General features: G+C 38.8%; 1 protein-coding gene across 4 annotated transcripts; it reads left to right on the top strand.

The window, feature by feature from the left end:
* Positions 1–1,276: 1,276 nt before the first annotated feature.
* TMEM38B (transmembrane protein 38B) lies at positions 1,277–44,331 on the top strand. Of its 4 annotated transcripts, XM_081152539.1 has the most exons (8): positions 1,283–1,357; positions 9,908–10,055; positions 16,955–17,111; positions 20,888–20,925; positions 26,423–26,575; positions 27,380–27,467; positions 31,710–31,827; positions 42,433–44,331. In XM_081152539.1, the coding sequence occupies exons 3-8, from the start codon at positions 17,005–17,007 to the stop codon at positions 42,646–42,648; spliced, it is 720 nt and encodes a 239-aa protein (XP_081008665.1). In that variant the 5' UTR covers positions 1,283–1,357; positions 9,908–10,055; positions 16,955–17,004; the 3' UTR covers positions 42,649–44,331. The 4 variants fall into 4 exon arrangements, with proteins under 4 accessions (XP_081008663.1, XP_081008665.1, XP_081008664.1 ...); XM_081152536.1 differs by lacking the exon at positions 9,908–10,055 and having other exon boundaries at positions 1,296–1,482; XM_081152537.1 differs by lacking the exons at positions 9,908–10,055; positions 20,888–20,925 and having other exon boundaries at positions 1,277–1,482; positions 26,391–26,575.
* Positions 44,332–61,082: the final 16,751 nt, after the last annotated feature.

Genomic DNA, 61,082 nt, shown 5'->3' with positions numbered 1-61,082 from the left:
GGATTATTATTTGATTTAAGGGTACCTGTTACTCTTGAGCATAGATGGATTAAAACTGATACCAGACACAAGGGAGTCCAAGACTGCCTGTCACTACTTGAGACAAATTAAGCAGAGACAGGGTTGAATCACATATGAGTGTTTATTCCAATAATGCTGGCAGTATGGGGAGAGCAGTGGGTCACCCTGGAAACTCTGCTCTGACCCCTCTCAGTTGGCTGATTTATATACCAGTGAGGGAGAAGATAGCTACATGCTCCTGCAAGCTACACTATAACAAGGAAAGGGGACGGAGGGGTCTGCAGTCCGGCCTTCAGGAGCTCAAAGTCCGGTAACAAGGTGATGAAGCTTCTATGTTACAAACGCTGTTCCTGGGACTGGAAGAACGGTCAGCGTCCCTGAGGTAAACTCCCGGAGGGGTCAGGGTCCGGGCACAGCAACCAGATCAAAGCGTGTCCTGTCCTTGGTCTGTTCTCAACATGTATTTCTTCTCTGAGTGATGGACCATTGAGGCACCTTATCTTTCTGCAGCCTGTTTTCATCCTCTGGTTTCCCAGGTTCTGTAAGAAATCTTCTTGTCTATAGTTAGAAAGGTGAATAATTATCCAACAACTGCGGCTCTATTCTTATCATGTGCCTTCCCCACTATCAGTTTCCTGAGGGCGGGACATTAGTTGCATTCTTTTTCATATCTCCAGTAAGTCACGGTGTGATGTGAACACTGTAGTTGGTGGAGAAATAGAGGCGAATGACATCGATTTACAGAAAGAAATCCGACTCCGAGGGTCTCCCCTTTAGACTGCACGTGCTTGTCCCAAATCATAGAACTATGTATGAAAATGGGCGAATATAATGTATGCAGATGAAATCTTTAAAAAAGCTGACTTAAAAAAATTTCTTGAGGATGCCACAAAGCTTTTGTTTATGAGGGTCACAGGTATCGATATTTAACATATTAGAAATTACAACAGAAAGATATAAAATAGTTCTTAATTCATTTAAAAAAATAATAAATGCACTCAGTGTTAACACTATCGATGCGATTTCATTTATTACTTACGTCTTACTCATCCGCCGGCTCTCCCCGGCCGGCACAGCTTGCAGCACCCAGGCGCTGGAGGGGCCCTTATTTGGACAAGCTCAGGCCCCGCAGAAACGGCGGGAACCCCGTCGCCCCGCCCACCCGCCGACGGGGGCGCGCCTGTGACTCGGGAGACGCGCGGCCCCGCCCCTCCGCGCGCGGGTGCCAGGGCGCACGCGCGGGGCTCCTCGGGGCCGCGCCGAAGAACGTGCCCGCGGCCGCCCCTCCCCCAGCCCTCCCCGCGCGAGCTGGGAGCCCGTCGCCCCGGCTGCCGCGGTAGGTCGTCGTCATGGCCTCTCCGTGGGATGAGCTGACCCTTTCCTTTTCTCGCATGTCTATGTTCCCCTTTTTTGACATCGCCCACTACCTGGTATCCTTGATGGCGCTGAAGCGTCAGCCTGGTGAGTGCGGGGCGCCGCGGACCGGCCCCCTCAGGTGAGGAGGGCCTGAGCCGGGTGAGCGGCCGAGCGGCCTCTGTGGTGGAGAGTCCTCTAGTTAAGCCGGAGGGGCGCCAAGGGCCGGCCGCACCCACCTCTCCAGTACAGAAGGGGAAACTGAGGCCGGGAAGGGAGGCGGCACCGGGCCTCGGCAAGGCTGGAGCGACCCGGGGTCCGCGACGCCGGGGGCTGGCCCTACCACCCTGGAGGGACTCCCGGGACCGGTGACCCGGAGGCGCCGCCGCTCGCAGAGCCCGGTGCAGCCAAGTGCCCGCCCCGGATTTGCGCGGTCACCTGGTGGTGCCACCGCTTCTTTGGAAAGTATGTGAAAGTCACCTGGGAACTCAGCTCCGAGGGACAGCGGGCCTGACTTAGTCTCTTGGAGTAAGGAGTAGTTGCGGACCGCTCTGCAGTTAGGAAAGTTGTATGGACACCTAAACCAAAAGCCGCAGGGAGGCACACCGCTCAGGCGCGCCTCGCTTGATTGCGCTTCGCTCTTCTGGGCGTCACAGAGGGGGCGGTGGTTGTTTTGTATTTTTGGGGGGGCTTTTTTTTTCTTTTTAATTGAAGGCCAAACATTCCCCCACCCCCCCACCCCCAGCAAAAGGATTACGGCTCGCTTTATTGCTTTATTTGCTTTAATGCCACCGGTGGTGGTACGGAACCCAGGGCTTGGGGTGTGAGGATGATGCTGTACCTCTTATGGACTGTTGGTTTTTAAAATCCTTGTACCTCAGAAATGTTTCTCGTTTACTTTGAAGTTTGTAGCCCAGTCTAAATCATTGTTTGGTAGGAAGTTTTTGCCCTGGATAAGGGGAATGTTATTGTGTTAAATAAGGACAGAGAATCCGCATAAGATATTGATTGCTTCCTTGATTTGAAAAGGAATGCATTTTCTTACACTGTATTCAGTAGTTGGTATTTTCTTGTGTAGGCTAAATCAGAGGTTCTCAAAGTGTGGTCCAGGAACCCCTGGAGATCCTGACACTTGCAGGTCAAAATTATTGTCGTAGTAATATGCAGATGTTATTTGTCGTTTCACACTCATTTTCTCACAGATGTACAGTGGAGTTTTCCAAAGGCTATACATGTAACAGATTGAATGCAGAAGCAGATATGAAAGTCCAGTTTTCTAGTTGAAGCCAGACCTTAAAGAGATTGCTAAAATATGAAAGTGTGGCTTTTCTCTCTAAACGGCTTTTGCTTTGGAAAATAGCTATTTTTCATGAAGAATACATAATTTATGTTAACATTTAGTGCACTTATTATTTTTAAAGTGAATACATAAAGAACTATTTAATTTTCTAATATTCTAAATGTTGATACATAAAACCCACATAAGCAAAACATCTTTGAGGTCTTCAAGAATTTTTTTTCCTTTCAAGGGTAAAAATTTTATTTTTGAGGAACTTCATGCTGCACATTTTCAAAGGGAGTCATATAGGAAAGCAAAAATGTTATCCTCCCCTCATCCTAGAAATAAATAAGAAGGGCATAACATTTCTTTTTAAATCACGACACTTGGAAGTTTAGCACCACCCAAAATGAACAGAAATGGGGGAATAAAAGTATTTACTATGTATTTCAGATTTCTTTGGTTGGAGGTCTCCCTATGTGGTATTACTATTTCTTCTTTCAATTCATATTACCAAAACAGTAAAAACCAGGAAAAAAAAAAAATAAACCTTGTGGTTGCTGAAACTGGGGATGTTGCTCTGGTGTCTTCTGTGCAGGCATTCTCGAAAAAATTGCTGGAAACATTGGCTGACATTCTCCTTTTGTGTTTGTTTTGTAAACAATAATTATAAACATTTCAATGTTCACATCTCGGTTCTTAGCCTTCCACTTTATTGCTTAGGTATTTCTTTGGTGTTGGTAAGGTCATGGTCTGCTTTTTGTTTTATTGTTTGAATAGTCATTAATTCTTTAGGTCACTTGCTGATTGTGAAGGTGCCTTGGGAGCCTGGTGTTACTCAGCATTGCTCTACTTGGTGGCTGGAGCAGGGTTCTCAGATGGCACTTAACCTGCCTTGGTCTCTTTGCCATCTTGTGAAGGAGTGTTAGGAGGACCGGGGCAACTCTGATAGTTGTACAGGTGTCAGTATCTGCAGTGAGCTGATGGCTGCTTTGGACCATTGGCTGCTCTTTATCTCCAGCCTTTCCCACAGCTGGGGCAGGTTGTGGATGAGGAGGTCCCCTATGGTTCCTTGGACGGTAAGTTGGATTTCAGTGAACTGGTTCCTGAAGTTGGCTCCCTCGGGGACTCCCATCCTTCATCTCTCCAATCTCACCTGCCTGCATTCTGTTAGGATGGGGAAAGACCACCGCAGGTACTGAGATCAATGCTGGGGCCAGGGCAGCTGACTCTGGGCCCCAGAGAACTGCCCATCAGTGGCAGGGGCTTCAAATCCTTCATTGCTGTCACAAGAATATTTTTTAAGTCAGACTTTTTAAATGTTTAATTTACATATATTATATTCAGCCTCTTAAATGTAAAGTTCTACATTTTTGGACGAACATATACAGTCATGTAACCAACACCACAAACAGTTTGATCACCCATCCCAGATTCCCTCCTGCCCCTTTGTAGTCAGCCCTCCCCCAGCCCCAGGCAACCATTCATCTGCTCACTAATTTTTATGGGTGCAGAGGAGTCCTGAAACCAGAAAAAAATTGAGACCCATGTAACTAATTGAATGCTATTACATAATTGCACATGGTGTGAAAAATATTTCACACAAGAGTATGCTATACCTATTTAAGCTTTTTACCAGGAGTGTGCTAGACTGCCTTACACAATGTTGGCTTTTATTAGTCTTAAATACTTTGCCATTCTAATGATCAGAAAACATCGTTTTTATTTGCATCTGTCATGGTTAATAATGAGTTTGTGCTAGGTTTATTGGTGATTTGTATTTATACTTCTGTAAATCTGTTGAGTTGATCATATTGTTTTTCTTATCTAAAAAGTATTGTAATACACACATTTAAAAAAATAACTCATCCTTACATTCTTGGGATAAACTTTACTTGTCTGATGTATTATTTTAATTTTTTGGGGATTTTGATTTGCCAATACTTTATATAAATTTTTAGTTAAAATTGGCAACTTTTCCCTATCTCCTGTGACTGATTCTCTAGAACTGAGACCTATAGTACAATAAAACCACAATTCATTTATGTATTGCTTACCAGGGTTCTTCTTATCTTTATCTTCTCAGGAATGTTACTCCTTGAGACTCTGACTTTTGGAATGTACTTTACCACTGCTAGTACCTCACTCCCCACTTTCCTACCATTTACATTTTGTGATTTGTAGTCTTTGCCTATATCTTAAAAAATGTCAGTGGAGGCAACAGGGTAAAGGGGGATTAACTATTTCTATCTGTAGTGTAGATGAGGATAGCATCCCTTTTTTATTTGGTTTGGGTTGTAGGCCTTCACATCCAAGGAAAGATAGTGGTTTTCCCCCTTTTCTTTCTCTATGTGACTTGTGCTTCTTAGGCAAAGTTGTCAAGGTACTTAATATATTTGGTGGTTTTGTTTTTTTATTTCTTAGTTTACCTCCATTTATCTCATAATTAACTTTGGTTCCTCCTAAACCCTGGTATATGATTGTGGTTTTCAGTTTTGGCTAGTAGTATAGGTTTTTGTTTTGTTTTGTTTATATTTTCCTGGGTATTTTATTAGGAAGTTAGAAAACACTGCTTTGGGAGCTATTAAAAACCATTTTAACAGAAAGTTTATATCATCAATTTTAATCTCCCATCTTACATTTTCATGTCTGTTCTGTTTTCTTATTTAAACCTTCATTAAAATAAATAAAAATGTGTTAATTAAATAACACATTTCTTCAATCCAACATTCATATATCCAATTGCTGTTTTCTGTAAGATTTCCCAAAAATTTAATCTACAATTATTTCTACTTGATTTTTACATGCAAAGTCTATATTTTAATTCTCCCGCCACTATTTTGCTAACTTCTCTCAAATCATATTTGGTTCATTTAAGCAAATATTTGTTGAAACTTGTACAAATTAGATGTTGAGGATACCAAGATGAAAAATACTATTATGGCCTTAAAGAAACTGTTGTCTTTTTTTTTTTTTAAATAGTGTCACATATGGTTGTACTTTTGTTCCTACACAATAATAATCACTCATTTCAGATACATGGAAGACATTTCACTATATTAATTCTAATCCTCACATATCCCTTTAAGGTAGGTATAGATGAGGTATAGTCTTAGGGGAATAAAATAACCTTCCTTAAGGCACATGGTTTAGTAAATTATGGAGCTAGTTCTTGGGTTAACTTCAAAGTTTTCAACTATTCTGTGCTCTCTTTGCAGGTTCATTTAATGTTCTCGGTTTCTCAATATTTAACAATTTCTCAGTATATTTTATTGTTCATATTTTTGCTCCTCTCCTCTCCCCTCCCCACCTCTGCCCTCCCCTCCCCTCCCCTCCTCCCTCCTCCCTCCTCCCTTTTCTTCTACTTTTTAAAGAAGACCCTTTAACATTTCATGTAATACTGGTTTGGTGGTGGTGAGCTCCTTTAGCTTTTACTTGTCTGGGAAGCTCTGTATGTGTCCTTTGATTCTAAATGATAGCTTTGCTGGGTAGAATAGTCTTGGTTGTAGGTCCTTGCTTTTCATCACTTTGACTGTTTCTTGCCAATCCCTTCTGGCCTGCAAAGTTTCTGTTGAGAAATTATCAACAGTCTTATGGGAGCCCCCTTGTAGGTACTAACAGCTTTTCTTTTGCATTTTTTAAAATTCTCTCTTTGTATTTAACCTTTTGCATTTTAATTATGATGTGTCTTGGTGTGGGCCTCTTTGGGTTAATCTTGTATGGGACTTTGCACTTCCTGGTTTCATATGTCTGTTTCCTTCATCAAGTTAGGGAAATTTTCTTTCATTATTTTTTCAAATAAGTTTTTAATTTCTTGCTTTCTTCTTCTCCCTCTGGCTCACCATGATATGAGTGTTGGTATGCTTGAAGTTGTCCCAGAGGCTCCTTATAGTATCTTCATGTTTCTGGATTCTTTTTTGTTTTTGCTGTTCTGATTGGGTGTTTTTTGCTTCCTTATATTCCAAATTGCTGATTTGATTCTCAGCTTCATCTATTCTACTGTTTATTCCCTGTAAATGATTCTTCATTTTAGTTAGTGTATTCTTCATTTCTGACTGGTTCCTTTTATGGCTTCCATGCCCTTTTTTACACTGTTGAAGTTCTTCCTAAGTTCAGCTATTCTTCCCCTAAGTTCATTGAGCATCCTTATAACCAGTGCTTTGAACTCTGCATCCACTAGATTGCTTGTCTCTATTTTTTTCGTTTCAGTTTTTTTTCCCCCCGCCTGAAGTTTTGTTCTGTTCTTTCATTTGGGACATGTTTATTTATCTCCTCATTTTGACTGTCTATCTGTGTTTGTTTCTATGTACCAAGTAGAGTGGTATGTCTTTGGGGCTTAGTAGAGTGGCCTAATATAGTTGGTGTCCTGTAGGGTTCAGTGGGACAGCCTCCCCAATCACCTGAGGTGGGCACTTGATGTGTGCCCCCTGTGTGGGCTGTGTATACCCTTCTCTTGTAGTTGAGCCTTGATTGCTGTTGACTCGTCAATGGGAGGGATTTACCCCTAGGTTGATACGCTGCAAGGCAAGGACTGACTTTGACCACTATCGAGGATCAGCTGTGCCAGGGCCCACCCCACAGAGTAGATCTTACTTCAGCGCTGCTCTGGTGCCTAAGTCCACGCCTTGAGTGTGTTGCTTGTGGAGGTGGTTGGGTAGTGCTTTGACGAGAAGCTGTCCACTGGGTATGCTGGCTCTGGGCCTCCCAGGAGGTGCAGGTCAAGGTCATCCACTGCCTGTGTTCTGCCTGGGGCCACCTGGCATGAGCTACAAAGTGATCGGCAGATGGTTGCTATTTGTGCTGGGCGTGGAGGTGCCCAGGCGAGGCCAAGCTGTGAACCAAGGTCAGCTATCCCTAATGCGGGACCTGGGGCTACTTAGCGGGACATACAGGGCATGCCAAGGCCAGATGTTGCTTGTTTGAGAGATTTTAGGAAAGTCTGAAGCATGAGCCAAGACATGTCATTTGTATGGAAAAGGCATTGAAAACAGCTTGGATAGGCCCACAGGTTGGATGGGGAGGGGTCTCGGAATCACCAGGGCAGGGTGAACAATGTTAGCCAGGTTAATGGAGACTAATGTATGGCTCCCACCTGCCAGCTCTGTGGGGGAAGGGCTCATAAAAGGAACAATGGCCTCTGCCAGCACTTCTGTCTGGGAGAAAGCTGCCCCTCCAGCTCTCCCCTGAGGGCTGGGACCCCGCACTCCTCAGGGGACTTCTGCAGCCAAGATATCCCTCCCAATTTTTATCTGCCACAAGTGGTATGGGACCAGACTGTTTCTGTCTCTGACCCTCTTACCAGTCTCGATGTGGCTTCTTCTTTATATCCTTAGTTGTAGGGCATCTGTTCTAGATTTCAGGTGATTCTGATTGATTGTTGATCTGTAGTTTAGTTGTATTTTTGATTTAATTGTGGGAGGATGTGAGTACTGTGTTTACCTACGCTGCCATCTTGACCGAAAGCCTCTCATAATGAAAATATTTTTATGTTAAAGTTCATAGGTGGTGACATATACATACTTTAAACATCTTATGCTTTAAATTAGATTCCTGTCTCATGGTAACAAATTCTGCTGAGTGCTTTGGGGAAAACAATTCTATTGATAGCATGTTACAAACATCTTAATACCAGATAGGACAGAGAATTTTCTCTTTTATTTTTAACTTTTAAAAAAATTTTTTATCTTCACTTGAGATATATTTTTATTGATTTTTGAGAGAGAGAGAGAGAGAGACATCAATGTGAGAGAGAAACATCTATCAGTTGCCTCCGGTAAGTGCCCCAACTGGGAATCAAACCCATAACCTAGGTATGTGCCCTGACCGGAAATTGAACCTATAACCTTTTGGTATACAGTACGATGCTCCAACCAACTTATACAGTCAGCCAGGGTGAGAATTTTCTCTTTTAAGTGTTAGTATGTTAAAAATAAAATAATGTATCCTAATTAACATGCTTGTTCCTTAGATAAGGAATACATATTTGTTTTAAAAATGAGAAGAAATAAAAAAATCACATAAATCATTTTTTTCTACCAAATATTTATAGTATGCTCTAAAGATATGCAGGTTTCTGTATAACTTTCTATATTTTCATATTTTAACTTCATATTAAACTAATTCTGATACTACTATGATGTATATATAGACACACACAAAGGAACATAGCACCTGAAGAACTTTGTCGTAAGATTTTCTTATACTGTAAAGTGTGTTACCATAGTGTGTGTACTGAAAAGAGTGTTACAGAAAGGCTAGCTTGAGTTAGAGAAATTTTTCTGGGTGACATAATTTTGAAATTAGGACTGATGTGAGGGAGACCCTCCCTTCTCTGTTCTTTTCTTTTTTTCTTAATAAAATCTTAGTTTCAATGATTTAAGACTGTTGGTGTTATGAGTACTACTTCAGTGCCATGATGTGCCTTTCTCATCTCAGCCTTGTAGTAAAAACTCAAAAGAATTATAGCTTGGGCTCAGAGAACTGAGTCAGAAGCAGACCAAGGGTTGCATTTTGCTTACCTCTTTTTTCCTACTGTCAGTGATCAATCCATTCAGCAGATAAGTCAACAGGGGTGTCTGCCATGTACTAGGTAGTAAATATGTTTTTATGTATATTCTCTCATCTTAAATCCTTATAGATTATGCATTATTCCCATTTTATGAAAGTTGAAATTTAAGCCAAGAGAGGTTAGAGGTCTTATAAAAAGGTGTCACAAAACTGGTATGCAGTCATAGCAGCCTTTCTCAATTGTGATAGCATTAATGGAAATTAATTGTAATATGATATAGATGTATATATATGTGCATACATAAAAAAGATGTGGGAAAGCAAACAATTAAGTTGTTGAGTTCACTACAAAGAGTAAGTGCTGGAACCAGGATTTATACCTGGGGCAGTTAAGCTCTAGAGTCCATCCTCTTAAGTACTCTATATTGCCTTTCAGCATAACAATTGTTCAGTATAGCAGATGGTGCCCATTGACCAGAAGAAAATATAATACTCATTTATTTTGCTGACTGACCAATGTTGTAATCAGTCATCACTGTATGGGGTAATACTGAACAGTGCCTATACACATATTTTGATAGATAACATGTATGTATTAGAGATACAAGTGGTATTGGCTCTAAAGACAGCATGACCATGTATCATCAAAATAACTCTTGAAAATTCTTAGGTTTAGGGGAAATTGCTGCACTGGAGATTGACAATCCTGTCTTTTAGTAAGTTTCTCATAACTAATTTTTCTTCCAGATTGGAACAGGTCACCATTTCTTGAGTTGTCACCGGATGGGTATCATTAAACCTTGGCATCAGTTCTCTTGACAGAATGTGTACACCACAGAAAATTCACATCTGCCAACTCATGTTCATTCCTGGGCACATTTTGCTGTGTAGAATGGTGGGTTGCACTATTTAAATATTTATATCTCTTTTTTTTCTCCTGAGCACATACAGATGAATTCCCATGTTAATAGAAGTATGATGATGTTAGTCTACTGAACTCACACATACATTTTCATAGTTTTGTTGTTTGTTTTTGCATAAATGGGCCTCCCTTAAGAGGTAACAGCAGTTAACTGTCTGGTTGTGTATTATTGCTGACCAAATTTTTTGTATTACCTGCACGTGTATGTAACTTTCGAAATATTTGGGCCCAGCCGGGCGTGGCTCAGGTTGAGCATCCACCTAGGATCCAGGAGATTGGGGTTCGATTCCCGGTCAGGGCACATGCCCGGGTTGCGGGCTAAGCAGCCAATCAGTGACTCTCTCATCATTGATGTTTCTATCTCTCTCTCTCCCCCTCTTTTCCTCTCTCTGAAATCAATAAAGATATGTTTAAAAAAAACCAAACAGACATATTTGGTTTTCCCCGTTAATGATTTCTTCCTGTAGATATTTTTTATATATTTGGGGTTTTCATTTTGTCATGTCAGTGCATGTAAAGCTGCTACATTCTTTTGAAGAGATGCATTGTATTACTCAGATTGGATATGACATAATTTGTTAAATTTTGTTTAAATATACAATTAATAAGTGAACATTTTATTTTACTTTATTTATTCATTTATATTTAATCCTCACCCAAGGATATTTTCTCCATTGCTTTTCAGAGAAAGTGGAAGGGGGATGAGGTGTGTGTGGGAGGGGGGGAGAGAGAGAGAAAGAGAAAAAGAAGGAAAGAAAGAAAGAAGGAAAGAAAGAAAGATGTGAGACAGAAACATCGATTGGTTGCTTCCTGCATGTGCGCCTACCAGGGCTGGGGATTGAGCCTGCAACTGAGATATGTGCCCTTGGCTGGAATCGAACCCATCGAACCCATGACCCTTCAGTCTGAGGGCTGACACTAACCACTAAGCCAAATCAGCTAGGACATGAACATTTTATTTTAAAGAATCCAGATACAATTAAATAATTTAATTAAGTAAATTTAAAGCCTCTTTTGTCGTCTTCCCTAATCCCAGGCTTTTCTCAAGAGATAATAAGAGTTAACATTTGTTGTATTGCACACCTGTTCTGGGCATTCCATGTATCTGTTGTGCCTAGAGAAATGTGTAGTGTTTGCATTTTTGCCCATAAATGATCCATGCTGTGATATTGTTGTTCAACATGACTGTATTTGGTTATTTGAATATAATCAACAGCATGTCTTGGGGATCTTTCCATGTTTCTAATGATCTACCACACTCTTGAATTGCTCCTGTATAAATATTCTATAGTAGAAGTGATCATGGTTTATTTAACTGTTTCTCTGATGATGGTCATTAGATTTAAAAAAAAATTTTTCATAGAGTTATAAGCAACACTACTTTAATATTCTTGCATGAAACTCCTAGGACACTTGAGTCAGTTTTAAATTTAAATTTTTAATCATAAATGGGATTGTTTTCTAAGTTTCCCTTTCTGATAGTTCATTATTAGTGTATAAAAATGAAACTGATTTCTGAACATTCATTTTGTATTCTGCTGCTTTACTTAATTCATTGATCAGTTCTAGTAGTTTTTTGGTGGAATGTTTAGGGTTCTCTATATACAGTATCATGTTGGCAGCATCGAAACATACTGTCATTGCTGGCTTTTTTGAGGCAATGGCCTTGGGACATGGGCATACAACAAGAAACATCCTGTCATTTTCAGTGTCTGTAGCCAAGTAAGGCTTTTTTAGAATGTGACTGCCTGGTTACCAGTGTTCCAAGTTCTATTGAGCTGTATAGTCAGGAAGTAAAGTCACTGCTCTTTTCTGAGGAGACACTTGGGGTAGGGGACCCAAGCAATTCTAGGGAGGCTGAACCAGTCACAGGGTACACTGTGAACATGCTCTATCCAGATGAAGTTCTCAGTTGCAACAACAGGACTCACTTGAACTTGTGTGAGCAGAAGGGACCTTAAGCTAGGGGGCCTCACAGAAGGTCAGAACATTAGGTTCGAGGCTTGGTATAGGCCACAGCACCCAAACCAACCCTCAGGGCCTGAGGCTACTAGGTGAGGCCATGGTCAACCCAGAAAAGGGATCCACTCCAAGCGGAGAACATAGGTCCTCAAGTTCGGGACTCACCAGGCTCTCCCTGGAGGAAGAGAGAAGCCCCTAAAAGTAGGGAGAGCAAAAGGGGGAGAGGAGGACATTTTTGTGGATGTCAGTCTTCTAACCACTTTTAAGGTAAGCCACACACTTGGAGAAAGTGTTTTCAAAACACATATCCAATAAAGAACTGGTATCCAAATACATATATATATCCCTTAATTCTCAACAATAAAACAAACAACCCAATTAAAAGATGGGCATAAGCTCTGGATAGACACCTCACCACAGAACATACATAGATGGCAGGGGATCCAAGATGACCTGGAATAGGTGGAAGTGACACCTCCTCCCAGGACCAAACTGGAATTAAAATTAAATTATAGAACAATCAACCTGAATAACCAACTAAAGACTAGCTGAACAGAAGGCTTATAACAGGATTACAGATGAAGCCACATCCAAACTGGTAGGCAGGACAGAGATGTGAAAAGGCCTGGCCCCACGTCCATGTGTGTCAGTAGAGAATCTACAGGGATATCTCAGCTGCAAAGGTCCCCACCAAGGAATGTGGGGTCTCAACCCCATGCTGGCCTCCCCACCCAGGAGCACCAGATCTGAGAAGAGACTATGTAACATCTGGCTGTGAAAATCAGTGGAGCTTCTGTCTGCCAGGGAGAGATGGAGGTCTGGTAGAAAGCCAGGAGCCCTCTTAAAGGGCTAGCGCACAAAATCTTGTTTGTGGGCACACATCTCAGGTTCTGGCAGAGAGATGGAGGCTCAGAGCAGACTGGATTCATACAGGGAGAGGCTTGGAGGGACAGCTGCCAAGGTCCCTGTGCTGAGTCCATCTCCCATACCACCCACAAATGCCATCTTTCCTGGGTCAAGCACTCCCCTCCATATGGCATTAGCCTGGGGAAATTCACTAGCTCCACCCTTCCAAATCCCTGTGGCCTCGCCCTACCAAGCTCATGCCGTGTGGAGGAATTAGCTTGCTGTGGTCAGCCTAGGCCCATGGTCTCAACTTTCTTGGAAGGTTCTCAAGGAGGTCCTGGCAGACCTGAGGTGGCAGAGACGTATAGGGAGAGACTGAGTTTTGTGGCTCAGAGGTGAGGGCCATTTTTCCTTCACATGCCCAACTGCCACCATTGTTTTTGTGCAGAGCTGTCTTTCCACATGGCCAAATCTTAATCTGTTTTAACCTGATGAACTCTGTTGGCCTCACCCTGATTACTCCTTGAGTTCCTGCTTCACCGCAAAGGTTTGCAGGCCTCGGGCACATGTGACTGCCCTTGGTGTACTCTTAGACTTTTGCTGAGTGCCCTCAGGTTCAGCACTTGCGCCGAGTTTCAGTTTGATCACTCCTGGTGAATACCACTTGCCCCTACCTTGTGAATGAGAACCTACTCAAGCAACTTGCATGCCACTAGAGGCTCTTTCAGTGACTGAGCCTAATGGGCAGAAAGCAGAGGCAGATCTCAGGGTGACTTAAGCTTTATGCTGACCTGCTTCTGGGCTTGGTACTGGTGGAAGCTGGCCTTGGCACACAGCCTAGCCCCTCCCATGTGCACCAGGCTTAGCAGACAGAGCCACAAACTAGATCTCTTTTTAGCTCCAAACAGGTAGTCCAGGGCCAGTCATAGGCAGCATCTGACTGACCTGTGTCAGAATCCCTCCCAAGGGGCTCCAGAACCAGCACCTGGTGGCAGGCTTCAGACTACATCAGAGCACAACCTAATTAGCTCTATAAGCGGCACTCTCAAAGGGACACCTTGGCACCACCAGAACCTGCTGGGGTGAATTCCTCTTTGTAAGGTCAGCTCCTGCACAGCAGCTTACACACTGTTGTTAGGGTTGATTCTTAGAGTCTGCCAGCCTGAGGGTCAGTCCCACCCATGGATGGGCCAACAGCAATCAAGACTCAACTACAATATGAGGGCTCACATAACCCCCACAAGGAACAAAGAGAAGATCTTAAAAGCAGCAAGAGAAAGATAGTTACCTACAAGGAAGCTCCCATAGGACTGTGAGCTGATTCCTCAACAGAAGCATTTCAGGCCAGAAAATATTGGCACAAAAATTTAAAGTGATGAAAAGCAAGGCCAAACTACCAAGACTACCCAGCAAGGATATCATTTGAAATGGAAGGAGAACTAAAGAGCTTCCCAGACAAGAAAAAGCTAAAGGAGTTCATCACCACCAAACTAGTATTACAAGAAATGTTTAAGGGACTTCTTAAGAAGAAGAAAGAAAAAGAAAAAAGGAACACAATTATAAAGGATAAAGTGGCAATAACTATGTACCTATCAGTAATCACTTTAAATGAAAATGAATTAAATGCTTCAATCAAAAGACATCAAGTGACTGAATGTATAAAAAAAAGACCCATATATACCCTGTCTACAAGAGACCCACTTCAGAACGAAATACAGAGGCTGAAAGGGACTCGAAAAAGGAATTTCTTGGAAATGGAAACAAAAAAGCTGGAGTAGCAATACTTATATAAGACAAAATAGAACTTAAAACAAAAGCTGTTATAAAAGACAAAGAAGGACATTACATAATGGCAAAGAAATCAATCCAACGAGAGGATATAACCTATGTAAATATTTATGCATTCAACATAGGAACCCCTAAATATATAAAGCAAAACTTGATGGAGATAAAGGGATAGATCAACAATAATACATCAAGAGTAGGGGAATTTAACACCTCACTGACATCAATGGGTAGATCTTTGAGACAGAAAATGAACAAGGAAACATTGACCTTAAACAACAAACACACTAGACCAGGTGGTTTTAATTGATATTTTCAGAGCATTTCACCCCAAAGCAGCAGAATATACATTATATTCAAGCACATGGAACATCTTCCAGGATAGACCACATGTTAGTACACAAAACAAGTCTTAATAAATCAGGAGTATTGAAATCATATCAAGTATCTTCTCTTACCTTGACAATAGTATGAAACTAGAAATAAATTACAAGAAAAAAACTGAAAAACATTCACATGGAGGCTAAATAACATGTTACTAAACAAGGAGTTGGTTTTCAATGAAATCAAAGACATCATAAGATACCTTGAGACATGAAAATGAAAACACAACAACCCAAAATCTATGGGACATAGTGAAAGCAGTTCTAAGGGAAATGTATAGCAGTACTGGCTTACCTCAAGTAATAATACAAATCTCAGACTATTTAATCTTATACCTAAAGGAACTAGAAAAGGCCCAAAGTGAAGGGAAGGAAGGAAATAATAAAGATTAGAGCGCAGAAATAAGCAAAATTAGAGTCTTAAAAAAAAGAAATACAAAAGGTCAATGAAACCAAGAGTTGGTTCTTTGAAAACAAAGAAGATTGACAAACCTTTTACCAGACTCATCAAGAAAAAAAGAGAGGATCCAAATAAAATAAAAAAGACAAGAAACAACTGGCACCAGAGAAATACAAAGGATTATGAGAAAATATTATGAACAACTATATGCCAACAAATCAGACAATCTGAAAGGAATGAATGAATTCCTAGTTACATACAATCTTCCAAAAACTGAATCAAGAAGAAACAAAATCTGAACAGACTGCAACTAATGAAACCGAAGCAGTGATCAAAAAACTCCAAGCAAACAAATGTTCTGGACCATATGGCTTCATAGGTGAATTTTATCAAACATTCAAAGAAAAACTAACACCTGTCCTCTTAACCAGTCCAAAAAAATTCAAGAGGAAGCAAGACTTCCAAACTCATTTTACGAGAGGCCAACATTCTAATTCCAAAACCAGATAAAGACACTATGAAGAATGGAAATATAGGGCAATATCCCTGATAAACATATATGCAAAAATCCTCAAAATATTGGCAAACCGAGTATTAGCAAAATATTAGCAATACTTAAAAAGATCATGCACCATGATCAAGTGGTATTTATTCCAGGCATGTAAGGTTGGTACAATATCCACAAATAAATTAATGTGATACATCACATAAAATTAAGGATAAAAATCATATGGTCATATCAGTAGACGCAGAAAAACATTTGACAAAATCCAGCACCCATATGATAAAAACTCAGTAAAGTGGGAATAAAGGGAATGTACCTCAACATAATAAAGGCCATATAAGACAAACCCACAGCCAACATCATACTCAACCAGGAAAAACTAAAAGTGTTTCCCTTCAGATCTGGGGCAAGACAGGATTGTTTGCTTTCACCACTCTTAATTCAACTTAGTACTGGAAGTCCTAGCCACAGCAGTCAGAGACATTTTGTGATTATGTAAATATCTGTTCATCATCAACTTTTGGTCTTTAGGTTTATTTTACTCTTTTTCTAGCCCATTGTGTTGAAAGCTTAGTGTATTTATTTCAGCTTTCATTTTTTAAAGTGTGTAATTAAGATTATAAATTTTTCTTAATATATCTTTTTAAACATATCAACTGGGAGTACTTTATAGCAGGATTGGGAATGAAAGGAAACAGTAGGTGGGGATATTGTTTATAATAATCTACTACTAGGAAACTGGCAATAAGAGCCTGAACAGAGTATTTTAATGTTGCCCCAAATCACCCATGTCTGAACAAAATGTTTTTAGTCCTGATTTAAAGAACAGAAGATATGTTTCATGATGAATGTGATTGTCGCATCTATGAGTAATGATAAATTCATGAAAATTAAGAAGTGAACAAATTGCTATTTCTTTAGTGCTAATAGTACCACAGGGCTTGTTTAATATACAACTATCTCAGATCACATTTTTACTTCACTATTTCAGGAGCAGTGGCGGTGGCATGGAAGAATCCTGTTTCAAGTTGGTTTACTGCTATGCTCCACTGTTTCGGTGGAGGAATTTTATCCTGTCTACTGCTTGCGGAGCCTCCACTGAGGTTTCTTGCAAACAACACTAATATATTACTGGCATCTTCAATCTGGTAAGCTACCATTTTGACTAACTATCAGACATTTAAAACATTGTTTTGTAAGTTATTAGTAAATGCAGTTTTTTCTTTAAAAAATATTTTATGTTATTGAAAAGTTAATGCATGTGCAAAGGAAGGAACTCAGATAATCCCAAAGATTTTATCTGCAAAGTATGTTTCTTTCTTACCCTCTTCTCCCTTATCCTCTCCCAGAGGTAGTTATCGTTACCACTGTCTTAATGTATTTTTGGTGGAAGCATTTCAAATATGAAAGAGCATCAAATATTTCGCCACAAACAGCTTATTTTTATCCCCTAACCCATATATACAGATATACAACAGGATAGGAATCAAGAATGTGATCAACTACACCAAAGTCTAAGTGATTATAATTCATATATAATAATTGTTCTTGTCATACTCTGTTGGATTTTGGGGAGCCTTATGAGATTTAACATTAATTTGTCTTGAATTTAGTTTTGAAATGAAGAAAAATATTAGTAGCAATTGCTTTGGATTCTTGCAAATCAAATTCAGTGCCTTTGTGCTTGCCTAAGTCTTCTCTTTGTAATGTTCTTTCCCAGAAGGCTCCTATTTTCTTTTTTTCAGACAGGTTGCCCCTGAATGAAATACCACCTTCTCTCTCATGACTATCATGTCATCCTTCTTTATTTTTCTTCTTAGACTGATTACTACTTGATATATTATCTGTTCATTTCTTTTTATGTTGGTTTGTCTCACTCTGCTAGAATAACAGCCTGTCAGAGCAGGAATTTCATTTTATTAACAGTGTAGCAAGTACTGTTCTAGGTTCAATAAATACATTGCTAAAGGAATGGACTTCTGTGTATTGTTAAGGGATTTCTGTACTTGAGTAGCAAAGAATTTTAGATCTTGACTAGTTGATCCTTTCATTGAAATAAACTTGCTTTTCCATAAATATATCCTTTCTTGGCTTAAACTAAAAGGCATATTACAAATGGAAAATAAGAAACACATTTTTATATAGTGAATTAATAGTATAGTGTTTAGTTATTTGTTAATCTCAGATCTTTTATTATTTCCCTTAACATAAGAGGAAATTTAGAGACTTGGTAAATGGCAGGATCTGGACTCAGCACTTAGACTATGATCTTTTTTTCCCCCCCAATTTTTATTAAAAATTTTTTAAAGATAGAGAGTAAGGGAGAGGGAGAAACATTGATGTGAGAGAGAAGCACTGATCAGCTGCCTCCTGTACACCCTCTACCAGGGACTGAGCCTGCAACCTGGATATGTGCCCTGACCAGGAATCAAACCAGCAACCTTTCAGTGCATGGGATGATGCCCAGCCAACTAAGCCACACCATCCAGGGCTAGACTGTGATATTAATTAAGAGGAATTTTTATTCTGAACAACGTGGTTTTTTAACTTAAAATTTTCAATTAATATTTAATAGGTACAAATGAATATTTATAAAGTACATGCAAAATATAAAGAATTGTGATACAATAAAAACTTGTATATTCATCATTTAGATTAAGAAAAAAATTCCACTTAAAAATCCTTTTATTAAAAAGGAAAAATTCAGAAAACTACAAAAAACAAATATGTGGCCTAATGAATTATTGTAAGGTATATCCTTGAATCCACTACTCAAGTCATGAAATAGAGCTTTATCATCCATCCTAGAAGTTCCTTCTGTGTGTCCCATTCCAGTCACACCCCCCTTCCCACCTTAGATAACCATTATAATAACATACCATTATCCTGACTTCTATGATAATCACTTCCTTGCATATTTTTATAATTTTATCATCCAGGTGTTAATCACTAGACACTATAATTTAGTCATGCCCATTAAAAAATGTGATGTCTCTTAAATCTCTTTTATTTTATAGGCCCCCCCCTCCATGTCTTCCCCCCTTATAATTTGTCTCTTAAAGAACCAGAGCCATTTGACTTGTAGAGTTTTTCATAGTTTAGAGCTTGCTGATTGCATACTCACAGTGCAGGTCATTATATTCCTCTATTTCCTATGTTTCCTGAAAATTGGCAGATTGATCCAGAATCCAAATCAGACTCAAGTTAGATCCCTTTAGCAGGACCATAAGAGGTCCAAAATGTCTGATTAGTTTTCTTTTTGTTGACATTAGCACTCTTATACTTAGTGACTATATCTATTAATTAATTGCTATTTGCAAAGTTTTGATAGTCTTATTCTATCTTTTCTTATGTATTAGTTGGAATAGTATTATAAATGGATAATTCCCATTAATCATCTGTTATTTGGTTACCCAGTTGTATAGAAAAGGCAGGATAAACACTTGATTTTTTTCCCTTTTTCAGTGTTCAGGATAATGAATTGGTCTTCTGACATTCTCCAAAGGTGACAATTAGAAAAAATTTTTTTTGAACTCATGGATTTAAGCTTATTTCATTGGTTTTAATAAATTGCAATTATTGTCATTACTGAAGCTGAAATTGTTCCATTTTTGGCTGGTAGGAACTTCTTTAGAATGGCTCCAGGGACTTTGATTACCTTCCTTGCTACTTAATGGAAGATTCATCTCATACTTTTCTTAAGGAATCTTTTATTTCTTTAATAAGCTCTGCCATTTTGAGAAATAGCATTTCAAGACCACAGTCTGAACGCTAGAGATGTTCATTTTTACTGGATTGATTACTGTTTCTAGGACTTTTCAGTGGACAGAGCTAGGAAACAATAAGGATAAAATAACGTATGAGTTGATATTGATATTTTTAATTCAAAGTCAAGGCCATAGAGCTTTCATTTAACCTTTCTCTGTTACATATGTATCTCCTTTCTTCCCCACTAAGAATTTTGGTTTTTAAGGGCACAAAACATGATAGAATTAGAATATTCCAGCATTACTCATTTATTTTACTCTGTATTATGCACATAATACATAGTAGTTTTGGATAACAGTACTAATACTCTCCACTGATACGATTACTGAAAACATTATTATTTTTTTGCATATATACTTGTCATTTTCATCCCATTTTTAAAATAGTTATACTATTATTTCCATACTATATATTATTCTTAATCCTCATTTAGTCTTAGTTTTATAGGTAACTGTGTATTAATGCTTACCACCAGTTCTTATGTCTTTATCTCTCTAGTAACTTTGGTTGCCTAAGCTTATTCTCTAGTTGGTTCTTCAGGAACAGTAGTCCCTGAATTCTCACATGTTCATGTTTGTCTGTGTGTCTTTTCTACTTGAAAGTGAGTTTTACTGGATAAAAATCATTGGATTATACTTTCTATCTTGAGTGTTTTAAATGTTACTCTGTTTTCTTGAAAAGTCTGACGATTATTTAATTTTCTTTCCCTTATAAGTCATGTACAGTTTTTTTCCTAGATGCCCAAAAGACTTTTTCCCATTAAAGGCTAATAATATTTGTAATTTATTTTTTATTTGAATTTATTGGGGCGACATTGATTAATAAAAATTATATAGGCTTCAGGGGTACAGTTCTATAGTACATCATCTGTATGTTGTATTGTATTTACCACCCCTCTTTACCCTCTCCTATCTCTCCCCAGCCCCCTTTCCCTCTGATAATCACTATACTGTTGTCTATGAGTTTTGTTTTTTTTTCTTAATTCCTTCACCTTTTTCACCCAGCTCCCCTCCCCTCTCCCCTTTGACAGCTATCAGTCTGTTCTCTGTATCTGTGAATCTGTTTCTGTTTTGTTTGTTTATTTTGTTCATTAGATTCCACATATAAATGAAATCATATGGTATTTGTCTTTTTCTGACTGGCTTATTTCCCTTAGCATAATACTCTCCAGGTCCATCCATGCTGTCGTAAAAGGTAAGATTTTCCTTTTTTAACAGCCGAGTAGTATTCCATTGTGTAAATGTACCACAGGTTTTTTTATCCACTCATCTACTGATGGGCACTTGGGCTGTTTTCAGATCTTGGTTACTGTAAATAATGCTGCAATGAACATAGGGGGCATATATTAAAAGCATAATAATTTAAACAAAATATGTCTTAGTGTTGTTCATTCTGGGTCAGTATTCTTAGGAACGTGATATGTTCTTTTTAGTAGCTACACTTTTTTTTTTTAATTGAAAAAGTTATTTTAGTACTTGTCCTCTTCCCTTTCTTCAGGAACTCCTATTATTGGTATATTGTCTCTCCTTTGCTTTTCTTCAGTGAACCTTTTTCTCTTTTCTTAAAATTTAAAATGTTTTCCCTTTTTACATTCTACTTTTTGAAGCACTGTTTTATTTATTTCTCTTTGTTTTTCTTCCAGTTTGTTTTTCATTTGTAAAATTCTTTTTTTCCCTTATTTTTTCCCTGAGTATTTTATCTTCAGTTCTGTTTTTCTAATTCTGTTGTATGTTGTTGTTTTATGTATTGTTATCACTTTCATAATGTCTTTAGGGTGTTTTAAAATAGTAGGTTGCAGTTTTGATATGTTTTATGGACATATTTTCGTGAGTGTTTTCATTGTAGGAATTTATTCTTTTTTTAAAAATAATGGGATTTGACCTTGATCCTTTTCTGTTGGTCATTTTTATGGGGAATTAGGTTTTTTTAACTTTTAGCATAAGGTGGAATTCAGGAAAGTTTTTTGACTTCATAGAGCTCGGCCTTTTGGTTTTATATAGTGTTCCAAAAATGATGACCTGCATTCTGAGATTTCCTAGGTCTTTTCCCCTTCCCCAGTTTGGTCTGGATCTCCTGTTTCTTCTGTTGTTCTACCCTACTCAGTTTCTATTATACATCAGCAGTTTCTTCTCACTGTGGGACTTGTTCTAGAAGACACCCTGGGTGGATCAGTTTTGAAAGTTCATGGTGACTAAATTGAGCCAACCTCTTTTTAGACCTTCTTATCATGGACCTTTTGTCTCATGCAGTATTGGAGATGCCAGCATCCCTCCCAGTTTTAGCCTTTGTTTTTGTTGTTTTCCATTTTGGCCTGATATGCTCTCTAGCGAATACTCATTAGCTATTTTGGAGTTGTTGTTAGGCTCATTAGTTGCCACCTGTTGCTTTCTTTTTTTCTGCCAAGCAGTGTAGATCTTGTGGGTGTTGGTGAATGGTCTCTGTGTTTTGAGAGTACCTTGTCATGTAGTTTTGTTTTAGGTATTGTGGATGGAATTTTGGTTTTGCTGTGTAGATGCCTTGTCTATGTGGAGATTTGAAGAAATCAAAATCTATGCAGCCACTGCTGCTACCATCTTTCCAGAATCCTTGCTTTTAGTTTTGATGTCCCCTGTAAGTATACTCTATGATGTTCGTACAACAGAATCACCTAATGACACATTTCTCAGAACATATTCCCACTGTTAAGTGACACATGCCTGTATATAGTTCTCTGGGACTGTTTTCTTCACTGAACATTATGTTACTAAGATTCATCTCTGTTCTCGCATGTAGCTATAGTACATTTCCTCTCACTGCTATGTAATTCATTATATTAATATCTATATTTTATTTATTCTTCTGGTGAGCATGTTAATGGTTCTAGTTTTGTTGGTCATTACAAAACAATAACAGTAGCAACCACTGGTGTAGTATTTACTATGTCTCAGACGTTTTCTATGTGCTTTACATACATTATCTCTTGTAAACCTCACAAGAATCCTGTAAGGTGGTAGGTACTATTTTATTCTCATTTAACAGCTGAGGTAACTGAGGCAAGAAGGGTTAAATAACTTGCCCAAAGTATCTCAGATACCTACTAGTTGGAGCCAGGATTCAAACCTACGGTATCTAGTCCTTTAGTCTGTGCTTATGTAATATGTAGTAGATTGTTTTGGATTCTGAAAATGCAAATATTGTCTCTCTCCTCACAGACTCTTAATTAAAACTACTTGCTTAACAGCACAGTTTATTTTGCTGTTTTTTAATGGTTTTAATTTTAAGAACATATTTATAATCTTTGCTTCATTTGATTTGAGAGAGAAAAGGATGTTTGGAATATACTTTAAACTCTAGTAAGCTAAACTAAGGGATTCTGTGAATGCACTTATTGGAAGGGTCATCTTTATCCAGTACACTAGCTTGTAGTGCTCACATCTGGAGATTAGCACCATCTACTGGCAAAGGGAAACAACTGTTGGGAAGACAGTGTACACTTTGATAGGATTTTCCTCTTTGAAACTGTTTCTGGGGGAAAGAAATATGTTGTAATTTTTGTGTGTATTGATTTTTGGATCCCTGTTTGTTTTCCTTAAACTTCAAGTGTATCTATTATATATTGCACATTTGCATAACTGAGACTGCATTTTTATGAGGAAAAATACAAGAAAAGTTATAGTTTTATAGGTCTGCCATTCTGCCATAGTCTTTTCAAATCATATAAAGTTATTTTTTAGATTAATAAGAACAAGAAAAAGGTATCAGTTTGGGCTAATATGAACTGTATTTAGTTTATAGTTCTATTTGGCTTAGTTAAGTAATGCTGTCTTTGATAGAGAAGTGGAATTAATAGAGTGAAAACAGAGTTCTCAGTGACTAATCAGGGGAAGCTTCTTTCTGCTCAACTCTTGGTATTAACTTAATTTTTGCTTTTATCTTTCCTACTTAAACTGGTTTAGCTTTCATTTGTCAGTGGCTTAGTATTCTGTTTGTATACTGTTTTAGATTGACTTCTGTTATTTAGCACTATTTGTCTTTTTTTTCCTCTGCATTAACGTAAGTGACTTAAAAATGGATGAGAAAGAGAATGGATGAGAAAAAAAATGAATGAGAAATCAGTTGCCTTCTTGTTCCATTTCTTTCTTTTAATGTTTTTATTGATTTGAGAGAGAGGAAGGGAGAGGGAGAGAGAAATAGAAACATCAATGATGAGAGAGAATCATTGATCGGTTGCCTCCTGCATGCCCCCTACTGAGGATTGAGGCTGAAACCTGGCATGTGCCCGAACAGGATATCAAACCTTGACCTCCTGGTTCATGGGTTGACCCTTATTCACTGAGCCACATAGGCCAGGCTTGTTCCATTTCTTGTTCAATATGTTCTATTTCTTCTTTTCTGATATGTTTTCTTTAGGCACTTTACAAATTTAAAGCTCCTTAGATAATTTTAGTTAAAGGTGAAATGATAATTTTTACAGAAGGAGAGACATAATGAAAGCTAACTTGTATTATGGAGCAGGAATGGTTGTTTAAGGAGCCATTAGTCTGATATGTTTACTTGCAAGTCTACCAAGCACAATAAACAATTGTTCTTTTGCCCTGTGACTATATAACACTTGAAACAAGAATTGTTTTCTGCTTTAAATGTTAACTTATTATAGGTATATTTTAGAGATATATGATTAAATGGAATAAAGACTTATATATTAAAAATGGCAATAATTACAAATTTTGGATTGTATGTCATAATGTTACATAGGTGAATATAGAAAGTCCACGGTTGCTCTTGTAATAGTACAGGTTTCTAACTCGTTGAAGATAGTCTCAGGGTAGAGAATGAAAATGGGGGCATTTGTCTTTTTGTTTTTGTTGTTTGAGTGTTTTACTTTAGAAACCAAATCCCCCTAATTCTGATCTATAGTGGATACCAAAATATTTTAATTTTATTTAAAAACACATTTTAAAATTGCTTATTTAAGTGTAACTCATTTTTTCCCCTAAAATCTAACTGACTTCTTGGAAATTTGTTCTGTATTTAAAGAGAGAAGTGTATAGAGGCTTTCAAAATATTGTATGAACATGTACAGTTTTTAAATCATACCAGTCATTTTCAAAAAGCTTTTTACTACTCTCAGGTAATTTATTGCTTTCTCTCAAACTCTTTAATTATCAACTGATTCTTTGATTTGATATATTTGTATTTTGCCTCAAGATTAATTGTTAATAAATGATTTAATTCAGGACTACTTTTCATCATGCTGAGTTTTAGGTGAGGGAATAGCAAGATGAATTATTACTGCCATCTAAAGTCTATTAAAATTTATTATGAGAATTACAGCCTTTATATGGGGTGTGGCAAAAGTAGGTTTACAGTTGTGAGTACACATAACACAGAGTTTATTCTTGTATTATTATTTACTAATTATTGTATTATTTTCCATATGAACAACTGTGAATCTACCTTTGCTCCACATTGTCTATTAAAAGAAAAATTATTAAGAGCGACCTACGTTTAGGCACAGGAGCCAATTGTTTTAGTTGTATATAGCCATTAGAATTTATTCTGAACTGAGAATATTAAATAAAACAAAATTCCCAGTGTGTATGGCATTGTTTGAGTGGGACCTTGAAGAATAAGAAGGAATTGGTGGGTGGGGATAAAGAAGAAAGAGTTCCTTGGGAACAGACCATTGCATCTTATGTTGGGTCTCTGAAGCAGTATTCTGGCAAATAGGTTTCATACCCCATGCATACTTTTGGGAATTCTTACTTTATGAATCATGAATTGCAACAAGATTATCAACTTTTTTTTGAAGAAATATAATACTTCTTTCATACAGTGTATTCCATATCACTCTGTTAGAAAGAAGATGACATTCTGCTTTAAGCACAAAATTGTCAGCTAGAGAGTATTTTTAGGAATGGAGGGGGGAAGTAGAGTGTTTTCCAATTTAACACTACTGCTAAACTGTTTGAACAGATGCTTAGAACAAATGAAGCTTCAAAAAATAATTCACCTGAGGAGGAGTGAATTATCTTAAACTAGTATCACAATTTAATTGGTTAAAACTTAATCTTACTCAACTGAATTGAAGAACAAGCTTCATATTCTTTTAGCTGTATGAAAGTATGTTTTTCCTTAATACAAATCTGTCTCCTTGAGAGCTATGACCTTTCTTTGTATAGACTGCAGTTTATGTACTGTACAGAGGGGCACAGGTGAAGATGTTAGTGGGATTGCGATGCAGCCCTTGCTCAGCTACCAAGGGCCCTTTTCTAATTCCTGTTCCCAGGGAAAAAGGCACTCTAGCTAGAGAAGTCCCTACCCTACAAGTGATTATACATTTTCTTTATTTTTTTAGTGGATACAGCACTTAGCTTCTAGAGGAGTATAGGCACAAATTCAGAACTCAGTAAATACTTTTTGCATATATAGAGTAGTCAGAAGTTCAAACAAGATGAAATTTCTCTGTGATCATGACTTTTTGTCTGATTATTATAGGTGTTTCATGTGATTTTTTAAAAATCTAACCAGTTTTGGTCTTGAAGTCAAATTCCATGTTTATATGGAGTTTATGTTTATATGTTTGTTGTGTTTTGCCAAATTGTTATTGTTGATATGCTGTATTTTTATTTCTGTTCTGATTCTATTTATATATTAAAATATTTAAATTTTAATTTCAGGTATATTATTTTTTTTTGCCCATGTGACCTAGTTTCCCAGGGCTATTCTTTCCTACCTGTTCAAGTCTTGGCTGCAGGAATGAAGGAAGTGACCAGAACTTGGAAAATAGTAGGTGGAGTCACACATGCTAGTAGCCATTACAAAAATGGCTGGATAGTCATGATAGCTATTGGATGGGCCCGAGGTAATAACAGTATATGTTCATAAATATTCTGTTATTGGTGTACTATGACTACTGAACAGTTCTCTAGTTACATTGATGGGGACCATATACTTTAATAAAGTCTTTTGGGATGATGGAAGCCTTGTTTCTGTTGGCTAATAAAGTTATTTCAAAAGCAGCACTTTTCACTAGTACTAGCCACCAGCTATTATGTTGAGCCCAACTGCCTTACAACATAAAACTTTTGTGATTGGTTTCATTAGCAGCCCCAGAACCAGAGGAATTCATAATTAATTAAGGTATAGTACCATCATAAATAAAACAAGTTTACATAAGAAATTATGTGCTGCGCTTAAAAAAATTGCCGTTATTTTTATAAAATCCTCAATAACTGGAAATGGCAAATATGATTCATTATGAGTTCATGTTTACTTTGCATTACTTACCTTTATTGTTGAATTCTTTTGTATATGGGAATTGAAAAAATGTCCCCAATCTCATAGTGTATTTCACCTAAAGCTAATATCAGGGAAAGAAATGATAAAGCAGAGGATTTTATTTTTCAGGTCTGAAACAAACCTCTAGCCACATCTCTGTGCCTGAGGACCCAATTTTAACCTTAATTACAGCCCACTAGACAGTTGCCATGCTGGTGAAAGGGAAGAATTGCAATAGTGTCAGTACCATAAATATACAAAGCAACTTTTCTTTTTATTTTGGGGATCCTCTTGGGATTTTAAGTCAGGAGATAAAATTATGGCTTTGTTTCAAATATTTTCTCTAGAAAATTTGGCTAATATTCTTGTTTTATTTTTTCATTTTTAGGTGCAGGTGGTAGCATTATCACAAGTTTTGAGCAATTGATAAAAGGAGGTTGGAAACCACAAGCTGATGAATGGCTGAAGATGTCCTAGTGAGTTGGTATAAACTATTCCTACACTCGGCTTTTTAATCTTAGATCCCACCAAATTTATTTTTAAAAACATTTTGCAGATTCTAAATGTGGATGAAGTGTAGATGAAAAAATAAATTGTAATGATAATGGGAAGAAAAGCAGGAAACTTTATTCTTTCAAAAAGTCTGCTCTCTCACATGTAGTTTTAAAAATATATATTGATTTATTTATCTGTGGGTTCCTTTCCTTAAGAAATAAAATCAAACAAAATTGTCTAGATTGTTATAGAATTGTGGGAAGAGTATGAATTTATGGAGAGAGAATTACATAGGCACAGACTTATCTGGATGGAAATGAATCAGTTGCAGGCTCTTGGCCTTTTCATTAATGAAATCACCCAGATTTCAAATTTATGTAGTTCTCTTAGTAAAATGTCAAGTTTATGAGAACAAACAATACGTTGTCATAAAGCCCTGTTAGTTCCTTTAAAAATGGAAGTTGAGCTTAATTGTACATAACAATAAGAAAAAGATTAGAGGCAATAACCCACTCTATACATGTTCAATGCATACTACCTTTTGTGTCCACTTAAGAAAGTCTGATCATTAGATATTCTCTAATGACACGGAACCAATATTAAATAAGTCACAGATGTATCCCTATGTACCTGAAAATGAAACAGAGGAGTGCAGTATCTGTTCCCACAATTCAAGAAGGAAAAGACTTAGGGAATAGTGGCCATAATTAGCAAGTCAAGGTAAGCTTCATATGAAATTAAGCTCATTAGAATGGATTAGTATCCATACTGGTGAAGTATATGTTTGAGAAACAACAAATTACAGGATATTTAACCTGGAAAGTACTCCTTAAAGCTTTAATTGAGGCAGTTTAGAAATAGAAGAAAGAAGGCTTTGGTTGATAATAAGTTATAAATAAGGCATTAGTATAATTAAGGGGAAATTTTTCTCATTTTGAGTGCATGCCTTGAAATATCTTTTATAAACCATTTCTTGGGGGTTTAAAACCGAAATCAAATTACATTTCTCCTCTGTTCAAAACCTTGCAGTGACTCCCCCAAATGGCCTATAAGACCCTCCAAGATCTGCCTCTCCCCCACACCCAGTTTGCTTTGACTTCATCTCTTATTCTCTCCCCTGTTTATTACACTCTTTCTTGAAAAAGCCAGGTGTGGTCTGCTTTAATACTAGTTTTTCTTTTTGTCTAGAATCTTTTTCCTCAGGTGGCTACCTCCCTATCTACTTTGCTTAAAGTATTTTCTCAAAGCTCACCTCAGTGAGGTCTACCCTGCTTAAAATGGGAACATTTCCCTCTATTATTCTTTATTTCTCACAGCATTTATCATAATCTATCATTCACTTATTCATTGTGTTGATTTTCTTCTCCCCTTCGCTTCCCCACCATGCTTCAAAGAATACAGGATGCCAAGGATAGGGATTTTTGTCTTTTTTGATTGCTTTTGTATCCCCAGCACTACCACATAGTAGACACTCAATAAATATTAGATGAATGAACGTTTGACAGTTTGTCAGGCAATTATGATATTTTGTCCATTATGATATTTTGTGTATATGTGCATATATTTAAGTTTTCATATATCTATTACTAAATACTTCTGCATAGCAGAGAAAGCCTATTTGGTCTTAGAGAATACATATATTGTCATAAACCGAATGTTGGTAGAAATATGAATGTTAGAGATGCTGGTGAGCGCTCAGAAGGAAATGAGGAACATGATAGTAGAAACTGGAGAGATGATACAGTTATATAGTGGCAGAAATCTTGTCTGAATTGTGGAAAGCATAACTTGTAAGCAATGAACTTAGATAGTTAGCTGAGGAGATTTAGAAGCAAAGTGTTGACATTCTGGACTGATTTATCCTTGCTGCTTATAAAAAAAATGTGTGAGGAAAAATTTGAATTAAGGGAATGACTGCTAAGTAAAGAAACCAGGACTTGATGATTTAGGAAATTTTCAGCCAATTCAGATTGCAAAAGATGATAAAATTAGGAGACTAGTTCTTAGGAAAGCCTGCTGTGGAAAGAAAGCCAAGGGTGTTGCTGGACAATTTTTACTAGTGTTAAAAGGGGTCAGGCATGTGACACATGAATCCATTCGGCTATCATAACAGAAACCAGGACTAGAGATGGGATTATTCAGGAAAGATCTATGAAAGACCATTTTGACTAATGGCATGGATTCCTGTGTCATACACAGGAGACTCACAAGGTCTTTGAAAATGTTATATCAGCAGAAACATTGCCAGCTTGGACTGAAAGGGACAGAGATAAGATGAAATAAAAGAAGGCTGTCATACTCCCAAAATTCTACAGGCAGGAAACAGGCTTATAAAACTGCTCAGCTGCAAACATGTGCTACCCTTCAAGGAAGAGGAAGAATGACTTTAAGGTGAGAGCTGTGTGCCTAGAAGCCTGACTCCAGGCACACAGACTGGAGTCACAGGTGCAAAGGCCAGAGCCCTGGGTGCAGAGGTTGGAACTGCAGACTCAGAGGACATAGCCTCAAGCCATAGAGGATTATTTGTAGGCCTCATAACCTAATGGAATTTGCTCTGCTGGATTTTGAAATTGTGTGGGACCAGTGACCGTTTTATTCTTCTGACTTTTCCCTTTTGGAATGGGAATGCCTGTAACTGTTACCCTATGCCTATTCCACCACTGTATTTTTTTTGTTTAATTTATCTTTATTGTTGAAAGTATTACAGTTGTCCCCTTCCTTCCCCCCCATTGACCCCTCAACCCCGCTCCCACCCCACCCCCTCTCCCACCCCACCCCCCAGGCCTTCACCAAACTATTGTCTGTGTCCACGGACAATAAGTTCTTTGGTTAATCTCTCTCCCCCACCCCCTTCCACTACTGTATTTTGGAAGCAGATAGCTTATTTACTAGCTTCACAGGAAGCTACTATAAGAATTTTCTAAATGCTTCCTGATCTTCCCAACCAATCTCACTGACTTTTTCCTAAATCCCAGCCCTTTTCCAATTTCCTGCTCCCATTTATTATCTACAATCCTTGTTTCTCAGATTCATTGCTTCTGGATTTATGCTCTAAGAGCACACAATCCAGAATGGAATGTGTGTATGCTAAAAGGATGCCTGTGATGAGGTACTATGGAACAGAACCCAAACTATTAGAAACAAAGAATGGCAAAATGACATTAAGACAAACCTAATTTCATTTGTTTTTTGTCTTATCTTGTTAAAATGTCAATTTGGTGTACATTTTATAATACAGTTGTACATGTATATAATTTACAAATTAATTGATAAACATCTTAGGGAGTGTCTTAAATACTTTTTTATCAATAGGGATACATAGTTGTAAGTTTAGAGACTACTTTTCCAAAACAGGAATGCTGCCCAGTCATTGCTAAGCAAAGTCCATACTCCTGTTGCCCAAACCTAACCCTGTTTTGAACTCAATCCTTAGCTTGTAATAATTCAATTAATAACTTAGTTTTCATAAAATGGCTTATAGGGGCTTTTACATTCTAGGAGTTTATTATTTATCTTTTTCTAGTGGTAATCATAAAAAGCTACATAATGACCTGTTACTGAGATATGCTTAAAAATGTGGCAAATATATGACATGAAAGTAGTGCTTCTTATTTGTAGATTAACACCTTATAGACTTGAAATGTTCAGCATTAATTTATTAAGATATTAGCTAATGCAAATATTCTGTGCTGGAGTTAGCTCATGCAGTTTTATGAACGCCAATTTTGTATATCCCTTCTCTATTTTATACAACACCCGGAAGTTGGTTTTGATGGGAATATTTACACAATGGAAATAAGAAAATACTACAAATCAGGGCTTTCTTTTCCTTCCCCCATCCCACCCAAGGAGACTGTTTAGCATTGTAAGGTTTTTTCAGGGCTAACCTACTTTTCCCAAATTATGCTGTGGAACATGGGACTTTCAAATCCTTTGTGAGAAAGTGTTGTATGGTCAAATATGTTTCAGAAATATTGTATGTAGAAATGTACTCTATCAGAGAGCCACAATATGTATGAACATTCTAAAATCTCTAATACTTTATGCTGTGGGGAAAGTTATTTAATTTTATATAACTACCATTTCCAAAACTTTATTCACAGAACTCACTTTTGTGTTATATTAGTAACTCATTAAATTAGTATTTTGTAGAGTACTCTTTGAGAAATAGAGACATAGATCATGTTAATTACTTACTGACTTAAAGTGTGTTTTATTTTCAGCCCTGCCAAGGTAACCCTGCTTGGGTCAATTATCTTTACATTCCAGCACACCGAGCACCTGGCAATAGCAAGGCATAATCTTGTGTTCCTCTATACCGTGTTTCTTGTGGTCACAAAGGTAAGAGTTCAAAGTAGAAATAAATCAGTTACAAATTTTGTGTAACCAGAATTCTGTGTACAAGGCAAATAACAGGAACATTTATTTTTTATTGTTATTCCAGTCTAAAAAGATGAATTTGGGGGAGTTTATTCAGCACATCCATGACTTTCTGAAACTTAGCTCTCCTATGATTCCTCATTTGGTTTATGCTGAGGCTACCAGGAAAGACTTGCAGATAGCCTAATAGTATATTAGAGGCTAGGGAGTAGTGGAAATGGCCAAGGCTGAACAGAGACTGCAGAAACAGTGTCATCTCATTTGTAAAACGAGGTTTTGAGGTAGCTGTTCTCTGAGGTTCCTTTAAGCTTTAAAATTTTGAAATTTCATGTTAAGACATTTGTGGTCAATCTCTTGTGTTATTGTCTAGTTCGAAGCTTTATTCCTTCTTGAAGATAGGTAGTATGGCCCGGCCGGGCGTGGCTCAGCAGTTGAGCATTGACCCAGGATCCAGGCGATCAGGGTTCAATTCCCTGTCAGGGTACATGCCCGGGTTGCGGGCTCGATCAATGACTCTCTCCTCATTGATGTTTCTATCTCTCTCTCTCCCTCTCCTTTCCTCTCCCTGAAATCAATAAAGATATATTTTAAAAAGAAAAAGAAAAAGATAGGTAGTATGATATAAGATCACAGGTTTTCGAGACAGGTTGTCTGTGTTCCCATCTAGCTTTGCTTTCTAATCCCTGAATAGGCAAGTCACTTAATGTCTCTAAATCCCAATTTCCTCATTTTCATTGTATGATTGTTGAGAGGATTGGAGATGACATATGTCATTCTATTTTTGTGTCGCTGACTCATCTTATGAATTCTATTTGTGGCTATATCATGAGGCTAATCCTGGTTATTGTTATTCTTATCATTATTAGATATTGTTCCCTGCTCACAGCTAGACAGTTAATTTTAAAATAAGATAATTATTTAGTCCTAGAGAAATTTTATAGCTAACTTTATCTCAGTCTAGATATTTTTGGCTAAAAACTTATCTACAGGATTCTTAAAAGGAAGCAGTATTATGTTATATAAATTTATGTCTTAAAAAGAACCAAGTCACTGTAGGGATCATTTGTTTCTGTTTCCATAATCTCTGCAATGGAGGTGGTCTGTGGCAGTAACTCGAGTAATGCCAATATGAGGCAAAATCTATTCACATGTGCCTTCCTCTTCCAGTCCTCAAATTTTGGGCTGTATGTATTGCTTTGTAACAGCTTTACTGAGATATAGTTTACATATCATACAATTCATCCATTTAAAGTGTACAATTCAATAGTGTTTAGTACAGTCACAGAGTTGTACGACTATCACCACAATCAATATTAAAACATTTCATCACTCCAGAAAGAAACTGCATGCCCATAAGCAGTCACTTCACATTTTCCTTTAATTCCCCCAGCTGTAGGCAACCACCAATCTACTTCTGTTTATAACTTTGCCTATTCTGATATTGTATGTAAGTGGGATCATACAATATGCAGTCTTGTCACTGATTTCTTTCACTTAGCGTAATGTTTTTGAGGTTCATGTGTGTTGTAGTATGTATCAGGACATTATTCCCTTTTATTGCCAAATGATATTCCATTGTATGGATATACTACATTTTATTTATCTATCAGTTGGTGGATATTTGGGTTCTTTTACTTTTTGGGTGATATAAAAATGAGCTATGAACATTCATGTTCAAGTTTTTGTGTGGATATATGTTACATTTCTCTTGGGTAGATCATATAGGAATGGAATTACTAGATCATATAGTAATTCTACATTTAATCTTTTGAGGAACTTTGAGGAATTAACCAAAGTGGCTTTATCATTTTATATTTCTACCAGCAATATATGAGACTTCTAATTTCACCACATCTTTACCAATGCTTGTCTTTTTCATTAGAGCCATTTTAATGGGTGTGATGTGGCATTTCATTGTTATTTACATTTCCCTGATGACTGATGATGTTTAGCATCTTTACATGTGCTTACTGGCCATTTATATATCATCTTTGGGGCAGTGTCTGTTCAGATCTTTTGCTCACTTAAAAAGTTGGATTGTCTTATTATTTATTCAGTTGTAACAGTTATCTATATATTCAAGATACCAGTCCTTTGTGAGATACATATATATAGCCGATATTTTTCTCCCAGTTTATGGCTTTCTTTTTCTAATTTCCTTAACATTGTCGCTAGAAGAGCTGAAGTTTTTAATTTTGATGAAGTTCAGTTTATCATTTTTCTTTTATGGTCCTGCTTTTTGTGTTCTATCTAAAAAATTCTACCATATCTCAAGGTTGTAAAGATTTTTCACCCATATTTTTTTCTTATAGTTTTATTGTTTGTTTTTTGTTAAGTCTCACCCAAGGATATTTTTTCCATTGCTTTTCAGAGAGTGGGGGGGAGGAGATAGAGAGAGAGAGAGAAACATCAGTGTGAGAGAGACACATCGACTGGTTGCCTTCTGCATGTGCCCTGACCTGGAGCAGGGAGTGAACTGCAACCCAGGTATGTGCCCTTGACCAGGAATCAAACCTGTAACCCATTGGTTTGCTGGCAGACATATCTAACCACCGAGCCACACTGGCCAGGGCTTGTTTTTGTTTTTACATTTAGGCTTATGATCCATTTCTTTTAAAAAATATTTTTTATTAAATTTATTGAGGTGATATTGGTTAGTAGGATCATATAGGTCTCAAGTGTATGTTTCTATGATACATGGTCTGTATGTTGTATATGTGCCATTTCAAATTAAATTGTATAATTGGCAGGAGGTAAGGGTCAGGTTTATTTTTTTCATATGAATATAAACTTGTTTTAGCACTTTGTTGAAAAAGACTATCCTTTCTCTCATTGAATTATCTTGGCACCTTTGTTGAATGTCAGTTGGCCTTAGACATGTGAGTCTCTTTCTGGACTGTGTTCTGTTCTATTGATTTATATGTCTATCCTTAGCCAATACTAAACTTTCTTAATAACTGTAACTATAGTTAAGTTTTGAAATCAAGTAACATAAGCACTCCAACTTTGCACTTTTTCAGGATTTCTTTGTATATTCTAGGTCTTTTACATTTTCATATAAATATTATAAGGGTGTCACTTGGAGTCAAATTCTATTTACTATAGGTAATATGCTTTTTCTTTTAACAGTTTGCTAAATAAGGAGATAGTTTTTTTATTTTATTTGTAAAAGAATAAGGGTTCATTCCATTTGTCACCATTATATTTGTATCACCTTGCTGAATCAAAGCCTCGTAAGAGGCTGAATTCACAGAAGTCTGTCCTTGAACCTCCTAAGTCTATTTCAGCAATACTGATGCTGGCAATACTTCTCAGCTGAGTGATGACTCTACTGGGAGTAGAGCTTCTATTAAAACACTGGACTTGAAAAACACTTACTAGAGCTCATGTTCCCAGGAAATACTTTAGATCCTGACACACTTCTCTTTTGGATTTTGTTTTAAAAAATGCTGGTTTTTTTCTGACAGTGGGCCATTGTTTTTATCGGAATTCTTTTATTTTTTATTGGCAGTCCATGTAGTCAGTAATTTTGCTAGTACACCTTACTGTAACTATTTATTCCAAAGAATAGTTTAATATAAGGAAGTTCTTCTTAGATCTTATCCAATAATGGCATACACTTGGAGGATAACATTATATTTAGATTTTTTTTTTTGCTATATTCTCCCCAGGTGACCACATTCATATTTGTGCCTTTACCTTTTACTTGTATGGTAATGCTTGCCAAATCTATATCCTGTACTTAAATGTTTCTGGGCTAACCTCCATTACTGCAGTTCTCTTCACTGTTTTGTAATTACTGATTTACTTGCTTGTCTCTGACTAGTCTATAAGGTCCTCGAGGGCAGGGACTACATTCAACATCTTTCTGGCAGCCAGGTGTAATGCACAAGCAGATTATTTAAATTCTGTTGATGGTTGGTTTTAGACTTTGTTAGTGCTATTGTATTTTAAATTTGCCTTCTAGAATGTGACTCTTTTGGTGTCTCAATTTAAGCTTGAAGTGTATTTCTGGGCGGTTCCACCTTGCCTAGCCTTGAACTTCAACCTGGCTGCTGAAGTGTGTGCTCAGCTCTTTACCATCCCAGCTGTTGCTGTCTGCTAGGTTTTGAAATCACTGTCTCTGTACACAGTTAAGGGTTGGTAAACTCCTCTAAAACAGATCATGCATGGATTTTTGGGCTTGCTTCCATGTGATTCCCTCCTTTTGAGCTGCATTTCCCTCAAGTCTAGATGCTGTGGCCTTCTCAGACTCCAACCTTAGTCTCCTTAGCCTATTTGGGACTTCTACCTTTTATTCCCCTATGCTGTGAATGGACACATACCCTTAAAGAAAAAACTAAGGGTGAATGTGAAGTTCATCTTGTTCAGCTTCCTTTCTCTTAGGGATCATACCCCATCAGGATCTTCCTGTATTGGTTGTTCTCCAGTGCCTTTAAATGGTCTTAGATATTTCTGTCTTTTGTATTGATTTTGGTAAAAGACTGGACTCTGATATAAGCTGTTTAGTAATGCTGCCCTGATGTCCATGTACATGCATTTAAAAATGCTATTTGGTTTATTTTTATTGAGGTCAAATTCACATAATGAAATCAACTATTTCAAAGCATACAATTCAGTGGCATTTAATACATTCAGTGTTGCATGCCCATGCATTTTTAATTTATATAATGAGAGTAGTACATTATAGCTCTTGTTCTTTGTCTCATTTTCACTTAACAATATGTTTTAAGAATTTTTCCATGTATTTTTATTTATTTTAATAATTGCACAGTATGCATTTCACTTATTCATTCTTCTTATCATGGACACCTACTTTGTCTCCAGCTCTCCATTACCTATACTATATTGCAGTTAATAAGAATTTGTTCTTGATTCCATTGTCCTCAAGCAAGTAGCTTATGTGGGGCCTCTTGTTGAAATTTGAGTTAAAAAAAATTCCAGTTTGATTCATTATCTGAGATCTGCTGGAGGAACCGACCCTTGGAAATACATGGGCTTTTTGGAACCATTCTAGTCCTTAAAGTTCTTCCCTCAGACCTATTTTGACACCAACCTAATTTCTTTAGCAAATCTAAACATCTCTGAAGACAGTGTATTCTGCCAGATAAAGGATTGTTAGCACTCTCCATTCCATCTCTCAATGTCTTGGTTGCTTGTATTATTACTAGGATCAGCCTTACAAGAAATGTTAAAAGGGCTCCTTTAAGCAGAAAAGAATGGGTGCTAAATAGTAACCAGAAAACATGAACGTTTATATCTCACTGATAAAAGTGAATATATGGTAAAGGTAGTAGATTAATCACTTATGAAAGTAGTATGAAGGTTAAAAGACAAAAGCAGGAAAAATAACTATAACTACAGTGATTAGGGGATACACAAGATAAAAGATGTAAAATGTGGCATCAGAAACATAAGTGTATGTGGGGGGGCAGAGTAAAAATGTACAGCTTTAGAATGTGTTCAAACTTAAATTTTTTTCAATTTAAAATAGACTGTTAGAAATGTAAGTTGTTAGATGTAAGGCTCATGGTAACCACAAAGCAAAAATGAATAATAGATATACAAAAGATAATGTGAAAGGAATATTAGCATACCGTAAAGAAAGTCAACAAACCAGAAAGGAAGAGAGCAAGAGAGGAAGAAAGGAAAAGAGAGGAACTGCAAAATGGCCAGAAAACAATTAACAAAATGACAATAAGCACATGCCTATCATTAATTACTTTAAATGTAAATGGACTAAATTATCCAATCAAAAGACATAGAGTGGCTGAATAGATTAAAAAAATGAGACCCACCTATATATTACCTACTAGAGACTCACTTCAGATGTAAGGACACATACAGACTGAAAGTAAAGGGATGGGAAAAGATATTCCATGGAAATGGAAACCAAAAGAAAGTTGGGGTAGACAAAATAGACTTTAAAACAAAGACTGATGAGAGACAAAGAAAGGCACTACATAATGATAAAGGGGTCAGTCAACAAGAGGATATGACATTTGCAAATGTTTATGCACCCAACTTAGGAGCACCTAAATATATAAAGCAAATATTAACAGACCTAAGGGAGAAATGTACAGCATTACAATAATAGTAGGGAATTTTAATGCCTCACATCAATGGATGATAGATCATCTAGACAGAAAATCAAAAGGAAACATTGACCTCAAATGAATAGATCATATGTTAGGTCACAAAACAACTCTTGATAAATTTAAGAATACTGAATCATAACAAGTGTCTTTTCCAACCACACTGGTATGAAACTAGAGATCATTACAAGAAGAAAACTGAAAAATTCATAAATATGTGGAGATTAAACAGTATGCTACTAAATAAGCAATGGGTCAAAGAAACCAAAATAGAAATCAAAAAATATTTTGAGACAATCAAACATGGAAATACAACATAACAAAACTTACGGGGTATACAGCAAAAGCAGTTTTAAGAGGAAAGTTCATAGTGATAAATGCATATGTCAGGAAACAAAAAAATCTCAAGCAATTTAACTTTACCACTCAAGGAGACAGAAAAAGAACAACAAATAAAGCTCAAAGTTAATAGAAGGAAGGAAACAACAAAGATCAGAGCAGAAATAAATGAAATAGACCAGTGATTTTCAACTTTTTTATTTCATGGCTCACATAAACTAATTACTAAAATTCTGTGGCACACCAAAAAATATATTTTTTGTCAATCTGACAAAAATAGTATAATTTTGATTCATTCACACTAGACAGCTATTGTTGTGTTGGCTGTTGTCATTTTTTTTTTAATCCTCACTCGAGGATATTTTTTCCATTGCTTTTCAGAGAGAGTGGAAGGGACAGAGAAAGAGAGTGAAACATTGATGTGAGAGAACACATTGATGGTTGCCTCCTGCACTTGCCCCGACCGGGGCCAGTAATTGAGCCTGCAACTGAGGTACATGCCCTTGGCCAGAATTGAATCCAGACCATTCAGCCTGCAGGTTGACACTCTAACCTCTGAGCCAAACTGGCTAGGGCTGTTGTCATTTTTTTATTTGACAATCTTAAGGGAAAAGACGTTAGTGCCCCTGACTAAAATAGTCAGCTATTTCGTGTTTTAAAAATTGTTGTGGCACACCAGTGTACCTCTTGTGGCACACTGGTTAAAAATCATTGAAACAGACTAAAAGACAGTAGAAAAGATAAATGAAACTAAGATCTGATTCTTTGAAAGATAAAATTAATAAACCTTTAGTCGACTCACCAAGAAAAAAAGAGAGAGGACTCAAATAAGTAAAACCAGAAATGAAAGAGACATTACAATGGATACCATAGAAATACATAGGATTATAAGAGACTACTATGAATACTTATACACCAACAAATTTGACAACCTAGAAGAAGTGAACACATTTATAGAAACATACAACCTTCCAAGATTGAATGATGAAGAAATAGAAAATCTGAACAGACTAATTACTAGTAAGGTGATTTTTGAATCAGGAATCAAAAACCTCCCAACAAACAAAAGTCCAGGACCAGGTGGCTTACCTGGTGAATTCTACCAAATATTCAAAGGAGAATTAATACCAATTCTCCTGAAAAAATCTTCCAAAATATATGAGGAGGGAATACTTCCAAACTCATTTTATGAATTTATGACATCAAAACAGACAAGGTCACCTCTAGAAAATAATTATGAGGCCAGCATTACCCTGATACTGAAGCAAGGTCACCTCTAGAAAATAATTATAGGCCAGTATCCCCGATGAACACAAATGCAGAAATTCTCAACAGAATATTAGCAAACTGAATTCAATAATACATTAAAAGGAATATAGAACATTATAAAGTGGGATTTATGGCAAGGGATGTAAGGATGGTTCAGGAGCAGCAAATCAATCACTTTGATACACCACATTAATAAAGTAAAAGAGAAAAAAAAAATCATATTATCTCAATAGATGGAGAAAAAGCATTTGACAAAATTCAGCATTCATTTATGATAGAAACTCTCAACACAACAAAGTTGGTAGGGAAATGTACCTCAACATAATTAAGGCTATATATGACATGCCCACAGCTAACATCATAATCAGAGGTAAAAAGCTGAAAGCAGTAAGATCAGGAACAACACAAGGATGCCCACTCTTTCCACTTTTATTCAGCATAGTATTGGAAGTACTAGCAAGAGCAATTAAGCAAGAAAAAGAAATAAAAGGCACCCATATTGGAAAGGAAGAAGTAAAATTGCCTCTATTTGCAGATGACATGATACTATATATAGAAAACCCCCAAGACTTCATAAAAAAAAATGTTAGAACTATTAAACCAATTCAGTAAAGTTGCAGGATGCAAAATCAATATACAAAAATCTGATGCATTTCTATACATGGATCACTATGGAAAGAGAAATTAAGAAAATAATACCATTTATGTAAAAAGAATAGAAACACCTAGGAATAATTTTAACCAAGGAAGTGAAAAACCTGTATACGGAAAACATTAATGAAAAAAATTGAAGACAGAAATAAATGGAAAAATATTCCATCTTCATGGATAAGAATTGATATCGGTAGACTGTCCATACTACCGAAAGCAATCTACAGATTCAATGCAATCCCTAACAAAATTCCAATGACATTTTTACGAAATAGAATAAAAAAACCAAAAATTTTTATGGAACCACAAAAGACTCCAAATAGCCAAGCAATCTTGAGAAAGAAAAACATAACTGGAGGCAAGACACTCCCTGACTTCAAACTATGTTACAAAGGAGTAGTAATCAAAACAGTATGGTATTGGCATAAAAACAGAACAGTGGAACAGAATTGACAGTCGAGAAATAAACCCACACACATATGGTCAATTAATTTATACCAAAGGAGCCAAAAATATATAATGGGAAAAGGACAGTCTTTTTAATAAATAGTGTTGGGAAAACTGACAGCCACATACAAAAAAATGAAACTGGATCCCTATCTCACACCATACACAAAAATCAACTCAAAATGGATTAAAAACTTGAGTGAAGATCAGAAACCATAAAACTTCTAGAGGATAACATAGGCAGTAAGCTTCTTGATGGTGACTTTTTTTAATCTGACACCAAAAAGCAAAGGCAGCAAAAGCAAAAATAAACACATGGGACTATATCAAACTAAAACTTCTACACAGCAAAGGAAGCAATCAACAAAATGAAAAGACAGTTTACTCAATGGGAGAAAATATTTGCATATCATATATTTGATATGGGGTTAATATCCAAAAAATATAAAGAATTCATACAATCCAGCAAAACAACCAAATGACCCAATTTTTAAAATCTGAACAGAGCCCTGCCAGGCATGGCTCAGTGGTTGAGCATCGACCTAGGATCCAGGAGATCAGGGTTTGATTCCCGGTCAGGGCACATGCCCGGGTTGCGGGCTGCAGCCGATCAATGACTCTCTCATCATTGATGTTTCTATCTCTCTCTCTTCCTCTCCTTTCCTCTCTCTGAAATCAATAAAGATATATTTAAAAATAGAATAAAATCTGAACAGATTTTTTTTTTTTTTACAAAGAAGACAAGTGGCCTACAGGTACATGAAAAGATGCTCAACATCACTAGTTATCAGAGAACTGCAAATCAACCACAATGAGATATCACCTCACACCTGTTAGAATTGCTATTATAAAAAAGACAAGAAATAACAAGTTTTTGTGAGGATATGGAGAAAGGGAACCCTGTTCACTGTTGGTGGGAATATAAATTGATGTAGCTACTATGGATAACAGTGTGGAGGTCCCTCAGAAAATTAAAAATAGAACTATATGATTTACATTCTACTTCTGGGTATTTATCTGAAGAAAACGTAAGTGCTAAGTCAAAAAGATATGCCAACCCCATATTCATTGCAGCGTTATTTACAATAGCCAAGATATGACAACAACCCATCAAACGATGAATGAGTAAAGACTAAATGGTGTATATGTATACAATGAAATATTATTCAGCCATAAAAAGGAATGAAATCTTGCCATTTGTGACAACATGCATGGACCTTGAGGACATTATGCTAAGTGAAATAAGTCAGACAGAGAAAGACAAATTCAGTATGATCTCACTTATATATAGACTCTAAAACTTCAAAAACAGACAAGCAAAACAAATTCAAAGAAGAGAGATTGGTGTTGCCAGAGGCAGGGTGTGGTGATGGGCCAAACAGGTGAAGGGGGTCAAAAGGTACTCCAGTTATAAATTAAGTAAGTCATTGGGTAAGGTGACTATAGTTCATGATACTATGTTGCACATTTGAAAGTTTCTAAGAGAGTAGATCTTAAAAATTCTCATCACAAGAAAAAAAAATTTTTTTGTAACTATGTATGATGATGGATATTAGCTAGACTAATTGTGGTCATTCCACAGTATATATACATATATGGAATCATATGTTGTACACCTGGAACTAAATCGTGTTATATGTCAATTATACCTCAATAAAAAAAGAACACATTTTGAATTTTTTCTCCATTTTTTATTTCTTTTCCCTTTAGTTTTGAGAAAATAAACATTTGTGTTTAAATTCAAAATTGAACTTTTTCCCCCCAGATAATCATGATGACTACAGAGATTCCTACTGTGCCTTTTGCTCCTTTTGAGGATACAGTTAGTCGGATATTGTTTGGCTGGCAGCAGCATTTCTCACCATGTGAAAAAAAAAGTGAAGCGAAATCATCTGTCAAAGGTACTAGATCATCGACCTCAAAATCTACAGCTGCTACTTCAGATAAAGTTAAAAAGAAAGACACTAAGAAGACTGAGTAAATTTACTTGATGACTTTTAGAAGGCAAAAAAATTTCTTATCTACCTGTCAGATTGTGATAAATATTTCTGTTGTAAATAATGTGAAATAAAGATTATACATAAGGAATGGAGGTGACAAAAAGAAAGAACTTTCTATTTCAGGGAGACTATCTCTTTCTGGATTGTAATTCTCAAGTGTTATGAGTGTATCATGTGAAACTGTTTTTCTAAGTTATATAAAAAATTGTGATTTTATAGTTTTATATTGATAAAAGCAGGCTAGATTTTTTAATGGTAGAGAAAGTAAACTTTTTATCACTGCAAAATTATAAAAATTAAACCTTTTTGTTTTATTTAGATATTTTTAAATCTTTTTGAGATTTAGTTCAGCAAAATTAAACTTTTATTTCACATTACCATTATAATTCCTAGATATGGAAAACAAAATTAAAATTCCTGTTTAATTTTGAACACTGGGAAGAGTAAACTTGACCTAAATCACTTTATATTACAAATGAAATAAATTTCTAGTTTGTATTTCAGATATAAACATTGTATATTTTGTCCACATTAAATGGAAATACTTGAAATTTTATTAGTTTTTTCTATTAGCTTTTTTCATTGAGAACAAAGTATTAGCATGAGTCTTAAAGTCTGTTTCATGCCCTTGTTTGTACTGTTTCTTCTCAAAAGAAAATCAGGGTTATAATTTTTAATAAATTACTAATCCTGTGTTTTGCTTTATAAGTTTCATTTGAGGAGCTTATATATTTTTTCCTCTCCTTAAAACACATTTGTTTTTAACTGTGAGAGAGATTATTATTCTCAGCATTTCACATGTTCTTCTTTTTGATCTTAGTTGGTTTGAATACTTTGATGGGTAGTATCATCTTAATGATTTAACAAAAAGTATTTCAATTTAAAAATTTTCCCATTATGTCTTCTAATGGGAACTTTTCAGTTTTCTAGTTGAAATGTCTCTGACTAGTTTGCATATGTTTATGTTATATTTTAATCTATGTGTCAATATTATTCATTTTATTTTAAATTAAAAATAATTAACCCTTATGTGAAAATGTTTAGCTCTAATGAGAATTGTCCTTGGGCCTTTGGCAGTAACCAACGAGCCAAGAAGAAACAGAAGCTAAAATCTCATACAGTAGTCCATTTGAGTGAAGAATGACGACATTAAACCTGGTTCCTTTTAGATTTTCTTGCTTTATTTTATAAAGTCCAGTTATAACTTTAAAGCTCTGTGATTGACATTTTTTCAGTCTACACTGTGAACCTGCCTACCTGCAAAGAATTACTGTGTATCCAGAATTTTTGGATGGTTAAGGAGTACTCAAATCATATTCAGATTAAAAGTTTTTTGTTTTAAAACATTTTAAACAAATACCAACACCAGCAGGGATAATACTTTTACTTGCTAAAAAAAATTTGGGGTGGGTGGGATGGGACCTTTGATAGCTTTTGGATACTAAGGAGTTTATTTTTAATATTGTGACAGAAGGCATTAAGTATTTAAGAGTTGTTTGTTATATTTGATACCCTTGTAAAGAGTTAAGAACTTTTCAAAATTAACATGTTACTACTTGTGGACTTAGTCTTGAAGTTTGAGTTTGACTATAGTAGTTGAAATGGCAGGAATCTTGTTTTATACTTGTGTTAAAGACAAATTTATTAAAATAAGTTATTTAGCACCAATGGACTATTCCTTATTTTTATAGTTTAAAAAAATACTTTTCTTGCCCAGCTGGCGTGGCCCAGTGGTTGAGCATCAACTTGTGATCCAGGAGATCGTAGTTCGATTCTCGGTCAAGGCACATGCCAGGGTTCTGGGCTCGATCCCCAGTGGGGGCGTGCAAGAGGCAGCCCATCAATGACTCTCTCATCATTGATGCTTCTCTCTCGCTCCCTCACCCTTCCTCTCTCTGAAGTCAATAAATACATGTTTAAAAATATTTTTTTCTCTCTTGAGTTAGACATTCAGAACTCATCTGGCATTTTGACAGGTAGGGTATATACTAAATGATTACTGTCCAAATGGGACATTGATACAAATTTTAAAAATCTATACAAGCTTCTTAAAACCTTCAGTTCAAGGTTCTTAGGAGAAAGCTATACTAGAGAACATTGGTTAGGCCTGAAACTCCACCCTGAATCTGCCCGTGCTGCCTAGAGACTTCACAAGATTTGCAAAGCAGATTGTTAGACTCCTTACCACCCAACATGCAGCACGAATGAGGCCTGTTGACCAGCTTAGCACAGCCAGTTAGTTATTGGTAGCCCTGAGGAAGTCAAGACCGGGTAGGTCCCCTTACATAACAGACAAGCTGACAAGAACATGGGCTGGCTTAACTCAGTGATTTCACTCTAATCAAATGTGGCCAAATTAATACAAATTCTGACTTACTAGATTAGTCACTCTTCCTTGTTGAAGGTGAAAGCTGGAGAGGAGCCAGATATGTGGAATGGGTGCATTTCAGTGGGAATTCCGGCTTCCCTATAGGCAGAGACCAAAAAGTAAGGAATGAGAGAAGGGAGACATTTCCTTTTCATTGTATTTTTTGTTTACTCCTTTAAGGCCTAACGCCATTTCATTAAAACCTACTTCAAATCACAGATTGATTACAATTGTGTGATATGTTGGAAATGGAATAATGTGTTCAAGAATGCCCTCCTTCCCCCAGTGCTCCTGGAGTTTATATTAAACTGGTGGAGAGACATACAATAAACAAACATGTGTTCTTGTGATGCTAAAGGTCATGAATCAATATTAAGCAGGACACAAGGATAGGAAGTGAGGGGGTTGGCGGTGTTTTTTAAAATAGGATTGCTAGGGAAGGCCTGTCTGTCAAAAATGCATTTAATGAGACTTGAAGGGAGCAAACCAGGCAGACATGTGGGTAAGTGCAAGGGTCATTCTGTTTCTTCATAAACTTGAGTTAGATTATATATTTTTCCTCCCAAAATTACTGATTTTTTTTTTTGTTAAGTACAGTTTCACTCTTACAGTTTTTATAAGAGTAATAGGGAGTATTTTATAAATGAATTCTCTAAGCTCAATGTAGGTATGTGACTGGCTGGGAAGCTGGTGGTCCATATTGAAATATATAATCCATTAGTGCATATTTGTGGTGGCAGAGTGGACTCATGATTTGTTAGGAAAATCAGTAGACCTTAGATTAATTTACTTGGCAGATGGTTCGATAATTCATGACAATACAAAGTTATGTGGCACACAGAACTGAAGATGAGAACTATTACTCTCTCCTGCACTTAAAGAGAATTAAGATTTAATGGGGATCAAGAAAAATTAAGCAATTTAGATGTTGGTGTTATCAGCAAACAATGGTTTAGCGGAGGTTAGAGGAAGGAAGGGACTCCTGCCATACAAATTTATTTTTACCTCTATAGCGTTGTAGTGCTTTTTAAAGAGAATAAAGTTGATAATAGATATATGTGTTTTTAATAACTATTTTGTGTAATCATGCAGTTAGACTTAAAAATTTAGCCCAATCTCATCCTGGCCGGTTTGGCCCAGTGGTTAGAACATCGGCCCTAGGACAATTCCCAGTCAAGGGCATGTGCCTTAGTTGCAGGCTTGATTCCCACCCCAGTCGGGGTGCTTGTGGGAGGCAACCAATTGGTGTGTCTCTCATGTTCAAGTTTCTCTCTCTCCCCCACCTCTTCCCCACTCTCTCTAAGAAATCAATGGAAAAAATATCCTCAGCTGAGGATTAAAAAAAATTCAGTCCAATCTCAATAAAACTAGACTGTAGACTAAAGCCTTCCTTGGGAAGAATATGAGATAAAAGGAATCTGCTACAGTGGCTGATAAGCAGCATGGCTATGTTGACATCTTAATGAGCTGTGAGAGGAAGTACATAGCATCTTGATTAAATTTTCCAAGGATGCTAGGTGTTCTGAAAGTCTGTGATGACAGGAAACTTTGAAAGGATTAATAATATGCTTGAAAAAATGATTCAGCTTAAAAAATGTAAGTATGCATCTGGGAATAAATATATAAGGCTCAAGCCTAAGGAAATATGAATGCATTTTGTAATAAACTTTGAATGACAAAAATCAATGAAACATTAACAGCCTGACATTTGGGGGTTATATGACTGAGGAGGACAGTAATTCATGTTAGAGGACAAGTAGCAGTCTTTGCCATGACTGCTGATCTTACAGGACTGTTTTGAAAATAACGCATATTAAAATCTTTTTAAAACGTTATTTCACAGAGAAGAGTCTAGTTAATTTATGGGTGAAGCTAGAGTTCTACACAGTTTGAAGCACAAATAATGTGTCATTTCCCATGCGTAGTGCTTGAACCCCACAAGCCAGTAAGACAGGATGTTCAGAGGTCCGTTCTCCTCCCGACCCCGGTGCTGTGCTCCGCCATGGCGGTTATGGTGGCGTGGGGATGCGGTGCTGTGACGGAGATGGCGAGTCACTGTGTACGGCCTGACTCGTGCACGTAAGTTATTCTGTCCTTTCTGTCACTGCGCCACTGTGCCAGTATCACTATCTGTCTGATCGCTCATGCTCCCAGTTGACAAGTCCTCAAAAGCTCCCATTTTTCTTCTCTATAATTGCAGAGTATGTATTAGGACAACTTTTGTGGTGATTAAATCCATTTGAACATGATGCATTTTTTTCAAAAGCCCTCTCTCTCCCTCCAGCGTGGTGGTGTGTGTGTTCAAGGGGCTCCACGTATGGTCCTGCCCCCTTATTTTGGGCAATGTTGTTAACATACTCTCAGTGAAGGAGACTTCTAACAGTTTTATTGTTGACAGTATTACAGATGTTCCCCATTTCCCCCCTCTGCCCCCCTCCACCCGGGCCTTCCCCACGCTCTTGTCTGTGTCCATGGGCTGTGCATATATGCATGTGTGTTCTTTGGTTAGTCTCTTCCCACCCTCTCCGCTCCTCTCATCTCTGAGATCTGTCATTCTGTTCTATGCATCCGTCCTCTGGACCTAATTTGTTCATCAAAATGAGGGAGACTTTTAAGCCAAACCGTCCGGTATCTTTAAAGCGATTCCCACTTCCTCTTTCAACCAAATCCATGGGATGCTAGGCCACTCCAGGGCAGTGGAAATGTCATAAACTGAGTTGGTGGCCACTCCTCAGAGGTGGGAAAGATGTGAGTCCATAAGTGGTGGGGCAGAGGGTAAGGGCAGCAGGAACAAGGTTGAGAATTTTCTAGGAAGAGATGGGCCTCCAAAGAAAGGCTCCAGGGAGAAGCTCCCCCCAGATATCAGGTCTGGAATAAGGTGACGGAGGCCAGGATGTGAGGAAACTGGTAAGGCAAGTACCCTCTGTCAGAAACAGTCACATTTCTTCAAAAGAGCATTTCTCAGATTTACACTGAAAAAAATTCATTGGCGTCTAGCATTCTGAAAAGCGCACAAATTGTGTTTGTCTTGTTCATTGATCACAAAGAGAACATACCCTGTGTTTATCCTCATGTGCCTGACTTATTGTGTGTGTATTATGTTCCTGAGATTCACAAATGTTGCTTTGTGTAGCTTGTAGTTCACTCATTTTCTTTGCTAGGATTGCCTCCTACGACTACACCTCAATTTGTGTATCCATTGTGTTGACGGAAATTTCAGATTGTTTTTCATTTTGGGCTATTGCAAATAATGCTGCTGTAAGAATTCTCTTGCGTATCTTTTGTTTGCATATGTGTTGCTTTGTTTAGTCAATTCTTTGGAGTGAAAGTGAATGTGCTGGGTCATGGGGTATGAACATATTCAGCTTTTGTAAATAGTTTCAAAAAGTTTTCCAAAATAGTTGGCATTTATCTGACTTGGTGTTCTGCGTTTCTTGGATCTGTGGTTTGGTGTCTGACATTAATTTGGGGAAAATTCTCGGTCATTATTGCCTCAAATATTTTTTAGTTTTCTTTCTCTTTTCCCCTCTCCTCCTGGTATTTCCATTACATGTATTTTATACTTTTTGTGGTTTTCCCACAGCCCTTGGATATTCTATTGCTTTCTTTCAGCCTTTATTCTTTTTGCTTTTTGTTTTTTGAGGATCTATTTATATATTCTCTAGCTCAGATTTTCTTTCCTCAGCCATTCTCACCTACTAAATAAGCTCATCAGAGGCATTTTTCATTTCTGTTACAGTGTATTTGATCTCTAGGATTTCTTTTTGGTTCCATCGTAGGATTTCTACCTTTCTGCATACATTGCTTGCCCATCTATCTGTTCTTGCATGTTGTCTACTTTATCCAGCATAGTAATCATTGTTATTTAAATTCCAACATCCCTGCCATATCTGGTTCCGAAGCTTGCTCTGTCCCTTCAAATTGTGTTTTTTGACTTTTGGTATGCCTTCTAATTTTTTCTTGATACCCAGACATCATATACTGGGTAAAATGTGGGGAGAGGAGAAGCGTTTTATAGCCTAATGATTAGGTCTCAGTTTCTCAGTGCCTCCAGGCTGTGCACTTCACAAGTGTTTCTCAGTTTTTTCCTAACCCCTTAGATGGGACAGGATGGCTGGAGTGGGCTGAACTTGGGTATTTCCCTTCCCCAGGTCAGTGAGGCTCTGATAATACCCCAGCAGCTTAAGCTGTGGTTAGATTCCTTTAAGGCAGGCCTCGTTAAGAACAGTAATTGAAATAATTTTTAAAAAGTACAGTGCTCTGACTTATTTCAAAATAGTTCCTTTTCCCCTCCTCCTCCTGGAAGCCCAAGGGATTTTTCTCTGGAGTTTACTGTGAGACTCTACCTCTTGCAAGTAAATCTCACCATACTGTGAGGCCCACCATATTGTGATGGGTCCCCCTGCAGTTTTTAACTCTCAGGAGCTGTCCTCACTGAGCCACTAGGAGGGGAAAGAGTTTTTATGAGCTAAACTTGGAAGACCACTTCTCACTTTCTTTTGGTAAAACACTCATATGACCACATCGACCTGCAAGAGAGCCTGGGCTATAAGCCCAAGAAGAAGAGGAAATGAATTCAGTGAGGTCTAGCAATGTCAGGCAGCATCGAGATCCAAGGAGCAACGATGTGTCGGGAGCAGGGCGGCAGGAGCTAAAGCCAAGATTTTGCTGGAATTCAGACAGGAGGCAGCATTTGGTTTGAACTGTCCTGCCCAGTGTGGAGTAAGACATTCATGCCAGTTGCAGATGTGGAGATGCGTGTTGGCGGTGAGAGTGTTACTAATGCCAGTGCCCAGGCCCTGAGCTCCGAGAATCAAGTAGGGTCGGATTCTGGGACACAGGGCCAGGCTCTGGCGGTGAAATTAAAGGCTAGTTCTATGGACAGAGATTCAGGAGAAGGCTTGCATGTGGGGGCTTGCCTTGGGGATTTTCTGCCTGTCACAGCAAGACTTAATTCCAGATTCCTCCGTTGGGGGCCTGGGAATCTTTGGGCCAGGCTCGGCTCTGGGATTGTTCAGAGATGGTCGTCTTCCTCCGGAAATTTTCCTTAGCACTGTCTTTCCTAGAAGGGTGCTCACCTATGCCCATCGAAGAGCTTAATCTCCTCGGGAGAGAGGCCCTGTACCTGTGGTTTTCCCGAGCAGTCCGACTCCCACTCCCCGGCTCGTAGGAACGTACATTAAAATAACGCCACCTTCGTCCAGCTCCCGCTACCTCCCGCTGGGTTTGGGATGACAGTGAGGGCCACACGGTGGCTGTTTCTGAGCTTTTCATCTTAAATTTCCCCACTCTTCTCTCCACACTGCCACAACAATGGCTAAAACATGGCTGGACCAGTTGTTCCACTGCTTAAAAATCTTCAAACCTGTCTTCAGATTCCTTACCGTGAAATAACGCCAGGGCACAGGCCCCGATTTCTGATGTCCTGTGATCCTACAGTCCAGGCATGTAACCCAGGGGCTAAATGACCGCTAGGTTCTAAATGACCAATGGATTCTATAGAGAGCCGGAGCATGAACTGCTTGGTTTATTTGCTTTCCTCTTTGGATGTAGCAAAAAAAAAAAAAAAAAAATCATAAAATTGTTTAGGGCTTTCTGAAAATTGTCTTCTAAGGACGATACTGCATGTGCTGTCTAGAGATGTTGTTGGAACAGATGTTGTGAGAGGCTCTTACACTCTAATATGCCGAGGATGCCCATGTATCCCCCAGGCGTTAGGGCAGAAAATCCTGAACCGCGTTCACAGCGCCCCAGGGCGTTGCCTTCCACTTGACCCTTCTGTTCTCGTGATTATTCAAAGCACAAGGGTTATTAAGAAGCTGAAAGATGATTATTACACAGCATCGCGGTTGCCAGCTATGTGCTGGCAGGGTTTTGAAAACAGATTCAGGAAACCACTATAGGTTAATGATATAATAGGATGTGGAAGCTTCTGGTCTGGAGTAAGTTAGCCTATTTTATAGAGCAAAATATGGGAGGTAAAGGAAGCAGCGTATTATAGCTTTTGAACATAGACTCTGTAGTAAATCTGCCATTTAATGGCAGCTTGACCTTGGGCTGATTGTCACCATTTCAGTGCCTCATCTGAGAAATGGGGGTTATAATAATATTCTCTTCCATCGGGTTGTCGATAGAACTAAGTGAGCAATGTATGGACCATGCTTAGCAAGATGCCTGACACACAGTAGGCCCTCAAAAAATCCATCACCTATTATTATGGGCAAAGACTTTTAAAAAATACCTCTCATTTGAGTAAGAAAAAAATGGCAGATTAATTGGCCACCAAACTCAAACATTTGTTCTTAATGGTTAGAAATGAAGCCTTGAAATTCTGCTGGTAAATGGGGATATTTCTGATCATCTCCACCTGTGTCTGTCCTTTTAGTTACCCACCCAGAGGAGCTCTCAGATCATGTGGGAAAACAGCCCAAACAAAAGTCTAGAGCCAAGGTTCCTATAGTGTGGGCTCCAGGCCAGTCACATCAGTGTCACAGGGAACTTGCTAGAAATACAAATTCTTGGGCTGGGTATCCCAAATCTACTCACCCTGAAACTCTGGGGGTGGGTGCAGCAATCTGTATTTTAACAAGCCCTTTAGGCGATTCTTCAGCTCAGATTTGAGGACCACTGATGAAGAATCTCCAGGGATAAATTTGCTGGTAAAATGCAGCCTACTGTCATGGCAGAGGATCTGTGGAAGTCAATGAGCCCAGCCCAGCACTTCCAGCTGCCGTCTGTAATCGCCACCTGAGCCCTTCACGCCCCTCCTCTGCCTCCTCCTGCGGCATCTTGGTTAATCATCTCACCATCCACCCAGTTGCCCGCTCTTCTAGATTCTTCTACTCTTTGGCTTTCCATCCAACCAGGCACTGGGAGCCTGTTGATTTCCCTTCCTGAATGCTTTCATCTCCTAGCTCTGCTCTCCCCCTGCCTCTGCCTTCATTCAGGCTCCCACTGCCTCCCGCTGGGTTTGGGGTGACCGTGAGGGCCGCGCCATGGTTGCTTCTGAGCTTTTCGCCTTTAGTTTCCCGACTCTTCTGCTCACTCCGAGCTTTCCTGCCCCCTTGCTCTGCTGGTGCATGTCTCCCCTCCTACCATCTTCTTCCCCATTATCTGCTGAGTGAGGTCCCAGGTCACAGCTCAGCTCCAACAGCCTCCACCCTGGGGACCTTCCTTGACTTTTGTAAGGAGATTTAGGCTCCTTCTTTTTGGTTCTTCAGCCATGCTCCGTTTTGCATGGCATTTCCTACTTATATGGATGGTTTTCCTACAAGACTACGAGCTTCTTCAGGGCCAAAAGAAAGGCATTGCCTTGGTCACTTCCCCTCCCCCTCCCCAGCGCTCAGCACAGGGCGTGGCTCTTAGTAAGTAGTTGCTTAATAAATGTTCGTTGAAGGAGTGAAGGAATGAGAGTAAGTGTATTGCTACAAGAAGATTTCCTTTTAAGGAACAAACCCTCAGCTGCTCAGGCAGAGAATACTGCCTTTAAGAGAATATTTATGCTCTGGATGCGGCAGCCATGGAAGAGGAGCGCGTCTCTCAGGGGGAAGCACGGGGGAGCTTGGGCAGGTGAAATGCAATTATCCGGCTGGCCCTGGGCCAGGCCGGGGCTAAACACAGACGGGTACGACCTTCATCTCGCCTCGCTTCTGAAGAGCGGCTCCTGCAGCTGCCCGGAGATCCCTGACAGCTTGTGGGGGCCGGGGTCGGCCTCCCTCGCAGGGAAGGAGCAGCGGAGCCCGGTGACCCAGCTGAGCTGGCTGCTTGGCTCCTGGCCACCTTTGGTCTAAACACACGGCCTGGTGTGGAAACGGAAGCTGGCCTGTGATCTTCCCTTCTTTTCAGCTGCGCTGCTGCATTCTTTCCAGCTGAAGTTAGCACCGTGTGCCTGCCTTTGAGGACACAAGACCCCAGCATATAACAATAGCTTGACTTCAAGTTACTGGCAGTCTGTGTGTGTGTGTGTGTGTGTGTGTGTGTGTGTGTTTATTTCTAGAAACGATAAATCTTCTACCCTAATTGCCAGGCAACACATGCACAAATGCACAAAATTGAAGTCATTTTGCAGATTTTTTTTTTTTTTAAGTTTTTTATTTATTTTAGAGAGAGGGGGAAGGGAGAGGGATATAAAGAGAGAAACATCATTGGTCAGCTGCCTCCTGCATGCCCCCTACCGGGGATCAAGCCCACAACCCAGGCATGTGTCCTGACTGAGAATCGAGCTGGTGACCTCTTGGTTCATGGGTCCATGCTCAACCACTGAACCACACCTGCCAGGCTGCAGATGATCTTAAATCCTTTCTGGAAGAAGGTGCAGGCTACACAAAAAGTGGCTGAGCTGGCATTAAAATTCAGGGAGTCTGACTGCAGGGCCTGAGCTCTGAGATCCCTGCCTTTGTGGCAGAGGGTCTATCGGGAAGGTGGGGGGGGGGGTTAGCAGAGGCCAACAAGCATACCCAGGACTCCTGGGCCCCTGGTTTTTAAAATAACTAAAACCATAGAGCCTTGGTGCTCTCACAAGTAAACGACCTTGGAGGCAGCCACAGGAGACCGGTGGAAGAATGCGGAGGAAAGAACGTGGCCCGTCCTTTAGACAAAGCAATCTCACATTTAGTCAGTATTGCACCTCTCGACCCTTCTCCAGACAAGATTTTATGCCCAGAGCAGAGACTTTCCCCTAAACAGCAATATTCCTGTATGTTCTACTTTTCATTTCCCTGATTCTTCCTCCAAAGGTCTCCAAGCAATTTACAAACTGTGCGTTGTGTTTGCAATCCGGACCCTTAAAGTTTATCTATCTTCCTCTCCCCTCTCACTTTGCCTTTGTCTTTTACGATCGTGATTGAAAGAGGAAGAGTTGGGAGACCCAAGCTCATGAATGTATATGAAGCCATTACCTTTGCCGGGTGAGATACAGGCACAGACACTCTTTTTAAATGGTTATCTCTGCATCGCCAGAGTTGCTTTGGAGCTTTCCCCTCCAATTGCACAAATTCATTATTTACTCTTTTACTGCATCTATTTACAAGTTGTTGTGGACCCTGTGGGAGGCCCGTTTGGGCCTCAGAGCTGTGGTAATGAAGCCTGGCTCAGTCTACTTGATGGATCTCACCACTGCTGCTGCTTGGGGGATAGAGAGTGTGCCCACTTCTTTTCTGGAAGGTCAGCCTGACTGAGGACAAAGGATGCTAAATTGTGCTCTGTGGAATCCAGGAATCCTGAGTAGGCTGCCAAGAGTTCTAGGAAATAACAGTAATAAAATCAGCCATGGACATTGTTTTATTTTTCGAGGCACTGTTATTTTGATTTCGTTGTTAAACTTTTTCTAGGGTTAAAATGTGTATCTAGTGCAGACTGACTAAACCCCCCCAATGGTTGTTTTAAAATTAACTACAGGTGTGGATCGAGCATGTATGGAGGAGTTGGGGAAGTTCTGTGGTGGTGACTTATCCAAAATAGAGATTTGTCATTTGACTAGGGTGTCAGCTCCAAGAGGAAGAGCACCTGACAATGGAAGGCACTTAATAAGTGTTGAATGAATGATTTTTTCTGGCTGCTCTCTTTTTTTTTCTTTTTTTAAAAAATTTATCTATTGTTGAAAGTATTACAAATGTCTCCCTTTTTCCCCCATTGGCCCCCTCCACCCTGTACCCCTCCTCCAGGCCTTCACCCCACTATTGTCTGTGTCCATGGGTTATGCATATATGCCTATAAATTCTTATGTAAATCTCTCCTCACTCCCCCCCCCCCCCGCCTTCCCTCTGAGATTTGTCAGTCTGTTCCATGCTTCTGTGTCTCTGGATCTATTTTGTTCATCGGTTTATTTTGTTCATTAGATTCCACATATGACTAAGGTCATGTGACACTTGTCTTTCTCTGACTGGCTTATTTCACTTAGCATAATACTCTCCAGGGCCCACCATGCTGTCTCAAAGGGTAAGGGATCCTTTGTGTAAATGCCCAAGAAGATGATTGATATGATTTCAATCTTCTTGAACTTGTAGAGACTTGTTTTGTATCCTAACATGTGGTCTGTCTTTGAGAATGTCCCACGTGCACTTGCGTAGAATGCTGTAGCTTTGGAGTGGAATGTTCTGTAAATGTCAATTAAATCCATCTGATCTAGTGTGTCATTTAGAGTCCCTGTTTCCTTGTTGATTTTTTGTCTGGAAGATCTATCCAGTAAAGTCAGTGGGGCGTTAAATTCCCCTACTATGACTGTATTGCTGTCGATCTCTCCTTTAAAGCCCTCCAGAAGTTCTTTTTTTTTATTTCCAGCCTGTGTGTGTCTTTTGTTCTGAGTTGGGTCTCTTATAGACAGTATATATTTGGGTCTTGTTTTCTTATCCATTCAGCTACCCTGTGTCTTTTGATTGGGACATTAATCCATTTATATTTGAGGTTATTATTGATAGGTACTTATCTATTGCCATTTTATTTCTTTATGCCTCTGTTTTTCATTCTCTCTATTTCTACTATTACAGCAGTTCCATTAACATTTCTTGCAATGCTGGTTTGGTGGTGATAAATTCCTTTATCTCTTTTTTGTCTGGAAAGCTCTTTATTTCACCATCTATTTTGAATGATAGCCTTGCTGGATAGAGTAGTCTTGGTTTCAGATCCTTGTTTTGCATTACCTTGAATACTTCATGCCATTTCCTTCTGGCCTGTAGAGTTTCTCGTGAGAAATCAGCTGACAACCTTATGGGAGATCCTTTGTAGGTAACAGCTTGCTTTTCTCTTGCTGCCTTTAAGATTCTCTCTTTGTCTTGGATTTTTGGCATTTTAATTATGATGTGTCTGGGCCTGGGCCTCTTTGGGTTCTTCTTGCTTGGGAGTCTCTGTGCCTCCTGAACTTGTGTGACTTTTTCCTTCACCAGGTTAGGGAAGTTTTCTGCCATTATTTATTTCTTCAAACAAGTTCTCTAACCCTTGCTTACTTTCAACCTTTTCTGGCACTCCTATGATGTGAATATTGTTATGTTTCATGTTGTCCCACAGCTTCCTAAAACCGTCCTCCTGTTTTTTAATAGTTTTTTCTTTTTGGTTCTCTGATTGATTTTTTCTACCCTATCTTATAATTTGCTGATCCAATCCTCAGCTTCCAATTTTTTTATTTTATTTCTACTATGTCATTCTTAATTTCCTTCATAGTTTCTATATCTTTTTTTTTTTTCATGCTGTTGAGCATCTTTATGATCAGTATTCTTAACTCTATATCTGATAGATTGCTTACCTTCACTTCATTTAACTCTTCTGGAGAATTCTTTTGTTGTTTCATTTGGGGCTTGTTTTTTTGTCTCCCCATTTTGGCTGCCTGTTTGGATTTGTTTCTATGTATTGGGTAGATGTGCTAGGGCTCTCAGTCTTTTGGATGGTCTCTGGTGCAGACCATTGTCAGATGCTGTTTGTGACTGGCCTTGAGTACCGTGTTTGATGTTTTCCACACTCCACAGCTTCTGGTTTCCTCTGCTGGGGCTGGATGTGTTTGAACAGGACCAAGATGTGCGCCAATGTCTGCTTTTCCAAGCCCTGGGTCCAGAAGCAAATCAGGCAAAGACTCAAAGCACTCAGAAGCTGTTATTCAGTCTCTTAACGAACCTCATGCTGTAGAAACTCCACAGGGTGGGGCCAGAGGTTTTCCAGCAGGGTGGGGCAATTGCTTCCCCCCAGGCAAAAAGCTGCTGGAAGGTAAATGTCTGCCCGAGAAAGACATCCTCTGCCCCATATGGGGGAATGACTCAGCACTGAGGTCCAGGTGGGTGCCCTCTGAGATCTATTCCCCAGCCAGCCCCCCTGGATTCTCCTCACACTGCTCTAGTCCACTCTGCCCTCCCTCCACCAGAGCCCAAGGTGAGCGGCTGCACCTGAAACTTTGTGCATTGGCCCTTTAAGAGGGTGCCTGCATTTCCAGCTGTCTCTCCCTGGCAGACAGAAACCCTGCTGCTTTTCACAGCCAGATGTTATGTATGCACCTGTCTCAGTTCTGCTCTGGGCTGGGAAGCCCAGCTTGGAGTTTAGACCCCAGAGTTCTCAGTGGGATCCCCCACAGCTGAGATCTCCCTCTGGACCTTCAGCTGCTGCTTGCAGGAGCCCAGCCAGCCCTCTTGCACCTCCACACTTCCTACCAGTCTCTATATGGTCTCCACTTTTCGACCTTGGTTATGAGGGTGCTCCCCAGTTAGTCTTCAGTTGCAGTTGATTATTCAGGATGGTTTTTCTGTATTTTAGTTGTAATTCCAGTTTGGTCCTGGGAGAGTGTGAGTGTAACTTCCACTCAGTCTGCTGCCATCTTGGATCTCCCACTGCTTTCTGTCTTCTGATGGTCCTACTTGCAGGCTTCATTCAGCTCCAGATCTTGTGCCTATTTTGACCAGGGAAGAAATTTTATCAGCAGTTTTGCTGTAGCTGCCTCACATCATTAGAATTAAGATGCTCAGGCCTGATTGGGACCAGGTGACCCCACCATGGTCCATTGGCTGACACCATCATTGCTTCCCTAGCTTCCTTTGCTGCAAAGACTTGCTCTCAGAGGAATTCCTGGGTGCTTGGCTCACCTCTGATCCAATGTCTATCTCTTCTCCTCTGGTAGTGGCTCAGTTTCCTGCTCTTTAGTCCTCCTGATTCAAGGGCAGAAGCTTTTAGGTCCTGTCACCTTTGGCTTTTTCTCCAGATAATGCCTGTTCTCCTAAATCCAGATTCTTGGCTACCAGCTGAAATGATGAGTTCTCTGGAACCCAAACCTTTGGAGCCTGGCTGCCCTGGTATATGCTTATCTAGCTAGCCAGACCTCCTCCCAGAGAGCTGAGCACCTAAGTATGGCGGTGAGGCTGTCAGGGTTCGACTCAGTTTCTCTTCTACGGTGACCCATAATGCTCAAGTCCCCAAGCTCTAGTCTCCCCAGGAAGGTCAAGGTCCTCAAACTAGGATTTAGAGGGAAGGGAAGTCTTTAACCTCCACCCAACTGGTCATAGGTAAGTTAAGAAGAACAGCACAAGTGTCTCAACTAACAAACATGGTGGCTGCTTGGGAAAATATTGGGGCCCCTGGCCTATTGGTTGTCTGAGGTTGCATTAGTAACAATAGGAAAAATTATTACCAAAAAAGTCTTTATTACAATTATTTTGGCAAAAGCACTCAGAGAGAGAGAGAACTTTGCTTCTTGGAGGATTTGGCCCACTTGCCTCCATTGGGAGAGACAAGGAGTCCCTGGCCATCCTGGTGTGGCTCAGTGGTGATGGAATCAGAAGTCCTGACTTCTGGTGAGGATGTGGGGGGAGTGGACCACAAGAAAGGAAACATAAAGAATGTACATAGACAAGGAACCTGGGAAAGTTTCTGGGAGAGACATGGAAGTGAAAGTTTTAGAGGAAACAGCTTCTGAAATCTAAAAATTAAAGGTGGAAAGGAACATTTTTAAGAGGTTTCACTTGGGTTATGATTGGAGTTTCAAATTATTTGTGGCTGCTGGATTGAATGAGACACCATGCTAGAATCAAATTACTGGAGAACCAGGGGCTTCATTCAACAAATATTGAGTGCTGGCTACTGGAGATGCAGCGTGAGCAAAACAGACCAAAAACCCCTTTCTCATGGAACTTATTGGAAGAGATAGAAAGTAAATAAGTAAATCATGTCATCTATTGTGCAGTGGTGAGTACTGTAGAAAAAATAAAGCAGGAAGTAGGGAATTCTAAAGGAAGAGCATGTTGGAAATTTAAAATACGGTTGTTAGGGAAATCCTTCATGAGAAAGTGTCACAGGAACAAAGATTTGATGGCTGTGAGGGGTGAGTGGGCAGATATCTGGGACAAGGCCCAGAAGAGTTAGTGTAGGGCCCGTTTGTGCAACACCAAGGTGGCTAGTGTGGTTGGAGTGGGGCGATGGACGCAATGCGTGGTGGGGTTGGGATCAGAGGCCCTGGTTATAAAGGAGCTTGTAAGCCATGCTAAAGTCTTTGGCTTTTCACTTGGAGAGCTCTAACGGGAGGCAGATATATGGAGAATAGTTAAGAATTATTACAAAAATCCAAATGATCTATGGAGATGGTAACAGCGGACACAGTTAGAAGGGTGTGCCTTTGTTAGCATTATACACTCATTTATTAATTATTTAATAAATCATTTAATAAACAGTTTAATAAATATTTATTGAGTCCTCACAGAGATTATAGTCTGAAACGGAAGATAAATAATTAATGATCATAAGCTCATCCAGCTCCGGAATGCTAGGAGTCTAAGGAACCAGTGAATGTAGCGTTGGGAAGGGAGACACTGGCTCCTTCCTGTTACAGAATCAACTGGGGAGCATAAGGAAGTGGTAGGCAGGTGACATTCCTGTTACACGGGGACAGAGGACTGAGGCAGGGGCAGAGGCCCAGCTGAGCCAGGGGAGTGCTGAAGAGCCTGGGGTAAGAGAGTGTGGCTGAAGGTTATGCCCCAAAGGCAGGTGAGGGACAATAGTGAAGGGTGTGGTGATGAGAATTCTGCAGGCTGGGTTGGGGGTTGAGGGCGGGACTCCCCTTGGCAACTTCCACAGCCCTAAAAGAGGACCTGCTTCTCTCAGTCCTGCGGGTTCTGGGGAAGGAGAGTCTGCTAGGCCCTGAGGCAGAGGGTCAGGGGGGAAGAGCCCTCGGGGATCACCCAGCCACAAGCTCTCATTATCCAGAGGATGCTCAGGAGCCCAGATAAGGGAGGAATTTTCCAAGGTCACCAGTTAGCCCAGGCAGAGTTCTCTTTTTATTGCACCTGAGTGTGTCAGGTTTTCCCCAGCTCTCTCCTTTATTTAGCAGGATGTGGACCTTTTTCTTTGGTATCTATTGGTCAGGACCCACCCATGCTGAGGACCTGGTTTCAGCCTTGGTTGGCAAATCAAGGGTGGCATAGATTTTGCCTCAGAATCACTGTGGTCTTTGGCTCTTTCTCAGGAGTTTGACCTGTGGCCCTTTCTGCACTTCTGCCATCAGCCTGGATTCGGGACCTGCTCCCTACTCCAATCTCTTGCTCCTGTGACTTCTCTTCTCTACCTAATGACTTGTCTGAGGCTGTGCCCAGTTCTGTTCTCTCTCTCTATCAATCTTCCAAAGGCAACTATACCACAGTCTCATTTCTCTCCCACTCCAAGCTCCAAAATACTCTGTCCTAAACCCAGCCCATAAGGTCTCTCTTCCTCTCTGCAGAACTTCTTTTCCTCTTGTCTGTAGTTCCCTCCCTTTCTGATTTAAACCTTGCTATCGTCTCCCTCTTCTATGATCTCTCTTGTGATATCTCTCACTATTCACAAAATGTCTAGGGACTGATTGGATAATTGGGCAAGAAAGACTCCTTTTGGGAGTGAGCGGTATGGAGGGAAAGAGGCCGGGAACAGCCAGACGTTAATATTTTTTCTCTCACATCTGCAATTCTCATAACAAATGGGGGCCTGGATTTCAGGTTTGGTCTGGACTGTGATGTCTCCTCCTCCTTCTTTCTATTACGTTTCATCGCACAATAAACGAAGCTTTCCATCCTTCAGATGGTGATGTCAGACCGCCAGCAGTGCGAGTGAGCTTCTTTATCTTCCTTTCCCCGGCGGTCACCAAGCCACGCTCTCTTGGTTTGCTTGTTGGATCCCATTGAGTCATTTCTCGTGGCTTCAAGCTTTGATCAACCTATAACTTTAAATACTAGCTCTATTTCTGATCACTGCCTACTTTGTGCTTCTAGCCCAAAGATCTCTCTAGATTTAAAACCATTCAGGTTGTCACAAAGCTCTCACTCTCTTACACCTGGTATGAGTTTAGAGTAGAGTCCCAGTTCCAGAATTTCCTGCTTTTTTCTCTGCTGCAAAGGGAGACTGTGAACACCCACCTGCCAAAATGGTGGAAGGATGAAGTGAGATAATGGCTATAGAAATGCCTTGTAACTTGTAATGGATGTTAAAAAATGAAGAGTCCTCTATCCACCTTCATTGCTTTGTGAGTGGTATTTGTGACTGCGGCTCCTACCTGCTAAATTTAGCAATTGCCCCTGCAATAGACATATGTTGCCACCAGGTGGCAGGAGAAAC

This window comes from Miniopterus schreibersii, assembly GCF_964146895.1.
Source record: "Miniopterus schreibersii genome assembly, chromosome: 11".
NCBI lineage: Eukaryota > Metazoa > Chordata > Mammalia > Chiroptera > Miniopteridae > Miniopterus > Miniopterus schreibersii.
This window is presented reverse-complemented; position numbering and strand designations above follow the sequence as displayed.

Coding starts and splice junctions, on each gene's coding strand:
- TMEM38B (XM_081152536.1), top strand. CDS start 1,371: ATGGCCTCTCCGTGGGATGAGCTGACCCTTTCCTTTTCTCGCATGTCT. Junction 1,483..16,954: donor GGCGCTGAAGCGTCAGCCTG/GTGAGTGCGGGG, acceptor TCACTATTTCAG/GAGCAGTGGCGGTGGCATGG. Junction 31,828..42,432: donor TGTTTCTTGTGGTCACAAAG/GTAAGAGTTCAA, acceptor TTTTCCCCCCAG/ATAATCATGATGACTACAGA.